This window comes from Salminus brasiliensis, chromosome 12, assembly GCF_030463535.1.
Source record: "Salminus brasiliensis chromosome 12, fSalBra1.hap2, whole genome shotgun sequence".
NCBI classification, from domain to species: Eukaryota; Metazoa; Chordata; class Actinopteri; order Characiformes; family Bryconidae; genus Salminus; species Salminus brasiliensis.
The window spans coordinates 36970050-37032549 of NC_132889.1; the positions used below are offsets into that span (position 1 = coordinate 36970050).

A 62500-nucleotide genomic window follows, 5' to 3' on the forward strand; every position below is an offset into this window, starting at 1 on the left:
TAGAGAGAGAGAGAGAGAGAGAGAGAGAGAGCCGAGAGAGAGAGAGAGAGAGAGAGAGAGAGAGAGAGAGAGAGAGAGAGAGAGAGAGAATGTGACTGGCTGCTGTGGAAAGGGGTGTGTCTAGACTCCTTTTAGTGAGAGGTTTCTAATAAAGTGGCCAGTGAGTGGAGTTTCATTTCCCTGGGTTGCTTAGATGATCTAGTCCTAGGTGTCCACATTTTAGTCCCAGTGACCCAGTTAGCAGTGGAGTGTGTGTGTGTGTGTGTGTGTGTGTATGGCCTGATTACCTGTTGTGACTTCCAGATGGTTCCCGTCTCGCTGCAGGATGCTGCGGTCAGGCCCGTGTGTTTTAGGCAGAACCACCTGGAAGAGTGTTCTCCAGAGAGGAACGACAGACGCCCGCAAATCACCAACAAATCACCACACAGCGCGGACAGCAGAGCTAACACACACCAACACAACTAACACACACCAGCAGAGCTAACACACACCAACACAACTAACACACACCAGCAGAGCTAACACACACCAGCAGAGCTAACACACACCCGCACAGCTAACACACATCAGCACAGCTAACACACACCAACACAGCTAACACACACCAACACAGCTAACACACACCAACACAGCTAACACACACCAACACAACTAACACACACCAGCAGAGCTAACACACACCAACACAACTAACACACACCAGCAGAGCTAACACACACCAGCAGAGCTAACACACACCCGCACAGCTAACACACATCAGCACAGCTAACACACACCAACACAGCTAACACACACCCGCACAGCTAACACACGGCAGCACAGCTAACACACACCAGCAGAGCTAACACACACCAACACAACTAACACACACCAGCAGAGCTAACACACACCAGCAGAGCTAACACACACCCGCACAGCTAACACACGGCAGCACAGCTAACACACATCAGCACAGCTAACACACATCAGCACAGCTAACACACACCAGCAGAGCTAACACACACCAACACAGCTAACACACACCTGCACAGCTAACACACACCAGCACAACTAACACACACCAGCACAGCTAACACACACCAGCAGAGCTAACACACACCAGCAGAGCTAACACACACCTGCACAGCTAACACACACCAACACAGCTAACACACCAACACAGCTAACACACACCAGCAGAGCTAACACACACCTGCACAGCTAACACACACCAACACAGCTAACACACACCTGCACAACTAACACACACCAACACAGCTAACACACACCAGCACAGCTAACACACACCAGCACAGCTAACACACACCAGCAGAGCTAACACACACACCTGCACAGCTAACACACACCTGCACAACTAACACACACCAACACAGCTAACACACACCAGCAGAGCTAACACACACCTGCACAGCTAACACACACCTGCACAACTAACACACACCAGCACAGCTAACACACACCAGCACAGCTAACACACACCAACACAGCTACCAGCAAGCTAACACACACCCGCAGAGCTAACACACACCAACACAACTAACACACACCAGCAGAGCGAACACACGCCAGCACAGCTAACACACACCAGCAGAGCTAGCACACACCCGCAGAGCTAACACACACCAACACAACTAACACACACCAGCACAGCTAACACACACCAGCAGAGCTAACACACACCTGCACAGCTAACACACACCAGCACAGCTAGCACACACCCGCAGAGCTAACACACACCAACACAACTAACACACACCAGCACAGCTAACACACGCCAGCAGAGCTAACACACGCAGCACAGCAAACACACACCAGCAGAGCTAACACACGCAGCACAGCTAACACACACCAGCACAGCTAACACACACCTGCACAGCTAACACACACGCAGCACAGCTAACACACACCCGCACAGCTAACACACACCCGCAGAGCCAACACACATCAGCACAGCTAACACACACCAGCACAGCTAACACACACCAACACAACTAACACACACCAGCACAGCTAACACACGCCAGCACAGCTAACACACGCCAGCACAGCTAACACACACCTGCACAACTAACACACACCAGCACAGCTAACACACACCAGCACAGCTAACACACACCAGCACAGCTAACACACACCAGCAGAGCTAACACACACCTGCACAGCTAACACACACCAGCAGAGCTAACACACACCAGCAGAGCTAACACACGCAGCACAGCTAACACACACCAGCACAGCTAACACACACCTGCACAGCTAACACACACCAGCTGAGTTAACACACACCTGCACAGCTAACACACACCAGCTGAGTTAACACACACCCGCAGAGCCAACACACATCAGCACAGCTAACACACACCAGCACAGCTAACACACACCAACACAACTAACACACACCAGCACAGCTAACACACGCCAGCAGAGCTAACACACGCAGCACAGCTAACACACACCAGCAGAGTTAACACACACCCGCACAGCTAACACACACCCGCAGAGCCAACACACATCAGCACAGCTAACACACACCAGCACAGCTAACACACACCAGCAGAGCTAACACACACCAGCACAGCTAACACACATTAGCACAGCTAACACACACCAGCACAGCTAACACACATTAGCACAGCTAACACACACCAGCACAGCTAACACACATTAGCACAGCTAACACACACCAGCAGGGGGATTATTTACAACAGTTACACTATATGTCCAAATGTTTGTGGACACCCCTTCTAATAAATGCATTGAACTACGTATAATTGCACCCATTGCTGACACATGTGCAAATGCACACACAGCTTATCTAGTCCCTGTAGAGAAGTACTGCCAATAGAATAGGACTCTCTAGAGTAGATCAACAAGAACCTATTGCCACCATGCTGCCTAATGCCAGGCGTGGGCTAGAGGAGGTATAAAGCCCCCCAACATTGAGCTGTAGAGCAGTGGAGGAACTGTGTTCTCTGGACTGATGCTGGAGCTCCGTCAGGGAGTTGGGGATGATGAGGTGGGATGGAGATCATCCAACACCTACCTCACTAATGTGCTTGTTGATGAATGCAATCAAATCCTCACAGCAATGCTCCTCCAAAATCTAGCAGAAAGTCTTCTTCCCTGGACAGTAGAGACAGTTACTCCAACAAAAGCAGGATCAGCTCTTTTTAATACCTTTGATTTCAGAAAAAGCAACAAATGAGCAGGTGTCCCAATACTTTTGTCCACACAGTGTGCAAACATGCTGCCGTAAATGAGAGAGTCAAAGTAAATTATGTGCAAAAAATATTTTCACTCAGTTCAGTGAGCTGAGAGAGAGTGAGAGAGCGGGCGAGAGAGAGAGAGAGAGATAGATAGAGAGAGAGAGAGAGAGAGAGAGAGAAAGAGAGAGAGAGAGAGAGAGAGACCTCAGGGAAGTTAGTGATATAAATAATGTCTAATGCACTTAATAATGCTTCTGCGCTCTGGTAGAAGACTCATGACTATCAAAGCCAGCACAACACGACATGCTAACAGCTTTTCCTTTCCAGAACTTTACAAAGTCCCTTTCTGTGGACCAGAACAAAACTGTAATCCAGAACTTTACCAACCTCATTCATCTGGGTTACAGCATTACAACCCCTCTTACTGTAGGGAACAGAACTTACTAACACAAATACCGTAGGCCAAAACCTTACAAACCACCTTCCTGTGAACCAGACCTCTATAAACCCCCTTATTGTGGGTCAGAACTTTATACACTTTACAAAAAAATCCAATCCCAAACACCCCTTACTGTGAACTAAAACTTTACAACCTCCACTCTTACTAAAGGCCAGAACTTTACAAACCCCCATATTGTGGGCTAGAACTTTACAAACCCTCTTACTGTGGACTAGAACTTTACAAACCACACTCTTACTAAAGGCCAGAACTTTACAACCCCCTTACTGTGGACTAGAACTTTACAACCCCCACTCTTACTAAAGGCCAGAACTTTACAAACCCCCCTTACTATGGACTAGAAGTTCACAACCTCCTCACTGTGAACTAGAACATTACAAACCCAATTACTGTGGACTAGAACTTTACAAACATACTGTGAACTAGAAATTTACAAACCCCCTTACTGTGGACCAGAACTTTACAACCCCCAGTCCTACTAATGGCCAGAACTTTACAACCCCCCTTACTGTGGACTAGAACTTTACAACCCTACTTACTGTGAACTAGATTTTTACAACCCCGACTCTAACTTAAGACCAGAACTTTACAAACTCCCCTTACTGTGAACTAGAACTTGACAACCCCTCACTGTGAACTAGAACTTTACAACCCTACTTACTATGGACTAAAACTTTACAACCCTACGTACTGTGATCTATATCTTTACAATCTCGACTCTAACTGAAGGCCAGAACTTTACAAACCACTTTACTGTGCACTGGAACTTTATAAACTTTACAATCCCCTTTACTGTGGCCTAGAACTTTACAAACCCTCTTTTTGTGCACTAAAACTTTACAAACCCCTTTCCTGTGAACCAGAACTCTACAAATGAGAATGTTTGAATCCACATGTTCTAATATTTCCACTCGATCGTTTGATATCTGCTTTTGTTTAATGATTATTGAATTACTTGATAATAGATGCTATTCCCACATGTGATCTCTATTGTTCTTAATATTCGGCAGCAGGCGATTCTGTTTATTTTACTTGTCAAACCCTCGCCTTCTGATTCTGATTCTGATTCTAATAAAAGTGGTACTCATGCTAAAAATAGTACTGATTTCTCCTGTATGTGTGAAGACGGCTCACGGCCTGAAATGAACAGTGATGGTGGTGTTTAAAGTGTTTAGGGACAGACGTCCTCTTACGTAGCCTCTGTTTACACTGAGGTAGAGTATAATCTCTATTACTCAGAGCATTTAACCAGAGAAGCAGCTTCTTCTGCTGTGTGTCTGGACTTCTCTTACTGGAGCTATTGATTTTATACAGTCCCTCTTTCCCGTTTCCAGCGGATTTACTTTCACATGTCTGTGCTTTGAAGGCTGTGTCAGAGAGCTGCGGTCAGCCTCCTACAGCCTCACCCAGCTCAACAGAGTGGACAAACAGCTCCCAATATACAGAATGTACTACCCACTATAGGAAGCTCACTGACCACTGACTTTATATGTATTTAAATGTATTCTAATGTTATATAGAGTTAATTACAGGTAGACACTCTCACTGACCACTGACTTTATGTTTATTGGGCTTTATTCTAATATTATACAGAGTTAATTACAGATAGACACTCTCACTGACCACTGACTTTATGTTTATTAGGGTTCATTTTAATGTTATATAGATTTAATTACAGGTAGACACTCTCACTGTCCACTGACTTTGTTTATTATGGTTTATTCTATTGTTATATAGAGTTAATTACAGGTAGACACTCACTGACCACTGACTTTATGTTTATTGGGGTTTATTCTAAAGTTATATAGAGTTAATTACAGGTAGACATTCTCACTGACCACTGACTTTATGTGTATTAGGATTACATCTAATGTTTTATAGAGTTAATTACAGGTAGACACTCTCACTGACCACTGACTTTATGTTCATTCTAATGTTATATTGTAGTGTTATCCATGTAAACATTAGAATAAACCCAAATAAACAGTGTTAGTGTTAGCAGTTCTGTGACAAGCTAAAACAGGCTAAAACTAATGAGAAATGTCCTGTGATATAGACTCAATGTCAGGTGATATAGTCTCCTAAATCCAGATCAGTCATAGACAGGCTATAAATGCACTGTAAATATTACAGAAATGCCTTTTCAATAACCCACATTGAAAAATCTGGAAATCGTCCTCAGACTGAGTCACTGCATTACTTGTAATCTGCTATTTCGGACCCCTGAGGCCTGGAAATTTCTAAAAGCGTTGTTATGTGGGCAGATAGACAGTGTCCTCATCCTGAGCACGACGAAAGCCGCTGGAAAAGACCCCATTTCCAAATCTGTGCCACTGCACAAAAGCGAACTCCTCTGAGAGGCCGGACAGGACCTGTTTTAGGCTTCTGCGAATAAAGCCCATGCCTCATCCCCAGGCTTTGAATCAGACAGTTTTATTGGGACGGAGGTCACTGCAGGAGCCTTTTCTGTTTACCCACAGATAAAGAAAAGCTCAACATCAGTCACTGGAAACAGCAGTCAGTCCAGAGGAGAAACAGCAGCTAAATCAGAACATCCACATATGTTTCCTGCAATGCTGCATAATTAAATGCTTCATTATCAATTTCTATGGCTGTGTTTTAATATCAGGACTATTTTATTCTTTTTGTTTGTTTGTTAGTTTTTTTCTCTTTTTCTCCCAAATTGTTCTGCCAGTTAACTCACCTGTTCGTACCACCCCTTAAACCTAGCAATGCTCCTAACACTAGGAGGGTAAGGACCTAACACACGACTCATCTGATACATGCAAATCCAGCCACTGCCTCCTTTCGAATATCACCAGGCAGCCGTCTCGCTCTAAGGAAAGCTCCAGGTCTCCAGCTCCACCACACCAGCTAGCAGACGCAACATCGCTTAAGAGTGATGAGCCCTTAAGATCGCGAGCCCTGGGCCGCAGTGGTATCCCCTCACCCCCTAAACACACACACACACACACACACACACACACACACACACACAAACACATACACATTATATATTAAAAGTACAAGAAAATACAGAGTGCTTACTCAGCATAGAGATATCCCTGGTGGTTGGGGGATGTTAGGCAGTTGCTAAGTTGGTTGCTATGGCATCCCACATGGCTTCTATAGGTGATTGCTATGCTGTTGCTATGCTGTTCCAGACGGTTGCTTTGTGTCTGCTGTGCTGTTCTAAGTGGTTGCCCTGCTTTTGCTAAGCACTCGTAATGGTGTCCTTTGTGGTTGCTATGCTGTTGCTGAACCATTGCTATGGTGTCTCAGGTGGTTGCCATGTTGCTGCTAAGCAGTTGCTATGGACGTCTCAAGTGGTTGCCATGCTGTTGCTGTTGAGCGTAGTGACTGGTCTCTACTAAAGCCCTCTGTCATTTCATTAGAGCCCTCTGCCTCTCCATGTCCAGCCTTCACTTTAGGCCGAACCAACCGGCTAGTTTCTAATGAGTTCTGCCCCGCCCACATTGCGGCAGCATATCAGGTTAATATGCTGGTCCAGGCTAGAGGGGTATAAAGTAAAGCCCCCCAGCACAGTGGAAGAGCTGTGTTCTCTGGAGTGAGGGTGGTGGAACTCCATCCAGTACTTTTGGAGGATGGGATGAGATTGGGGAGTTGGGGATGATGAGGTAGGATGGTGATCATCATTCGGCACCCTGACCTTACAAAAGCAGCTCTTGTTGCTGAATGCAATCAAATCCTCACAGCAATGCGGCTTCAGAATGGACAGGAGAGACAGCAGTTATTCTAACAAAAGCAGGATCAGCTCTTTTTAATACCCATGATTTCAGAGTATAGTGAATGTTGGGTGGGGTTAAATGTGATGACCTCCAGTCCTTCCAGCTGTGTGTTAGACTGTACTGGGCTGTGCTGGGCTGTACTGTACTGTGCTGTGCTGGACTAGGCTGTGCTGGACCAGGCTGTGTTGGACTGTGCTGTGCTGTGCTGTGCTGTGCTATACTATGCTGTGCTGGAATGTACTGGGCTGTGCTGGACTAGGCTGGGCTGTGCTGTGCTGTGCTGTGCTGGACTAGGCTGTGTTGGACTATGCTGTGCTGTGTTGGACTGTACTGGGCTGTGTTGGACTGTACTGGGCTGTGTTGTGTTGTGATGTGCTGGACTGTGCTGTGCTGTGGAGAACTGTGCTGGACTAGGCTGTGCTGGACTAGGCTGTGCTGTGCTGTGCTGCGCTGGGCTGGACTATGCTGGACTGTGCTGTGCTGTGCTCGACTAGGCTGTGTTGGACTGTGCTGTGCTGTGCTGTGTTGGACTGTACTGGGCTGTGCTGTGTTGTGCTGTGCTGTGCTGTGCTGTGCTGTGCTGTGTTGGACTGTACTGGGCTGTGCTGTGTTGTGCTGTGCTGTGCTGTGCTGTGCTATACTATGCTGTGCTGGAATGTACTGGGCTGTGCTGGACTAGGCTGGGCTGGGCTGTGCTGTGCTGTGCTGTGCTGGACTAGGCTGTGTTGGACTATGCTGTGCTGTGTTGGACTGTACTGGGCTGTGCTGTGTTGTGTTGTGCTGTGCTGGACTGTGCTGTGCTGTGGAGAACTGTGCTGGACTAGGCTGTGCTGGACTAGGCTGTGCTGTGCTGTGCTGTGCTGCGCTGGGCTGGACTATGCTGGACTGTGCTGTGCTGTGCTCGACTAGGCTGTGTTGGACTGTGCTGTGCTGTGCTGTGTTGGACTGTACTGGGCTGTGCTGTGTTGTGCTGTGCTGTGCTGTGCTGTGGTGGACTGTGCTGGACTAGGCTGTGCTGGACTGTGCTGGGCTGTGCTGGACACTGGGGAATACAGTCTATTGTTAGAATGAAGTATCAGAGGACTAAGGGTAGGTTTGGCTGCTGTTCCAGTTTGACAGCAGGTTGGACCGCCTGGGGGCCAGACTCAGTAATTATTCACTTTCTAACGGTGAGAAGCAACAAGGACAAGAAACAGGTTGTCCTCAGACCCAGAAACACCATTCTGTACGCTAACCTACCTTCCTCTTTCACTGCGGCGGGACAGCAGTCGAATGGTTTGTGCTGTTGAGGCAGGTGTGTGAGCCCACACACACACACACACACACACACACACACACACACACACACACACACACACGTATATAGAAAAGCTAAAAGAAAATGCAGAGTGATTACACTATAGGAATGTTAGCGGTTGCAAAGTTGTTGCAAGTGGTTGTTATGCTGTTGTTGAGTGGTTGCTATGGCATCCCAGGTGGCTTCTATAGGCTTCTAGGTGATTGCTATGCTGTTTTATGCAGTAGCCATAAATTCCTATTGCTAAGCAACGGCTATGCTGTAACTAAGCAGTTGGCCATGGTGTTCCAGATGGTTGCTCTGTGGCTGCTGGGCTGTTCTAAGTGGTTGCCAGGCTTTTGCTTAGCAGTAGCAATGGTGTCCTATGTGGTTGCTGTGCTGTTGCTGAGCAGTTGCTTTGGCATCCCAGGTGGTTGCCATGCTGTTGCTAAGCAGCTACTATGGTGTCCCAGGTGGTTACCATGCTGTCTGTTTTTTATTGCAAAAACATGGCAACCACCTGAGACGCCATAGCAACTTCTTAGCAACAGCATGGTAACCACCTGGGACACCATAGTGTTCTAAGTGGTTGCCATGCTTTTGCTTAGCAGTAGCAATGGTGTCCTATGTGGTTGCTGTGCTGTTGCTGAGCAGTTGCTTTGGCATCCCAGGTGGTTGCCATGCTTTTGCAAAGCAGCTACTATGGTGTCCCAGGTGGTTACCATGCTGTCGTTAAAAAACAAACAGTTGCTATGGCGTCCCAGGTGGTTGGCATGTTTTATCACTACATTTGCAATTACACACAAAGCATGTTGAAATGGTTGCAATGGTTGCTAAGCATGTTGCAAAGCAGTTGTTATGAATTCTAAGGTTGCCAAGCTTTAGTTAAGCAGTTGCTATGGCGTCCCAGATGGTTGCAATGCTGTTGCTAAGCAGCTACTATGGTGTCCCAGGTGGTTACCATGCTGTTGCTAAGCAGTTGTGATGGTGTTCTATGGGGTTGCCGTGCTGTTGCTAAGCAGTTGCAAAAACAAAAAAGCAATAACAACAAAAGAAAAATGATAAAGCAGTTGCAGTGGTTCCTAAGCATGTTGCAAAGCAGTTGTTATTGATTCTAAGGAGTTGCCAATTATTTGTTAAGCAGTTGCTATGGTGCCCCAGGTGGTTTCTATACTGTTGCTAAGGAGTTGCTGAAATAATGATAAAATCATAAAAAAGAAAAATAAATATTATTTAAAAATATTTTTTACATTATTTGAAAATAAATATTGATTGTCATACACTGTACAAGTCCTAGTTAGAAAGTGAACAGCCCAGTATCAAAACAAAAGAGAGATTGTTCAAAATAAAAGAATAAAAATACTATTAAATGAAATAAAAAATAAGATAAATGTCTTAAGATGAAATAGAAATTGTTATAACATCATGATAACATATGTTGATTAAATAATATCTTATATATTACTTATTAATATTATATATAGCTTGTATATTACTTATTAATAATATATAATATATATAATAATTAATATATAATAATATTATTAAAATGCTTATTCATATTTTAAATAAATTACTTTTAGTCATATTAAATAATGACTTATTGCCTTCTGTTTTTTTTTCTTTTCATTTTTCAATATTTATATATTTTTAATAATGACCATTCAGAATCAGGCACCGGTGAATACAGTAACATAAAAGCGTATATTTCATTTTCATAAATCAGAGCAGAAGTTCTGTATAGCTGAGGTTTAATCCACATTCATCTTTCTAATGAATCCATCCTGAAACTGAAAAACCCAGAAGAGCAGCTCTGAGTCCAGACCTCAGATCTTCACTGTTGTAACGTGAGTCTGCTGACACCTGCTGTTCACTGAGTGAACTGCACTGCTGGCCTTGCCTTCACACTGTAAACAGGCTCCAGTGAGAAATTACTGAACTTCTGAGGCAATGCTCTCCATAACCGTATCCACCTTATATGATCCTGGACTGTATTCAGGTCTGTCTTCTTCGCATACAAGGAATTTTACTTGGAACATTTGCACTATGATGATTTGCACAGCTGTACAGATGTTAATATTTCTGTAATTGGTTATATCATTATATCTGTATATAAAATACAATAGTACTTTACCTATTATTCTATTTATCGTTCAGTGTATTTTTCTCTCTTGGTGTAACACTTCTTAACAGTCTGTGTGTTTGTTTGTCATATTTAAGCAGTAAACAATACGCTAAACAATAAATAGAATAATAATAATATGTTTTAAAAGTAATAAAAGTAATAAAGAGCTGTAAACAAAAACTATTATATACAGATAATATAAACATGTACAGAAAATAAACATCTGTACAGCTGTGCAAATAATCCTAGTGCAAATGATCTGCAGGTTGTGTATCAGCACTGTGTTGCAGTGAAATCCAGTTTGGTTCAGTGAAGTAATGAAGCTCAGTTCAGTTATAGATTAGGTTTATAGATTAGGGTGTGATTACAATCTATACCTTTATCTATAACTATAGAAGCCATGTCTACTCAAGTATATCAGGAATTTACCTTTATTTGTTATATATATCTTATATGTTGTGATATGTTAGGTCTGTAGCCATACATACCCAGTGTGCAATAATATATACATGCCTGATACATACACATTACATATACATACAAAAGCATACTCACACATTACACATACATCACATATTGTTACATTTATGAATAAATAAATATAAGATAAAATAATCAAGATAAAATAAGATAAGATACAATACAACCATGACAACATGCAACAATACAATTTGAATATCTAACAAAAATATAATCATTCAAATCTATCTATTTCACTCTTGTACTTCAAAATGAACTCAGATCTCAAATTGGTAAAAAAATATATATATTTGCATATTTATTATTTTATTAAAAATTAATTATTTTATTAAATGAAAACGTGGAGGAGCAGAATTCTCACATGCTGAAATGTATTTTTTTCAGAGGTGGAAAGACTGATTGTACTTTTACTGCACCATAAACAAACAAATAAAAACACATTTGTTGTCTTTTTTATTTCATAACTGTTATTATTATTATTAGTAGTAGAAGTAGTAGTAGTATTGTTATTATTATTGTTTTATTATCATCTTTATTATAATCATTATCGTTATTATTGTTATTCTTCTTATTATTATTTTTATAATCATTATTATCACTATTTTAAATTATTATTATTATTATATGATTATTATTATTATCATCATCACCATCATCATCATTATTATTATTATCACTATTACTATTATTGTTGTTGTTATGATCGTTATCGTTATTATTATTATTATCACTATTATTATGATCATTATCGTTATTATTATCACTATTATTGTTGTTGTTATTATTATGATCATTATCGTTATTATTATTATTATTATTACCACTATTGCCTTTATTATCGTTGTTATTATTATTATCGTTATTATTATTATTATCACTATTATTGTTGTTATTATTATGATCATTATCGTTATTATTATTATTATTATCACTATTACCTTTATTATTGTTTTTATTATTATTATTATTATTATAGTTATTATTATTATTATGATTATTATTAATAATAATAATAATCATATTATAATCTTCGATCAACATTTCAGCGAATGGCTCGGTTATCGAGTCCTCAGCCCTGGCCGTCTTTTTCTTTTGCGTCCAGTCCGACGAGTCGATCGCCGAGTGGTGAATCTGGATGTTTGTTGTCATCGCGCTTCTGCAGGTTCGGGAAATATCTGATAAAGATGAAGACTGAAAATCTCCCAGTGTGAATTCAACTCGGCTCTGAATCCAAATACCACATTAAACCGCTGCTTTCGGCTCTGGCTTGAAGAAAAGCCCGGGTAAGCTGCAGCATGAGGTTTGCTGTAGAGCTACAATGCTAAGCTAACTTTGCTTCAGAACTAGAAGAAGCCCATTTCTGCTGTTCAGTTTTCAGCATAATTACATTTAGAAGCAGGTGAAATGTAACCTCGCCTGTCAGAGTTTCAGCTCTGCCCTGCTTAGTATGTAGAAGTTACACAGCTGGCTGTTTTATCGAGGCCGGGGTTGGTTCTTATTCCGCTGCTCCGCAGGAGAATTTCCCGGTCCACCTTAAATTCTGCGGCGGCTACAGTGCGGAGCCTGGAGGAGACCCAGCACGGCTGCCTCCACATTTAAGGTGGAACGGGAAATTCCTACATGAACTGGACTGGACTGAACCGAACCCTGTCGGGTGTTTTGTCCTGTAAACTGGCTGGGAGAAAAGAGCTTATTAGAATAAGTGTTAAATTGTAAATGTAATAAATTACCATTTCTTTTTCTACTTTTCACCTACAGAGTTTAATGCATTTTATAGATATTATATTTCCTCGTGATATTCATACACTTATTAAAGTGATGGACGTTGGCTATAACGGCAAATGTCTACCGTAACTCTTTGAGTGTGTATATGTGTGTGTGTGTGTGTGTGTATATATATATATATATATATATATATATATACATACATATATATATATATACACACACATACATACAAATATATATATATATATATATATATATTACATAATATATATGTATATGTGTGTGTATGTATGTGTGTGTATATATATATATATATATATATATATATATATATATATATACACACACACGCACACATACATGCATACATACATATATATATATATACATAATGCGTGTGTGTGTGTATGTAAATGGAAATGTGCATGTATTTGTCACTGTACTATGTGCAGCAAAATGTGTCCTTCGCTATTGACCCATCTGTGGTAGTGAACACACACACACACACACACACACACACACACACTAGTGAACTAGGGGCAGTGAGCACACGCATACCCACAGCGGTAAGCAGCCAACTCCAGCACCCGGGGAGCAGAGCGGGTGAAGGGCCTTGTTCAGGTTGTAGCTTGCCAAGCAACTTGCCAATCCCAGGTATCGAACCCACAACCCTGTCATCAATAGCATATATACATACTGTGTACATATATATATATATATATATATATATATATATATATATAGGCACCCTATTACTGATACTTTATTAGGATGCTTGGTTGCATAGTTTGCATAGCATGCATAGTTTATTGACCGGTTGAACATCTGTAGATAATCTTTAGAGGGTCTTTAGTGAAGTATAGAGACTCAAACATAGACAAATGTCTTACATCCAGTCTTCCTAATGTGAGGTAGAGCTGGGCAATATGACAATATTTTATTGTATCTTATTGTATTTTCTTAGTGTATCGTGGATATCGTCAGTGCTTAATGAGCACTGATTATCTGCACGTTTCATTACGAAGAGTGTAATCAGCCTTATTTAATGCAATAGAGTTCAGCATATTTTGAGTAAAAATCAAAGTACTCAGTATGGGGGAGTATTTGGACAGCAGTTTTTTTTATTTACGCTGTAATTTACGCATTTGTCTACATGATGAAATATTGTGATAAATATATATTGTAAAAATGTATTTTAAATATCGTGATATAATGTTTTAAAAAATCACCCAGCTCTAATGTGAGGTCTGTTAGAAGTGATTTTCACCAACAGTTTTCAGTGTCTCCATTCTTTAAGATAATAATTGATTTTCTAATTAATATTAATTGTTTAATTATTTTTCAGAGCCATGGTGACCCATATGGACCCTGCTCCCAAAATTGGGGCCAACCAGGTTTCAGACGTGGTGTTTGTAATAGAGGGAACAGCGAACCTCGGCCCCTACTTTGAATCCTTGCGGAAGAATTACATACTGCCAGCCATCGAGTAAGAGCTGTCGAGAGGTTTAGTGCCAGCTTTGCTCCCAGTTTTTAAGATTTTTCTAGTCTGATGTTTCATCTGAATCTTTTTTTACAGGTACTTTAATGGGGGTCCGCCTGCTGAAACAGACTTTGGGGGAGATGTAAGTTTGTTTACACGTGTCAAATAATCTGCTAATGGCAGAAAATCTGACGTTTATTTATATATATATACAAACGTACTGTGTAGTTATATATATATATATATATATATATATATATATATATATATATATATATATATATAACTACACAGTATGTTTGTCCCTTAACTAGGGTTGCAAGGGTATGAGCTTTTAACAGTATGTTAATAGTTGTTTTCATTATGGATTAATCTGCTGATTGTTTACTCTATTGAATGAATGATTGATTGATTAAATGGTTTTCAAAACTCTAAAAATGCTGAGAAATTGGTGGGATTCTCAGATTTTATTTAATTTTTTTCTCAGTACCGTTATTAAGCACTTGTACACAGTGTGATAACCATCAATTTTAAAACCATAGTATATCTAAAAAAAACACAAAAACCTCGTCCAAAAAAACCTCGTCCAAAAAAAGCTCCTCCAAAAAAAGCTCCTCCAGATCTTCATTAGTAATGGATAAAGGTTCAGAAGAGGCTGGGACTTCTCCACAGAGCTGAACAGTGGAGGAGCTGGAGCCCCTTTCACCTCGGCACAGGGTGTGGGATCACTCCACGCACTGCGGTCCTTTTGGACAGTGGAATAGTAGTATTAGGAGTAGTAGTCTTCCATTGAAGCGTAAATGTAAATAAGACCTTTTTTAATACGTTTTAAAGACAGTCAGTTAAGTCAGTTAAACTTCTACAGCTGCATCATTGAATCAATCCTGACCAGCTGCATCACTGTGTGGTATGGCAGCACTACTGTGAGGGACCGCAAACGCCTGCAGAGAGTGGTAAAGACTGCTACCAAAATCACCAAGATGGCACAACCCTCTCTGCAGAGCATCTACAATCTCAGAGTCCACAGGAGAGCTGCCTCCATCATCAAAGATCCCACCCACCCCCAACATGGACTATTTACACTTCTACCTTCAGGTCGGAGGTACAGAAGCGTGAAATGCCGGACTACCAGATTAAAGAACTCTTTCTTTCCCACAGCCATCAGACTCTTAAACAGTTGAGCTGATGGCTCCCCTCATAGACATCACTGTATTTATAACAATTGCACTAACTCATATCATTTTGCACATTAATAGTTGCACTACTGTACTTGACTGTTTGTGTCTGCATACAGCTGCACACATAGTTTTGCACATGTAACTGTTCTGGTATGGTTATATTTCAGCTCATTTTGCACAAACACCACTTTACTACAGACTGTTACAATGTAACTAATGTAGCACACACCTGCACAATGTATATAGCCTGTATAATTCTAAATTGTTTACATTTTATATTTTTATTTTATATATTCTCTGAATGTTTAATTCTTGATCCTTGTTATTTGTCTATTTATATTTATACTTTTACTTTTATTCTATGACATCCAATGTGGGCAGCAAAGTAAGAATTTCATTGTACAGGGAAACTAGTTTCCTTACTGTGCATATGACAATAAAGCTTTGAATCTTGAATCTTGAATTCTGGACGTAGGGTGATGAGATCAGTGCCAGTCCAGTTTTATTTATGTTTTTTTTTTTTTTTTATTATTTAAATAAAATAAAAAACTATGTTGGCCTAGCATCTCCCGAATCTTGGTAACGGAAGGTGTGTGATTTAAGTGATAAGGTACATTTATTTATTTATTTATTTATTTATTTATGCATGCCAAAATACTTCATTAGAGAATCTGATAAAGGGAAATTCTGTCAGCCAATAACCAGATTGCTTACTAGTGTCTGCTGTAGCTTTGCATTCCACCAATGAACACACTGAAGAGGAAGGAGACTGTGATGTAAAAACTGAAACCCTGCAGTTTTCTTTTTAGCATGGATTATTATTATTATTATTATTAATAATAATAATAATAATAATAATAATAATAATCCATGTTTATATTACAATTTGCCAAATTCAGCTGTGTAGAGAATTCTGCACATAGGCAGATGTAGAAAAAATAGTACTTGTGTATTATTATTATTGTTGTTGTTGTTGTTGTTGTTGTGAATGTAAACACACTGTCGCCATGACCTGTTCTCTTCCTCAGTATGGTGGCACACAGTACGGCCTGGTGGTCTTCAACACTGTGGACTGTGCTCCAGAGTCCTATGTCCAGTGCCACGCTCCTACCAGCTCTGCCTTTGAGTTTGTGTCATGGATTGACAGCATCCAGTAAGTCCATGTAATAAAAGAGAGACCCTGATCATGATATGTATTGTTATCGTGATGCAAGCGAGTGTATTGTGGATATCGCCACTGCGTAAAGGACTTTGACCAACTGCACACTGCATTACAGAGAGTGTAATTACAGCTCTTTAATTAGATGAAGGGCAGCAGATTCTGATTATTGGTCGCTGTACTCCGTGCTGCTACTGATGCATTTTGTCTGCATGTCAAATTATCCCAATAAATATTGTGGAATTGTCCTTAAATGTAGTGATACAGTATTTTTATCAACATACACATGATGTGGTCAGGTGGTCGATGTCAAATCATAAAATCCATAGTTTTGCTTTACTCTGTTCTCAGGTTTATGGGCGGCGGCGCAGAGAGCTGTAGTTTAATAGCTGAAGGACTGTCGGTGGCTCTGCAGCTCTTTGATGACTTTAAGAAAATGCGGGAGCAAATGTGAGTCCTTTCCCTGCACTGAGCACAAACCCAGAAAGCAGAGATCCCAGCAGGCTTCACTAAAGCCCTGTCGCTTACATCGCCTCCCCCCTCTCTGTCTTTACAGCGGTCAGACTCATAAGGTGTGTGTGCTGCTGTGCAACTCCCCTCCATACCTGCTGCCCGCTGTGGAGAGCGTCAGTTACACAGGCTGCACCACGGACAACCTCGTCCAGATCATACGAGACGTGAGTCACTGAAACCCGGAACCAGCCTCTGGTCTTGCCTGTGTTGCCGCCTCTCCGTTAAAGGAACAGTTAGTCTGAAAATGAAGTCGACGTGATTGATCACTGACCTCAGATGCAGGCGATCAGCCAACACATGCTTGATGTTTGACGTGTGCTTCTATAGCTTACAGTGGGAGATGCTAAGCTAACTTTGCTAACAAACACTGGGTTCCAGCCTTGTATTTGTGAAAATAATAATAATAAAAAATAATTAGTTTAAATGATCATATTCCTTAACATTGCTACTTATTTACTTTTTGACTGCCACTATTTTTCACAATATCATGTGTATTAATTAATATTTACAAGTGGTTAAGCTGTGCAAGGTCTAAGCCTTGTTAATGTGGTACCTTTATTTTATATATATATATATATATATATATATATATATATATATATATATATATATATATATATATATATAATAAAATTTATTTATAATATAATATATTTAAATATATATATATTTATTTTTTCTTTCCCTAAGTATCTCACCACAGTTGATCAAAGACCCATTATTATTATTATTATTATTTATATATTTTTACCCTAATGTGAATCTGGCCATTTTTTAAAGATTGTCTTGATTATTAAATATTATATAATAAATAGACCAATAAAGTCTTGAGTGGTCCAAGTGAATCCCAGCTTGCCATCAGCAGCCGGAGTCAGAGGGAGCACAATTAGCCTTGTTCTCCCAGCGGTGGGTCGATGGCACTTCCTCCCTACGTCACTCCTTTAATACATTTTTTTTTACAAGATTTCACATTAGGGTAAAAAATATAAATAATAATAATAATAATGTGGACACAAGGGCTTTGACTTCCATTGTTTTGGAGATGCAAGTGTTTTGTATAGTGGTGATGATCTGTTTGTTTTTTCCTGTTGCAAACCTGCTTTTTCTGTCTGCCTCTCTCTTTGTGTATTTACTACAAAAATCCAATGCCTGCTGCAGAGGGGTATCCATTTCTCCGTGGTCGCTCCACGGAAGCTTCCGGCACTCCGAGCTCTGTTTGAACGGGCTTCTCCGGTGGGAGCACCGTCTGAATCTGCTCATCCAGACTACAGCCAGGATCCATTCCACATGGTTCTCATCCGCGGCATCGCACTTCCAGGTGTGAAACGATTCAGACTAATGAGATCCAGCGACGGGTGCAATTATCACACTACACAATGCATCAGGGAGAATAGGCTTTCTGCTTAGACAGATATAATTATATTTATTATTAAACGCTGAAGTTAGGGATGTCTGATCCAGGCATATTTTACTGGATCGGGTACTGGCTATTTTAATCCCAATCCAGTTCTGAGTGTTCAGAGCGTCATATGGTGTCCTCAAGGCGCCATGCATGGACATTATAGCCTAGCCTGCTGCAGCAGCAGTGTGGACGTTCTCAATAGGTAAATAAAGGAGTTGAGGTTCTGCAGTGTGGAGCTATTTTACAGTGGAACCTGAAAACAGACCATAATATCTGACCCTTTATAAAACCCTCACTGAAACGAGCTGTTTTACCTGTTTATAAACCAGGACTGGAAAAAAAAAACATTCAGAACCAAGTGAAGGCTAACGCTAATGCTAATACACACACTGTCTCTATAGAAACTCCAATCACACACACAGCACATTAACCCACTATAAACCAGTTATTACACACCAGTAGACCAACAACCACAGATACCAGTCCAGAGTGTGTACCACCACTACATACAGGAAGACTGCATTGCTGTAAAGGAGCTGGGAGCTGATTGGTCAGACTGGATTATCAGATATTAAACACTATAAAACATCATTTTAAGACTCCGTCTCGACTAAACTAAATCAGTCAGTCCAGAAAGTCTGATTTTAGAAACTGATACTGAAAATAAACCCATTAATCAATCAATAAACTCATTAATCAGCAGCTCATCTGATCTAAACTGTGACTTTTTTTGTTTCCATTTTTGTGGCTTATAAATAATTAATTTTCTTGTGTTTCCTTCTTTAGTTGCCCCTGGAGGAGGTTCTGGACCAGTACCTCTTAAACCAGTCTTACCCCCACAGCCCATGACTGTCAATCAACCGCCTTCTATCGGTGCTGCCTCCCAGGTTCCTCCAATCAGCGCCGCTCACTCATACCAGGTACTTCCACCTTTTACAGCATCCACATATGAAATCGGTGTGTTTTGAATCCCTTGTTTTTGCTTCACCCGTATATCCAGATCCATTCAGCCTACAGCAGCTTAGCCCCACCCAGTTATGAGAAGGATTTCTGACTAAACTCTCTCTGGATTGGTTTAGTTCAGTAGAATAGGCTGTTTCTATAGAGTGGAAGGGAATAGAGCCACGGTGCCCATGTTTTGCAAGGTTGTTGGGTTGAACAGTCAGTGCACAGCTCCCCCTGCTGGCCAAGGCTTAAGCAGCATAATATGAATAAAATATGAAACGTCTAAAATGTCATTTTATTGAAGGAATAATGAGAGAGTGCAGTGTACTTGTATGTAGATCTCTCTCTCTCTCTCTCTTTCTCTCTCAGGCTCAGCCGTCTCTAAACGCAGCGGCGGCTGCAGCGGCGATGGCTGTGGAAGCTGCTAATAGTCAGAAGAGTCGCTGTGAGTTCACTCTTTCACTCTTTCACTCTCTTCTCACAGGGCCTTGTTCCTTTTTTTCATTTGTCTGCTTAATATTTCACTGCCGTGTGTGCGCTGATTATAGAGCCTCAGTCGTGAAATATTTAGAAGCGATGTACTGTGTGATGTGAGGGAGCCCCTGCAGTACGTTGCTCATCAGCAACGTTACAAAACCCATTCCCGAGATGATCAGGAAACGCAGGAAGTAGCTGAAAACTGGTGTCCCTTTAATTATGACAACAAAAGCAGAACATGACCGGACGAGCGACGCGCTCTCCTTGAACCCAACAACCGGCGTCATCGTTCACCCAGAAGATGTTCTTGGTTAAAGTCAGTGCTGTGGGAAGCAGGCATGGGCAAGCCCGGAGAATCAGCAGCGCTGAGCAGAAAATAACACAAATGGAAAAAGCTGTTAGAACAGCTGTGAAGTCTCAGTCGACACAGATCGTCTCATTAGTGCTGACATTTACAGGCTACAGATAAACTGTGGAGCGTGTCATGAAGCTGACGGCGGTACAGTAGGAGTGACCAGAGGAAAGTGAACTGAGGGGTAACGCTTTGATATTGAACTGTAGGTGATTCGTAGATATGCAGTCAGCCAGTCAGCCAGTCAGCCAGTCAGCCAGTCAGCCAGTCAGCCAGTCAGCCAGCCAGCCAGTCAGCCAGTCAGCCAGTCAGCCAGTCAGCCAGCCAGCCAGCCAGCCAGCCAGCCAGCCAGCCAGCCAGCCAGCCAGCCAGTCAGCCAGCCAGTCAGCCAGCCAGCCAGCCAGCCCCTCCTGTTATGTTCCCATTCCAAGCGTCTGAGGACCACATTCTGCCACTAGGCCACTGGACTTGGGCCTAATGGTGGTACACTGTTTTTGGCACAGTTTGGAACGCAGTTCACCCAGCATCACCCGCATCGCCACCATGCTGTTGGATCGCCACCCTCAACCAGCATCGCCATTAGCATCTCCACCACGCTGTGTGTCAAAGTCTGTAGTTGTAGCTTATCAATCCAACATCGCTACCACAGCGTTACCAGCGCTCAGTTCATCCAGCATCGCTACCACGGTGTTGGCGCACCACCCTCACCCAGCATCTCTACTGTAGTGTTAGTGTGCCAGCTGTTGCCTCCCCCGGCATTGCTACAGCAGTGTTGACGCGCCAGCCTGACCCAGCATCGCCACCGCTGTGTTCGTACACCAGCTGCCTGCCTCACCCAGCATTGCTGCCACATAGCATCTCTACCGCAGCGTGATTTAAAGACCATAGTGATAGCATGTCAGCTCAACATTGCTACCACTGCATTGGCAGTGGGCAGTTCGCCCAGTATTGCCATCACGCTGTTGGCGCAACAGCTGCCTGCCTCACCCAGCATTGCTACCACAGTGTTGGCGTGCCCGCCACTGGACTTCTAATGGTGGTACACTGTTTTTGGCACAGTTTGGGACGCAGCCTTTATGTACTGGCGGTACATTTGTGTGTTATATTTAAAAAATAATAATTCATAAATAAATAAATATTAGCATACACTACAAGGACAAAAGTATTGGGACACCTGCTAGTTTATTGTTGTTGCTGAAATCGAGGATATTCAAAAAGAGTTTCTCCTGCTTTCGTTGAAGTAACTGTCTCTGCTGTCCAGGGAAGGCCTGGTAATACACATTGGCACTGTTGGGCCCCTGTTTATCTGCTCCAGAGAGTCCTATTCTATTGGCAGTACTTCTCTATAGGGACTAGACAGGCTGTGTGTGTGTGCATTTGCACATCTGTGTCAGCAGTGAGTGCAACTTACAGTAGCTGAATATGCATTGATTCTTTTTATTATGTCTCTTAGTCCCGGGGATGGTGAATGCAGGCCCACCCTTCAGTACACAACCGGTTAAGTTAACTTCAGTCAGCCAGCCCAGCCTGTCCACAGTCACCACGGTCTCCACGCCCATGTTGCAGCAGCAACAAGCCGCTCCTCAGCAGCAACAACAGCAGTCACAAGTCCAGCCCCCTGGTCAGCCTACGCAGAACCAGCAGGCACCTCAACCCCCTCAGCAGCAGCAAACAGCCAATCAACAGCCTCCACCATCCTCTCAGCCTGGCATGGTAAGCAAGGGTGTAAATCAATGACCTCACTTTCTCAATTCAGTTTATTAGTTTCATTATTTTAATTATAGTGTTTGTGTGTGTGTATATATATATGTGTGAATGTATGTATGTGTGTGTGTGTGTGTGTGTATATATATATATATATATATATATATATATATATATATATATATATATATAAAGCAACTCACCTGATTAATAAGCACTAATTTACCAAACCAGGTGTTGATCTGAGGAGAACTCTAAATAATACTAGACTCCATGAGGAGATCTTTGGAGATGTTCTAGTGATGAACACAGTGATGGAGAACCACCACCACTTTCTGTAGGAGTGTTATTATTAGTGTTTATTCTAATATCAGTGTTTTACTGAGGAGATAAACTCTTACTGCCCAGATATATACGTAGATAGATGGATACAGGTATAGATACACTATATGGACAAAAGTAATGGGACACCTACAGCAGCACTTACAACATCCCATTCTAAACCCATAGGCATTAATATGGAGCTGGTCCTACTTTGCTCCAAGCTCTAACAGCAGCAGATCTGGAGTTCTGCAGTCTCAGCACTCGGCCCTTACCCCGCTCTTTAACTTTACGTGGTCTGAGAGACACTTGGTGGCTGAGCTGCTCTCTGTGGTTCCTCTAAACGCTGATGCAGCTGATTGAGGAAGATCTAGGAGGGAAGGTGTAAATCTCGTCAGCTGACTTGTTGTTGGTGCAGCGGTGTCTCCTGTTACACACAGAACCACGCTGGAGTTCAGTGAGCTCTTCAGAACCTCCCATTCTTTCACTGATGTGTGTAAGAAAGGCCGACTGCAGGGCTAGGGGCTTGATTTTATACACCTGTGACAAAGGGACTGAATCAAATAACTGTATTTGGTGATTAAGGTGTGTCCAAATACTTTTGTCCAAATATTATATACAGTCATTTAAAGTCTGTGAATCGTTGTGTTTTTCTTCTGATTGTTCTTTTCTTTTTTTTAGCCTGGTGTTTCTGCATCTCCGGCGAATCCCATTGGTGGTCAGCAGGGAGTTCCCAATAAAGTCGTGGCGTGGAGTGGAGTTCTGGAGTGGCAGGAGGTGAGGGAAAGCCTTGCACGGCATTTCACTGGGCTTGGCTCCTCAAACCTGATCAGTGGTCCAAATTCATGTGCATACGTCTAATGTTTTTACCAGTGTAGTTGTTCTGTTTGTACCATGTCTTTTGTTATGTAGTGTGTCTTAAAGGTTCAAGGTCAAGGTGCACGTATCTGTTACTGTACTATGCACAGTGAAATGTGTCATTCATATTTGACCCATCTGTGTAAACACACACACACTAATGAACTCTGGGAAAGTGAGCACACACACACCCAGAGCAGTGGGCAACCAACTCCATTGCCTGGGGAGTAGAGAGGCCCAACAATGGCAGCTTGCCGAGCCCGGGTACCAAACCCACAACCCTGTCATCAATAGCCCGGAGCTCTAACCGCTGAGCCTCCACTTCCCCAACTGGAAGTAACACGTTTCACCCATCATCATCAGGTCTTTGTCTTTTCTATACATAAAAATATATATATGTATTCATATTCATATCTCTTAGGCCCCGGCTACCGATGGCTAGCAGCATGACCGGGATTCAGACCATATTTGATACCGGTTTTAGCAGCTATACTAATCAAATGATTGATGAAGAGTCTGAAAATAAATCTGGAAAGATAAACAAGGTGTAATGGTTTGATGGATAACTGACTCACCTGATCCAGCTGTTTAGGCCTACAATCAGATGAGTGTCAGCTGGTAGCGACTGAGTCTTGTTTATTTATTATTAATAACACATCCACACAGTTTAGGTAGTATGTGCTGCTAATTGGATCAGGATTAAAATAGCCAGTACCTGATCCTTTAAAATAAGCCTGGGTCAGCCCCGATCCACTGGATCGGATCAGGACATCCCTAGCTGATATCATTAATCATATAATAATCCATTTAGTTGTAGCCGTGCTAATTAGTTCCATTCAGCCTGTTTGAGATCAGTGTGATGTCGCTGAGGTGTCTCAGTTTGCTTGTGAGGCCTAGGGATTGTAGGGGTGCCCCAATTAGGGGGTACATGAAAGTTTGTTATACACAGCCTAATGTAATGTAAAGCCCCCCTAGCATTGAGCTGTGGGGCAGTGGAGGAACTGTGTCCTCTGGAATGATGGATGGATGAATGGATGGATGGTGGTGCTCCATCCAGTACTTTTGGGATGACTTGGAAATCGAAATCTAGTAGAGAATCTTCCCAGCTGGAGAGTAGAGACAATTACTCCAACAAAAGCAGGAAACGCTCTTTTTAATGCCCTTGATTTCAGAAGAAAGCGTGAAAAAATAAAAAAGAGGTGTCCCAATACTTTTGTCCAAAGAGATGAGCGTATATATCCATATTATTCTTCACCTGAATGCGAAAGTGGAGGTTTTCTCGCTCCAGAGATCTGCTGGGCTCGATCCAGCCTGGAGGAGGTCATCCAGAACAGCATCTGGACAGCGAGGGAACATGCTCCAGCATAAACAACCACTGACACAGTTTTTGACGAGTCAACACAAATGATTAGGAAATACAAATACACACACTCTCGTACACACTCGCACATGGTGGTCATTATCGCCATCTGGCCAGTGATTTAGCGTGCCAGCGGACCAACAGGCCGTTGCTATGGCCTGTCACCAAGTCGCCATCTGGAGGAGGTGCTCTAAACATGCCTCACTGAGTCACTGCGAACTATATCTGGTTCGCTCCGAAAGAGGAAACGGCCAGGATGTACGTGAAGCTCGAACCGAGAGCGCTCGAGCTGTCCGTGTAGAAACGTTAGGCCTGATGAGGTTTGATTGTGATGCTTAATGAAAGTCCTGAAGTTTAACAATATACAGTATTTGGACAAAAGTATTGGGACACCTGATACCTCATTCATTCATTCTTCTGAAATCAAGGCTATTAAAAAGAGCTGATCCTCCCTTGTCGGAGTAACTGTCTCTACTGTCCAGGGAAGAAGACTTTCTACTAGATTTCGGAGGAACATTGCTGTGAGGATTTGATTGCACTCAACTGCGACAAGAGCTGTAGTGAGGTCAGGATGTTGGATGGATGATCACCACCCCGCCTCATCATCCCCACTATCCATCATTCCAGAGAACACAGTTCCTCCACTGCTCCACAGCTCAGTGCTGCTGGGGGGGGGGGGGGGGGGTTACCCCTCTAAAGCCCACGCCTGGCATTAGGTGGCATGGTGCCAATAGGTTCATTATGTTTATCTTCTCCGGAGAGTCCTGTTCCTATTCAAGCTGTGCACGTCAGCTGTGTCAGCAATGGGTGCAGCTTAAAGTAGCTGAATGCATTCATTGGAATGGGGGTGTCCACAAACTTTTAACCGTTTAAAGAATGAAAAATCTCACGTCACCTGCTAATATCCTGGTGGGGTTTAAATGTGAAAGTGGCTCAAAATGTCATGATTTGAATGGTAAAGAATGGTCCTCAGTCAGAGATTCCCACTCCAGATGTGAGTGTGTGTCTGTGTGTGTGTTTTGCCCTGAGGGTCGTTCTCTGCTGATCCGGATGGCCATGTCCGTCCTGCACTGGATCTCACGTTCCAGGAAAGTTTACAAGCAGGTGGAGATGAGCAGCCCGGAGCCATATCATCCGTCTCTGTCGGGAGGCGTGTTGCCTGTGTGTGTGTGTGTGTGTGTGTGTGTGTGTGTGTGTGTGTGTGTGTGTGTGTGTGTGTGTGTGTGTGTGTGTGTGTGTATGTATGTGGTTTAACCTCTGCTTATGTTTTTCTGCCCTCCCTGCCCTCTCTCTCCTGCTCTCTATAAATCACCGCAGAAGCCCAAAGCATCCTCCATGGACTCCAACACTAAGCTCACCCGCTCGCTGCCCTGCCAAGTGCAAGTCAACCAAGGAGAGAACCTGTGAGTGTCCACCTACAACTTTTCTTCACTCTGGAATTCAGAGCCTAGCGCTGAATACTAATAGAGCAGCTTAGCCTTTTAGCAGCATACACTACAAAGGGTTCTTTGGGTGATACAATAGAAGAACCACTTTTGTTAAAGATGCATCATATGGACAAAAGTTTTTGGACACCTGTTCATTGAGATGTATTTAATTTATTTTATTTATATATTTTGTTTCCCTCTAAAATCAAGAGGATCAAAAAGAGTTTGTCCTGCTTTTGTTGGAGTAACTGTCTCTACTGTCCAGGGAAGAAGGATTTCTACTAGATTCTGGAGCATTCTTTGATTTAACTGCATTCAGCGACAAGAGCAGCATTAGTGAGGTCAGGATGTTGGATGATTACACCCCACCTCATCATCCCCAACTCCCCCACCTCATCCCATCCAGAGGTGTTGGGTGGAGAATCATCCATCATTTCAGAGAACACGGTTCTTCCACTGCTTCACAGCAGCTTAATGCTGGGGGGGCTTTATACCCCTCTAGCCCACACCTGGCATTAGGCAGCATGGGGCTAATAGGGTCATTATGTTTCTCTACTTCAAAGCAGCTCTCTCTCTCTCTCTCTCTCTTTTTATATATATATTAGTGTGTGTTTGCAAATCTGTGTCAGCGAATGCATTCATTAGAAAGGGTGTCCACAAACATTTGGACATATAGTAGATGTGAGTGCGAAGGTACTTTACATTTGTGTAGGACTTTTATTTTGAAGACTGTAGTGTTTCATCAACAGGACAGTGGTTTATAGTGGCATGGGGGTTGTAAGTGTGTGTTAATTAGCACATAATATCAGGTGCGTGTGTGTTTTTGTTTATTTGTTTATTTATTTTTATTTATTTGGGTAGAAAGATGCCCAAAAACATTAGGGGTAAGTTTTGAACAGTTCAGTTGCTGAAGCTTTTGCACAGCCCTGTAATCTGTACGTGTTTGAGGTCCTTATATGAAGACTGATTCCTGTGATTTCTCCCTCCTGTCATTTCAGAAACGCAGAGCAGTGGCCTCAGAAACTGATCATGCAGCTTATCCCCCAACAGCTGCTGGTAAGTGTGTGTGTGTGGGTGTGTGTGGGGTGGGGGGGTGAAATCCTGCTCTGATGAAGAAAGAGCTCGGGCCGGCTTTAAGCTCCACAGTTGGAGCCCATTAGGTGGTGTGTGTGTTTGGGTGTGTGTGTTGTGCGATCGCGTTTAGCAGATGGTTTTCAAACGGCCGAGCTTTTGTGATTATGAGCTCTGTGAAGTCGATGATTTACAGTTTCAGATGCGTTTGGCTGGAGGTGTTCCTGTGTAAAGACGAACGCGCTCCGTTTCTGCCGGCGTGGTTTTGATTGAAACGGACTGTAATTGAAAAGCTCAGGAGAGGAGTTTTGACTGGGCTGCAGAGTCTCCTCTGAAACTCCAACCAACACCAGCTGGAAAAGCAGTGAACGCAGATCAGCCCCCACTGCCGACTCCCAGACAGTGTTTATAAACATTAGTGCGTCTCAGGGAATTAGAATATCATAAAAAAAATTTTAATAGGCCACTCATAAACGTAATTTCCTACCAAAAGGTGATTTATCGTATTATTTTCATTAATTTTTTTTGATCGGTGTGACTCACCAGAAATCCAGGATTTTAATTATTAGAATATTTAATTAAATTACTGCTCCATCAGTATCAACATTCAAACAAAGAAAGGGGTTTGAAATTCATGTAATAAATATTAAATGTACCTTTTTGTATAAAATTGGAAAATTTGAACAAATATCACAGCATACGGTATTTTACATTTCCACTTAATAATAATAATAATAGCAATAGTAATAATATTATTATTATGATAGTTAAAACCTGAAACTGTTTATTAATGGGTTTATTTATACATTGTCTCCCATAAATTAGATAAATAAATAAGAAAGCTGCTTTTGAGGTGGAGCTCTATTTCCAGCCAATGATTATTTACGTTATTAATTAAATTGCTTTTTTATTATTATTAATTGATTGCTTGATTGGTTTTTAAACTCTAGAAATAGTAATAAAATAGTGGGTTTGTTTGGTTGCTAATTTATTTTTAGTACTGTTATTAAGCACTGTATGATAAACATCAATTATTTATATATATATAGAGCTATGGTTTCTTTCTTGGGTAAATAGCAAAGCACTTTGTAAGTCGCTCTGGATAAGAGCGTCTGCTAAATGCCATAAATGTAACTATATATTAGGTAATGGTAAAGGTGCACGTATTTGTCACTGTGCAGTGTATGTTGTTTATAAAACTGTTCTGCATAAAAGCATAAAAATGCATAAAAGCTTATAACAATTTTTAATAAATGATCAGAGGGTCACTAAATAAAAAAAAAATGATGTCTTAATTCTTTCTTTTAGACTCTTTGGTTTTATTATTTTGGCCATTTGTTGCTTTGTATGCTGCAATTTAAAGCTCATCATAAACACGAGACTCATTTATGATTTCCCATTATTCAGTTAAATCTGGGCAAAATGGAGGAAAATGATCAAAATAAACATTAAAAAAATCCTCCTAATCTAAACAGTAATCTACGTCTAATCTCCACGTTTAATTCTGTGGATTAAATCTGATGATCTAATTGATCAGAAATGCTGATTTACTGTGACTGACTCTTTCCCCTGTGAAGCGTCCGTGTCCGTCTGTGTAGAAGCCGTTCAGCAGGATGAGTACGGGGCTCTGAGACCGGACTGTGATGTTGGATCTGATGGATACATGAATTTATTTGCTGTGTTTTTTCTCTCTGTCTCTCCAGACGACTCTGGGTCCTCTGTTCAGGAACTCTCGCATGGTTCAGTTTCTCTTCACCAACAAAGACGTGGAGTCTCTGAAGGGTCTCTACCGCATCATGGCCAACGGCTTTGTGAGTACACCCACACTTCCGGTTTGTCCCCCCAGTCTACTGCCGTAGCCACCTCTACTCTCCTGGGGAGGCCTTATACTAGAGGGCACTGCATCTTCACAACTGGAGGGTACTAGAGGGTACTAGCGTGCTGCCCCAGACAGGTCTGACCAATCAGCGGAGAGCATGGTCCTACGCAGTTTGTGGTGGAGCGGCATTTAGCGTACATCATCACTGTCATGCAAAAACCTTGTATCTCCAAAACAGCAGCTTTACAGGAGACGGAAAAACTTTAACTTTCAATGGAATATTTCATTTTGGAGCATTTCTATTGGTCTATTCACCATGTAATTTTGTTACAGTGTAAAGAACATCTGAGAGATTAATGTCAATGAATGTCCAAGTGAAAAATAGCAACAAAATTGTTTTTGCACTTTGTTTTTTTGTTTTTAAACTTTGGAACTCCCATTAAACATGATGAGCATCCTCAGTAAGAGGTTTTTAAAAAGCAGACAAACTTGGAATAATAAGAATAATGAAATCTAAAACTGCAAAGTAAAAAGCTATTATTTATTATTCTTAATAGTATTTCTATTATTTTATTAGACTTTTAAAATTGTATTATTCTTATGATATTATTTATTATTCTTAAAAAAAAAATATATATAATATATATAAATATATATTTTAGGTTGTATTATTCTTATATTTATTATTCTTAAAAATGTATTTTTAGATCCTTTTATTCTTATTTATTATTCTTAAAAAGATATTTTTAGATTCTATTATTCTTATATTTATTATTCTTAAAAATAATAGAATCTAAAAATATATACTTTAAGAATAATAAATATAAGAATAATAGAATCTAAAAATATATATTTTAAGAATAATAAATATAACAATAATAGAATCTAAAAATATATATTTTTAAGAATAACAAATATAAGAATAAAAGGATCTAAAAATATATTTTTAAGAATAATAAATATAAGAATAATAGAATCTAAAAATATATATTCTGATTATATTTATTCTTTAAAATATAGTTTTTAGATTGTATAATTCATTTTTTATTTTTGTTATTAGAAATTCTAGGTTGTTTTAAAAAAAATTTTTGGCTCTATTGTGGCTTCTTCACTTATCTTTCTCCATTGTATTTCTTAATTTTAATCATTTCAATCCTTTTCAGTTTTTATTTTATTTCTAGTCATTTTACCCCATTATTCTCAAGACTTTTCTATTTCTGAAGTCTTCCTTGTTTGGTTCATGTACAGCACATTTCAGCTGCATTTCAGTGTATAAACACAGTCCTTTTCAGTAGTTTTTACCATCCTACCAGTTAGTATGCTGTCCAGTTCCAGTGCTGTCCACTAGAGGGCGGTTGTGCCCACACTGTGTGTGTATGTGTAAGCCAGTGATGATGCTTTACTTGTCTTAGAGGAGCTGAGCTGTTCACTTCAGCCTGAAGTGGGTGAGGAGGGTGTGAACTCCCTCTTTGAGAGTTATTCTGATTTTCTGGATGAAAACCGCAGATCACGCTGAATTCCTCAGGAATTAGACATTATTAAAAGAGTGTCTGGGGTGTGGGCTTTCTCACATTCCCTTTGAAAGTGCTGAAATTGGATGTATAATAAATGTGGTGTGTGTGTGTGTGTGTGTAGGCTGGCTGTGTACACTTCCCCCACAGTGCTCCATGTGAAGTGCGGGTGCTCATGCTGCTCTACTCTTCGAAAAAACGGATCTTCATGGGCCTGATACCTAATGACCAGAGCGGCTTCGTTAACGGGATCCGGCAGGTCATCACCAACCATAAACAAGTCCAGCAACACCGTACGGTGAGACACACACACACACACACACACACACACACACACACACACACACACACACTCTGCCACAGGATGAAATTATCCTTTATTATAATGGGTACCTTCATGCTGTTCATCATTTAATTAATAAATTGCACCAGTGCAAAGGTTTTAGTCCCCTGTGACAGTTAGGATTTGACCCATCTGTGATAGTGAACACACACGCACACACACACACACACACACACACACACACACACACACACACACACACACACACACACACACACACACACTGGTGAACTAGGGGCAGTAAGCACACACACCCAGAGCGGTGGGCAGCCAACTCCAGCGCCCAGGAGCAGAGAGAGGGTAAAGGGCCTTGCTCAAAGGCCCAACAGTGGCCCAGGTAGCGAACCCATAACCCTGTGATCAATAGCCCTGAGCTCTAACCGCTGAGAACCACTGCCCTGACTAGGGATATTTCAGGAGGGTCTTACATACATTGGGAATTGTGGGAAAGGAGAGGATGATGAAGAAGAGGAGTTTAAGGAGGGGTTGGAGGGGGATGAAGGTGAGGGTACTTGGAGTATCAACATTAGGAGGGAGGGGTTGATGGTCATTACACGGCAAAGGGGGGAAAAGTGGGCAACCGTCAGAACTTTCCAAACCGGGTTGATGGTTGCCACCTTTTAACAGTCAAACAGTCGAGCACTTCAGGTAATCCTCATACAAGGAGTAAGAACCATTACGATGCTGGTCAAGAGCTGAGCTGGTCAACCAGCTTGACCACAGCAGCTTCTTCTGCTGATAAATGGCTCCACACTGCAGACTCTAAACTGTCCACTTCTGAGAACGCTCCTCGCCGCTGCAGGCTGGGAATAAGGCCAGTTGATGCCACCTCGAGGAAGCTAGAACGAAACCGAGGACCAGGCCTGGATTGGGCTTAAAATAACCAACGTTAATTATTTCTTTATAGAAATGATATCTGGATCAGGCCTGAAATCAGACATCCCGAAATTCCCAGATAGTATTTCTTCAAAAATGTCCAGCTCTGGCTGTTGATTTTCCCTTCTTTGTGAGACAATGCGAGTACAGTCTCCTGACCTTTCACTGCTTTGCCTCTCTCCACAGATGGGTAACGCAGGGCAGATGCAGCCCGGCCAGGTCCCGCCCAATCAGAACTTCCTCAACAGGCCGCCTGGGCCAATCCCTGTCACCCACGGCAACGTCCAGCAACAGGTAACCAATCAGCAGCCAGCATGTGCCTGTGTGCTGTGTGCGTTTCTGCACCGCTGAGCCTTCACACTGCTCCGAATGCCATTTCTGTCCTCCGTCAGATGGAAAGCGCATGCTGTTCTAACCCCCCCTACATTTCTTCTTCTCCTCCTCCTCCTCCTCCTCCTCCTCTTCCTCCCTCTTTCCCTCTCTGTCTTTCTTTCTTTCTCTGCCCCAAGTCTGTGGTGGTGGGCATGGCTCCTGTTAGTCAGGTCACAATGATGGAGGACCAACAGAGACAGAATAACATGGTGAGACACACACACACCTGTACACACACACACACACACACACACACACACACACACACACACACACACACACACTCTCTCTCGCTCTCGCGCTCTCCTAGATTTCCTATTGCTCTTTACTGACTTTACTGGGCACCCGACCGATATCTCATACACTGTGTCCAAAAGTTTGTGGGCACCCCTTCGAATTAATGCATTCGGGTACTTCCCGTTACACCCGCTGCTGACACACACGTGCAAATGCTGCCCACAGCTCGTCTAGTCCCTGTGGAGAAGCAAGGGATAGGACTCTCTGGAGCAGATAGTAAACATGAACCTAGAGGCACCATGCTGCCTAATGCCAGGCGTGGGCTAGTAGAGGGGTAGGAAGCCCCAGCAGCACTGAGCTGTGGAGCAGTGGAGGAACTGTGTTCTCTGGGATGATGGAACAAAATCGAGTCCTAACCTTCTAAAGCAGCTGATTGAGGATGGTGAGGTTAGTCCTGTTAGAGCTGTTAGATGATCAGGGATTGCTTAGGTGAGCGTCTGCAGATCTGAAATTGGCCTCTCTGAATAAAGTGAAATTTGCTGCTCAGTCACTGAGATGTTGATAGGCTGTTACTGGGAGTCTGATAAGGGTTCATTTCATCTGGAAAGGAGCTCTCCAAATGTACAATGTTGGAGAGAAGCTCAGCTGCATCTCTAAAATTCTGCTGTAATCTTAATTTTTTGGATTTTTTAGATTCCAATTATGTTAAAGAGAAATCTTCCAATGTTCTCCAAACCTCATCCTAACCCTCTGTAGCAGCCGGTTGAGGATGTTGAGAAGGTCTGTTGAGATTAGACCTGTTAGATGATCAGCGATTGCTTAGGGTTAGACATCTACAGACTCTCCAAATTAACTGAAGAACCGCATTCTCCGCCGTTCTCAGCCACTTTCATATCAGTCGGGGCCCAGATTCAGTCCTGTCCTTCTTACACGAACGTTCCCACCTCTGGCTTTTTTGCTTGTTCATCGGAACCCGAGTCAGCAGCTCGCTGTTCTGACCTGCACGGCATGCAGTTCATTTCCCCTCAACACCTCTAAGCCACTCCCACTATAAACACCAGCACTCCCCAACCCAGGTGTGTTAGACTGCAGTCCGTGAGAACCAAGTTCAGTGTTTTGCTGATTTGATTGATCTCATAATGAACTTTTCTGATTTCATTTCAGGTGTTTTGAACTCTATGTCCCTCTTAACTTCTATACCCTAAATTAATTTCCTAAAATTCGAGTTTTGCACTCGTAGCTCCATCAAACAAGAGGGGAGGCTGTGTGGACATTACAGTTTCTGTCATTTTTGGACCAGACCCATCAATACAGAATGCAAATTAGATGTAAATTGAATTCATTATGTAACTAATTATGTAATTGCTTAATTGTGTTTTCCATTGTATACCTCAATTATAGCAGTACCTGTAGACTTGTATGGGTTAAAGCAGGGTCAGCAATAAACCCCGCAGTGCTGTGGGGCTCCTGGACGCTTGGCTTAGCTCTGGCGCTTGGCTTGTGTTTGTGCTTCTTTCTGAGAGCTCCTGTTAGCCAGGAATAAGCGTGGAGGCGATACTACAAAGAAATCTTGTGTTTAATCTGAAATAGCCCGTGGATGTGGTCCAATTCCTGTTTTCTCCTTTATGTAACTGTAACTGTGTGTGTGTGTGTGTGTGTGTGTGTGTGTGTGTGTGTTTTTTGTTAATTGAACAGTTGGTAAGTAAATCACCATCAGGGAGAGTGTGAGTGTGTGAGCTATAGGGTAAGACTCACCATGCTTCTCCATAACGTGGTCATGATAACAGTGCTTTATCACTATAATTCTGCACAAACCCGAGGTGTGTTTATACTCGTCGGCTTTGGTGGGATTTAAACGAGCTCTAATGCAGTGAACGCTGCCTTTCCAAACACACACACACACACACAGTCGCGCTCTCCTAGATTTCCTATGCTCTTCACATGGTGACTTTACTGGGCACCCGACCGATATCATACGCTACATGTCCAAAAGTTCATGGACACCATTTGTGGACAACGCTCACCATGCTTCTTCATAACGTGGTCATGACATAAAGGTGTGTGTATACTCGTCGGCTTTGGTGGGATTAAAAAGAGCCTTTCAAACTCAAGCGGGCCGAGACCATCTGAGCATCCTTTTCAACTGTGGTGCGGCTTGTTTGAAGTGTACCGAAACCAACCCAGCGCAGGGTTGAGCACGGGCACGGGGGTCACTCCTAACTCACAGATTCCAGTATCATCAACCCTCTCTGCTCGCCCACCAACGCCATGCTGCCCGCATCTGCCCGCTTCCTCGCGGGCGAGTCCCCGTGCAGACCTGCCCACGATTCTTCTTCTTCTGTCTGATACTGTAGTTTAACAGGGCTGTGTCCCAAACCACACTCAGCCACACTACTACTACACTGTACACCAACACCAGCCTCCATTAGAACTGCTTTCAGTAGTTTTCAGAGCCGCCTCACGGTGTGATTTGGGACGCAGCCGCAGTAACGTTCAGTTTTACAGCTTTAATATGAACAGATTAGCAGGTGCACATGATCAGAGTCTGGGTTTAATACTCAGATCCGGTGTGATTTAAGGGTTTAAGGATCCAGGGGTTAGATGTGCAGACCTCTACTTGCAGCCTTCCGTCTGTCATACGCGCGTCATACACCACCTTTCCCCCCTAATTTTGCTCCGATTGCAGATCTGAACACCTCACAGTTTAAAAAGAGTGTGTGATGATTTGGACAGGTTAGCAGTTAGCGCTGTGCTAATTGGTGTACATGACTTTCCATTAGCCTCGTAGCTCCTCCAATCCTCAAGACGCCAAGCGTCTGAGCTGATCTGGGAACTGTGCAGATGTAGAGGACGTGGATTGACCTGTCTGCGATTGGAAATCAATAATCAATTTTACTGAATTATAGTTGCTTTTGTTTTTTTTTCGCAGCTCACGATGAGAGCAGCAGCAACAGCCAATCAGCAGCCTCCAGTCTCCGGAGCCCCTCCCAATCAGGTGGCTCAAGGTCAACCCCAGCCCCCAGGCGGCATGCTCCGCCTCCCCAACCCAGGAGCCAATCCGCAGCTCCGCAGTCTCCTCCTCAGTCAGCAGCAGCCAGTGAGTATCAGTGCGGGCGGTCAGACTGGTCATGGTGGTCAGGGCGGCGCCGTGCGAGTGGTGTAATCGCGCAGCGGCGTGTTTTAAAGACCCTGTGAGAGACGGCAGCTGCTTTACAGCGAGACGCGTTCCTGTGAATTTACAGCTCTGCCTTTTCTGAACAGAGAACTATTTTACACTGCAGCCTGTTACCATCTCCACAGCGCCACACACACACACACACACACACACACACACACACTCTGTCTGTCTCTCCTACAGATTCTAATTACAATTAAATTCAATTAATTTATTATTAAGTAATAACAAATATTTAATAATATTTAAAATATGATTTTGGATTATTATGTACACTAAATGTCCAAAAGTTGGTGGACACCCCTTCTAATGAATGCATTCAGCCACTGTAGATTTCACCCCTAGCACAGACACAGATGTGCAAATGCAGACACAGGGCTGGAATAGGACTCTCTGGTGCAGATAAACTCGAAACTATTGGCACTATGCCACCTAATGCCAGGCGTGGGCTGGAGGGCTATCTGAAATGATGGCGGTGCTCCAGTCAGTACTGTTGGGATGAGATTGGGAGTTGGGGATGAGGAAATGGAGTGGTGATCATCCTGACAAGATCCTGACCTCACTAGTAGAAACTGTGTGAAATGATTTCGGGAGGAAAAGGTGAATGAACAGGTGTCCCAATACTTTTGTCCATATAGTTATGATTATATTGGAATTCTAATGCAATCTGTAATTAGTATATTATTGTCATTATCATCCTAATCAATAGGATGGATTATAGTTGTTATCAGTCTGTCTCTCTCTCTTTACTTTTAAATTGATTTATTATATTAGTAACAGTTACTTTAATGAGTGTACGATTTAAATCTGATTATATTGTAGTTATAATATTAATACCATTATTAGAATGGATTTTAGTTCTATCTTGGTCTCCTTTTTTTTTTTTTATTAACCCTGAATCTGTACTTACTCAAATGGTTAAATTGTAAAGTATAATGAAGATATTTTTTATTAATAATTAATAGATAAAAATAGTTTAATACATCTGTTTTTAAACTTACTTTAAAATTGTACTCATACAACTGTTTTCCTCTAAATCACAAACTAAATGATTGACCGGACCAGTTCTAAGCGTGCTGATATTTGTAATAATAATAATATTATTATTATTATTATTATTATCATTATTAATAATAATAATAATTAATAATATTTGCTACTGAAAATCTATGTAGAAAAAAATCTCTGATATTCTGTGACAAATCTGTGATGATAATAATAATATTATTATTATACAAATAATAATAAGAAACATATATTTATTAATTTTAAAAAGGGTAAAATAGTAATTCTATATTATATAAATGATAAATAATAATAATAAAAATATCAAAATAATTATTATAATGGATAGTTCTCACTTCAGTCTCTTCTCTCCAGTCCCTTTTCTCAAGAAATTAAATAAAGCATATATTTTTTTGTGTGTGTGTGTGTGTGTGTGTGTGTGTGTATGTATGTATGTGTGTGTGTGTGTGTGTGTATAAAATATAATAATATATAATACTAATTATAATATATCTGTATTGTTTTGTGTGTGATGAATGTACTGTAAAGCGCTCTCTCTCTCTCTCTCTCTCTCTCTCTCTCTCTCTCTCTCTCTCTCTCTCTCTCTCTCTCAGCAGAGCGGTGTGTCTCATATGCAGGGCATGCTGCCTCTCCAGGGTCTGAATCAGCAGATGGTGCACCCTGCAGGGGGCGCTCAGATCCAGCCCCAGTGGAGACAGCCTATCGCAGGTACGGCACGCAGGAGCGTCCCACCAGCCACACACACACTTATCAGCTGACCGGCCCTAATTAGGCCTTGTGGGGCCTTTTTGTTTGCTTGTTTGGTTTGTCGTCCCCCTCCCAAGAAGTCCGGTTCAGATGATGCTCCCGTTTGTGTGTGTGTGTGTGTGTGTGTGTGTGTGTGTGTGTGTGTGTGTTATCTGGAGACCAGCAGAACAGGGGCTTGTTTTTTTTTTTTGTTTTTGTTTTTTTCTCCCCAGCCCATTCGCTTACTCACACAGCCACTGCGGGCTGTTAAACAGCCTCCTGTTCCTACTTTCACCAACACCTTTTTGTCAGCAGCGGCCTGCAGCTCAACTCCAGCTGTAATACAGTTCATTATCAGCAGCATCAGGATTACGAAAAATGTATTTAAAAGTTATTAATTAATAATAAAAACAATTAAAGCAGTATTATGTTTTAGCTCTTGGGCTCCCCCTACAGCGAGAGTGTAATTTAGTTATCACGCTCTTCTGTGAGGATGTTTACACCTGGCATTTCTTTTCAGGTTTGCATGTGTTTCAGATCTGGATAGGATCTGGATCCACTTAGACCAGATTCTTCCTGTATCCGTCAGTTTCAGGGAGGTCTGGCTTGAGGCCTCTCCCCTAAACTGTGTAACGCTGCGTAACCTTAGAGTCATATTAGTGTAAAATCCTGTAGTATTACTCTACCGCCTCAGCCCACATGCTGCTCTACCTTCTTATCAAGCTTCTGTCCATAAGGGGGCGGTCAAAGCTTGTAGATGATAGACCACAGCTGACAGTGTTACTGCCCAGCATTGCACAGGAGTGGTGTGGGGAGTGAGAGCCATCTACTCACCCTGGAGAAAACAAGGGGGGGGGGGGGGGTCTACCGATGACTGACTAGCAGTGTGACCTGGATTCGAACCAGCGACCCTCTGATCATAGTGACATCGTCGTTTAGGGAGCATTGAGCTGTGGCAGACTTCCAGCCACTGGTAGACCTCAACCGTCTTGCTCCACCTGAACGGCCTCATTTCTTTGGATATCAGTGATTTAAACAAAAATAATCTGGATACTGTGTGGACGGGGCCTCCGCCGATTCCGGTGTCTGGGAGAAATGAGCATTTGCAGCCCGTGTACAGTGTGATTTCTCTCGGCCAAAGACTCGGTAGCGTAATTTGCTCTTTATTGAGCCACACTGGCGTTTGAAATCGGTTGCCTATTTAAATAACTTGAAATCAGATAAAGTGCCACTTTGAAAGTAAGAGGCAACTTTGGATTGGTCACAGTGACTCACGCATAATTATGCTATGATGTTTGGTACAGGTGAAGCTGCAGCAGTGTTCAAATGCAGCGCGAGTGCACTTACCTGCCTCCCGTTTCCATCATAAAGCTGCAACACAGATCAGCCAGTCAATCGGTCATATGTGAGAAAGTGGGACAAGTTTTGTCTTCTTACTAAATACCTCAGACTCTTAACCATCAGGTCACAGCATAAGGCAAAATGCAGGGTGCAAACGCTTACCCCATAGACAGGGTTAACGGTACCAGAGTGAGGGGGGCGCTGTAACAGTCAGTAAGCGGTCTGCTAAAATGCAGCATCAGCCAGCCTGCAGACGCCAGTGATGGCCAGCACCGATGTGGGGAGAGAGCGCCATCTACCCACCCGGGAGAGAGCAAGGCCAGTTGTACGCTCTCCAGGCCTCGGCTGCCGATGGCTAGCAGCATGATCGGGATTCGAACCAGCGACTCTCTGGAGTTGATTGATACATAAAATGTTGGTATATCTGCTAGGCTACCTCAGTATACAGGATATGGCCCTGAATCATGAGGAAGTTCAAAAAAGAGGTGTGGCTGGCTGTGCATGTATCGGAGGGGGCGTGTGTTGGCCTTGTCAGATGTGATGCCAGGTGTGAACATACCTGAGACCTGCAGTGGAAGTCAACAGGGTTTTTTGCTTCTCCTGTAAAGTTAGAGATGCAAGGATTTTGCATGACGGCAACGATATAAATGAGCCTGTCCATCAGGCTGTAAGAGAGAGAGGGAGCGCATGGTAGGGGTATCTAAGAAAATGCTTCATCATGCTTACTGACCACTAATCACTGCCGATTCATCAAACAGACGTTAAACCTGATGCTTTTCTTCATTAAAAAAAAAAACGTGTTTTTAATCAGTTAATCGTGACTGATGTACTTTAGCTGGACGTCGGTTGAAGACAAAATGAGCTATGAACCGTCTATGATGGACCATCAGCATTGGAAAGTGTTGCCAGCTTTCTCTCTCCATTCCTCTATACAGGTCAGATGCTGATGGCGGGAGGCCCGAGGGGCTCGGTGGCTCAGAATCCTGGCATGCCTCAGGTGTCGAGCGTCATGGAGGATGAAATTCTCATGGACCTTATTTGAGGACTACATTACCCACAATCCTTCACTGCTCATTTTACTTTTGCTTTAGAAGAGACTGCAGCTGGGCAGAAGGTCAGGTTTTGAGTTGCACTGAAACGGTCGGTGCGGAAAGTGACGGCACACGGTTCCACACGCATGTACAGGCGTTCTAGACAAGGATCGCCTAGAACCACATATACTGTGTGTGTTTGTTTGTGTCTTTCTGCTCTAACACACCTCGGTTTGGGAAACAGTGTGGGGTTATTTCACAGAGCTGGATTTGTCAGTTAGCCAGATAACTTAAGCCAAATACCAAGTCTGTTTGTTAAGAGAGGAGGTAATATCATTCTTAATGGATGGGCACTCTAGTTGTCCAGCTTACAGAGAAATCCAGGGCGGCAGAACTCCAGAACTCCCAAAGCAGGATTTCTCAGATCATCCCAAAGCTGAAGGACCTTCATATTGGAGAACCCTCAAGTCAGGTTTAAGTTATCTGGCTAACTGATAAACCCCTCACTGTTTTCTGGACCTATTCCGGGTTCTCCAGGGTTTCTCTTAAAGCTGGACAGATTGGAGCCAAAAGTGATTATCCGTGTAGAACGTTCTTACCTGCTCTCATAATGGACAGACGTGACGTTTGGCTTAAGTTATCTGGCTAACTGACAAATCCAGCTCTCTGAAAGGACAGGAGGTAAGAAAAGTCCTGAGAGCGGACATCTCCCAAAGCAGGATTTCTTAGTTAAATTTCTTGTCCAGTAGAAACAGAGCTGAGGGACATTCATATTGGACAACCCTCACATTTGGGCTTAAGTTATCTGGCTAACTGAGAGAATCCTACTTTATGAAATACTCCACACTGCGTCCCAGACCTAGTCCTGCCTCTGTAAGCTGGACAATTTGAAGCCGAAATTGAGTATCCGTGAATAACATTCTCACCTCCACTCTTGACGGACAGATTTAACTTTGGGCATAAGTTATCTGGCTAACTGACAAATCCAGCTCTCTGTAAGGACAGGAGGTGTCCAGCTTACTGAAAAAAGTCCTGGGAGGTATCTCCCAAAGCAGGATTTCTTAGTTAGACAGATCATGCCAAAGTCAAGCCTGTCCAGTAGAAACAGAGCTGAGGGACATTTATTTTGGACAACCTTTTATTGTGGGCTTAAGTTATCTTGCTAACTGAGAAATCCAGCTCTCTGAAAGGACAGAAGGTAAGAACGTTCTTCATCGATGATCACTTTTGGCTCCAATCTGTCCTGATTACAGAGGCAGGACTAGGTCTGGGACGCAGTGAAGTGGGATTTCTCAGTTAGCCAGATAACCAATATGAAAGTCCCTCAGCTCTGTTTCTATTGGACAGGCTTGACTTTGGGATGATCTGGCTAACTAAGAAATCCTGCTTTGGGAGGGACATTCATATTGGACAACCCTCACATTTGGGCTTAAGTTATCTGGCTAACTGGGATAATCCGACTTTATGAAATACTCCACACTGCGTCCCAGACCTTGTCCTGCCTCTGTAAGCTGGACAATTTGAGGCCACAAGTGATTATCCATGAATAACATTCTTACCTTCTCTCTTAATGGACAGACTTGACTTTTGGCTGAAGTTATCTGGCTAACGGACAAACCCAGTCTGATATACCCCTCTCTCTCACACACACACACACACACACACACACACACACACTCACACGTTATAAAGGCCATAGAGCGCTGAAGATAAACTGGACATCGCCGTTGCCTAATAAGAAGTTTGCTCTTTTTGCTCCTTTATTGGTTTAATCGAGCAGATTATTGTAATAATTATTATTATTGTTGTTGTATTTTTTATGGATTTTTACTTTCTGTAGGTTTTACTTTTTTCTTAAGTTGTCTTTTCAAGACTAGGCTGTGTTGTTTTACGCAAAATCAAATAAAGTTGATCCGTTTTCTCAGGCATTTTCTTTGCATTGCACCCAGCGTCTGAGAAGAAAATGGAGCAAGAGGTGTAGGTGTGAGTGTGAATGAGCGAAAGTGAACTGCCTGACAGAGCCCAGATGAACCTGAGAGCTGTGTGTGTGTGTGTGTGTGTCGGCCGGCGACTGAAATAGACGTGCAGTAGATTGCTTAATGCCTGTTTCTGCCAAACGGTGTCACAGTGTTAATTTTAACTACTCCAATATGTCGTGGAACCATACAGTGCCCCCCATGTGCCAACTAGTCCTACCAGATGGCACCACTTGGCTATGTTTTCCCTGGCATAACACACAATCAGGCTGACCGCGTGTGCACACGCCACGCTGTCTGTATGCATGCTGAACAGACACAGACACTAAAACACACACACACACACATACATACATACACACACGACACCGAGGCTACTGCTGCTCTCCTGACCGGAGTGGACGGTTAGTACAAAGCCATTTTTGGAAAAAGGAGGTGTCCGTGTGAAGAACAAAAAGGTTCTTGATATACATACACTACATGGACCACAGTATTGGGACACCAGAAGAAGAAGACTTTCTACTCGATTTTGAGGAGAGCACTGCTGTGAAGATTTGATTCCATTCACGGACAAAAACATCCTAAAGGTGTTCATTCCAGAGATGTCCACGGCTGCACTGCTCCACAGCTCAATGCTGCTGATGGGGGAGGAGGGCAGCTTCATACCTTTCTAGCCCATGTCTGGCATTATGGTATGGTAGCATGGAGCCAATAGATTCTTGTTGATCTGCTCCAGACAGTCCTATTGTATTGGCAGTACTTCTCTACAAGGACAGGACAAGCTGTGTTTGTGTGTGCATTTGCACATCTGTATCAGCAATGGGTGCTGGGAACTGTAAGTAGCTGAATAATGCATTCATTAGTAGTGGGGGCGTCCACAAACTTTTGGAGTATGCATATATCTTTTACAATAATGGTTCTTTGGGGAACCAAAAGTGGTTCTTCTATTACGTCGCTCAAAAGAACCCTTTAAAGCAGCCATATTTTTTATGGAGGTATGACAAGGAAGGCCTGTACCCCAACTCTCTAATGCAGTTATCTAATCAGCCAATCACGTGGCAGCACTGCGGTGGATACAATCATGCAAATGTGATCTTGGAAGGTGACTTCTGGGCTTTTCTACACACAAGTCTCCAGAGTTTCCCAATGAGCAGCAGTTCTGCAGCTGGAGAGGTCAGCTGGGAATGGTCAGGCTAGTTGGAGCTGATAGAAAAGCTTTCTGCACAACTGAATGAACCACCCCTCCTAACTACGTTCAGCCAAGAACAGAAAGCTGAGGCTGCAGTATCTCAGCACAGGCTCCCCAACACTGGACGGCTGAAGCCTGGAGAGAGACTGTCTGGTCTGATGGCTCTCGGAGGGTCACCAATTACCCAACTCACTCGCCACATGTAATCCTCCCGACCCTGGAAGGGTGAGGACTGACCCATGGCTTTTCTGAAACGTGCACAACCAGCCACCGCCGCCGTTGTCCGAGTCCAACACTCGCAGTCTTCAAACCCAGACTGAAGACCCTCCTCTTCTGAGAGGACTTGGGTGAAGAGTAGAGTATTATGGTCTCCATATTGACTTGTGTCAATGGAATCACTTCTCAGTGAGTTCCTGATGTTTCTGACCTGCTAGAGCTGCCCCAGACAACCGTAAGATCAGAGGATCTTTGAATTTTTAGTCTATTTAAACTAGCTGAGGTTATTCTTGAGTAAACAGTGTCGCTCTGGAGAAGAGCGTCTGCTAAATGCCTATATATATATATATATATATATATATATATATATATATATATATATGTATATATATGTATGTATGTATATGTGACCATGTGACTGCCAAGAACTTGCAGGAAGGGTCAGCTAAGTCGAGAGGGTGGCGCTCTGTTCTACTGTGCAGCGTTGCTTACGCGGACATTAGCTTCATGGAAGAGTCATTAGAAGGACGCGGTTCTACACAGTCATTTAGACGACTGATAAACTCACAGCAGCATCCTCAGTGGTACGGAGGCTGAAGGTTCGGGAGGTTCTGATGTAATGATGGTCTGCATATTCATGGCCCTGTACTGGTGGAATGTGGCGTTATTGTGAAATGTGGTGCTGTGTACAGTGAAGCTAAGGTGAGGTGGATGCACACCTGCATCTAGATGGAGAGCATCACCATGGTGATGGAGGAGGAGGGTGCGAAGCAGTTTTGCAAACACATGCAGCTGCGTCTGAACACACACTTTCACTCCCAGAGGAGCAAAGAGCAAGAAACGGTGTGTAGAATACAGTGAACCAGCAGCAGCAGCACCACCATATATATATATATATATATATATATATGCCCAAAAGTTTGTGGACGCCCCTTCTAATGAATGCATTACTCAGCTACTTTAAGTTGCACCCATTGCTGACACAGATGTGCAAATGCACACACAGAGCTTGTCTAGTCCCTGTAGAGAAGTACTGCCAATAGAATAGGACTCAGATCTGGAGCAGAATCGTCAACCTGTTGCCACCTAATGCCACCGAATGCCAGGTGTTGGGCTAGTAGAGTATAATAAAGCCCCCCAGCAGCATTGAGCTGTGGAGCAGTGGAGGAGCTGTGTTCTCTGGAATGATTGAGGTGCTCTATCCAATACGTTTAACAAAATGAGTTGGGGGGGGTGTTGATCATCCAACATCCTGACCTCACTAAGGCTTGTAGGGCTGAATGCAATAAATTCCTTCCAACAATGCTCCTCCAAAATCTAGTTTCTCCAGAATCCCTGGACAGTAGAGACAGTTACTCCAACAAAAGCAGGATCAACTCTTTTTCATACCCTTGATTTAGGAAGAAACAGTGAATGAGCAGGTGTCCCAATACTTTTGTCAGTTTGATGGGCGATATAATAATCTTGTGTTTGCAGCGTGCAGTTTCTACAGAGCAGGCTGTTTAAAAAGACGTGGCTGTTCAGGGGGGCGGTGGACGTTGAGATGAGATCTGGAAGACCAGGGACATTCTGAGGATGGCTGCTCATATGCTGGTAAGACATGTAAATCAAACCCCCTAAGACTGCTAAGAACCGATTAACTGGAACATCAGTGTCCGGATGCCTCATCAGACGTGTGGAATTTGGGTGAAAATATTGTAAATAGGTTTTATGATTCACTGAATCACTTCTTAGTGATTCAAATAAAACGTTATGATGAAAAGTAAGATTTGCTTAGGCACTGAATCATTTCTTAATGAATCAAATCATTTAGAAATTTGAGATTTTTTGACATACTGATTTGCTTCATAATGAATCAAACCAAATGGTTGTGAAATGGGATTATATGACACACTGAATCACTTCTTAGTGAATCAAATTGAATCAAATCATGATAAAATGTTTTTCCAGGACAAAGACTGAGCACTAAATCAAAACAAGATGAATTGTCCCGTTATGCTTGGAGTCTCATCTGAATAACTCGCATCAAATCTATTTCCCTATTGAGGGGTCAAGATGAGGTCAAGATGAGATCTGGAAGACCAAGGAAGGTGCGGAATTTGGCGGAAAATATTATAAATAGATGATTCACTAAATCACTTCTTAGCGAATCAAATAAAAATGTATGATAATTTTTTTCCAGGACAAAGACTGAGGACTGAATCAAAGCAAACTGAATCAAAACAAGATGAGGTTTCATTATACAGTCTCGTCTAAATAACTCATCAAATCTGGAACAGTGGACGTTGAGATGAGATCTGGAAGACCAGGGACATTCTGAGGACGGCTGCTCATATGCTGGTAAGACAGGTAAATCAAAGCCCCTAAGACTGCTAAGAACCGATTAACTGGAACATCATTGTGTCCGGATGCCTCATCAGACGTCAACCAACTTTTAAGGTGCGGAATTTGGGTATAAATATTATTACTGAAAAATATGACAATTTAAAGCATAAATATCATACTCAGCATATTTTCCGTACCCATAATTGGGGGGTGCTTTATTTACATAGTGTTGGAATGATGGGTGGATCCATGAATCCAGTGAAATATCTGGACACGTCAGGTCATCATCTTAAAAACAGTTGATCCAAATATTGGGGTGACCATATTTCTGTTTAATAAAAAAAAAAAAAAAGGGATGCTGGGGGGTATTTACATTTACCGCACATGTGGGGACACATGAGTTTCCACCATGGCAGTTAGAGCAGCTGGTTATTGATGATGGGGTTGTAGGTTCGATACCCAGCAAGGCCCTTAGCCCTCACTGCTCCCCAGGTGACACAGCGATGGCTGCCCACCGGCGGGAATGATGGGAGAAATCTGATCACTAGCGTCACAGGATACGCATTTAAAATGTCCGGTGTGGGCGTCGTTTGAAAGTGGGCGTGGCCAATATAAAGGTAAAGGTGCACGTATTTTTCACTGTACAGCGAAATGTGTCCTCTGCATTTAACCCATCTGTGGGGTTAAATACACACACTACTGAACTAGGGGCAGTGAGTACACACACACACACCCAGAGCCCAGGAATCGAACCCACAACCCTGTTATTGATAGCCCGGCGCTCTAACCACTGAGCCACCACTGCCCTATATGGTGCATGGGAAGGATAACAGCTACAGGTGGAAAATTACTACCAGTAGAACTGTGAGTTTTCAAACATCGTAAGCCCCTCAAAACACTGTGCGAAAGTTCATTAGTCGTGCGTTCCAGCCAAATTTGGGCGAAGTCAGATAGAACCACATGATCTTTGTCTGCATGATGAGGCCAATGACCATTTCACATTTGGTGCATGCTGGACCAGCCTCTTCCTGACCATTGTCTGCATTCGGTGGTGCTGTGGAGCTCACAGCCCAGCCCAGGTCCATACTTTTGAGACAAGTTTGAGGCCTGAGGTGGGAAATGCTGTGAACAGTTGAATGTCTTAATAAAAATAAAAAAAATAAATAAAAATAATCATTAAAAATGTACTTATATAAAATTAAATAATAAACACCAAAATAATAATTTCACCTCCGGCACTCTGTCCCTAATTAGACCCTCGTACAGTTCTAAAAGGAGGGGCAGTGAAGTGCTGACCTGAAACTCTGGATACTTCAGGAGGAGGGTCAGTACAGACAGTGTTGCAGTGTGTGAATGTGTGTACGCAGTGTGTGTGTACGCAGTGTGTGTGCAGCTAGACCTAGAAAACACTTCTAATACAGTGCCCTTATTAGCATACACACATTAGTCACAGTGAGCAATCTGAGCATCACTCACATCCAACCCAGTGGCCTTTACTGACCCTAAATGACCAGTGTCTCAGTGTGTGTGTGTGTGAGCTACACATATGTAACTATTTTAACATGAGTAGACAGACCACTATGTCTGCAGACGCGCACACACACACACACACACATTTTAACACACACAGACAGGAAGTGATGTTAGTCCTTGTCACCCGGGAAACGGAGACTGTTGCTAAGATACGCTGACACTGGGATCTGATTCTAAACTGTCTCCATCCCTCTATCCTTCTCTCTCTCTCTCCTCACTCTCCTGCCCTCTATCTCTCTCTGATGTCTCTGTCTCAATCTCTTTCTCCTTTAGCTCTCTCTCTCTCTCTCTCTCTCTCTCTCTCTCTCTCTCTCTCAGATAGAGGCTCTTCTGTTTCTCGGTGACGGGTGCTCATCCTTCTCCAAGCCATCCGGGTCACGTCAACAACTGAACGAGTGTGAGCCGCTCTCTCTCTCTCTCTCTCTCTCTCTCTCTCTCTCTCTCTCTCGCTCTCTCTCTCTCTCGCTCTCTTTCTTTCTCTCTCTCTCTCGCTCTCTCGGCCTACTTTCTTTGGCTGTGTTTGCTGTAGTTGTGTGTGAGTATTGTTTGAAACACACACTGGGCTGTGTATTCTGAGCCGGTCCGTGGCACTGAGGTGTGTGTGTGTGTGTGTGAGTGTGTGTGTGTGAGTGTGTTGTCTCCTAATGCGCTGCTCTGAGGGTGGGAGTGGATCTCTGTGGTGAGTAAATTGCCGTGGCGGCTCTGAAAGTGACGGCTGGTGCCTCCACACTGCTGCATTAAGCCTGACCTCAGAGCTTCACACCGCTCTGCTCGCCCGTCTCAGCAAGAGAAACAGAGGGAGAGAGAGAGAGAGAGGCCGCAAATCTCTGACCTCACAAAGATTCGCTTTAATTACGATTCTTTAGGGAGCGGTTCAGTCCATCATGACCGCTCAGCCTGAATCATAACACCTCAACTTTCATCACGATTCAGGTCGATTCCTTAAGACTCAGTGTATCAGGACACCTGACACCAAATCAGTTTAGCAGAAAGTGATTCAGTGGATCATTTCATTGTGATTTGATTGAAATCGTTAAGAAGTAATTTGTTGCATCATTATAGCTCATTCCATCACCTTTGGTTTGATTCATTGCAAAATCAGTACATCATAAAATCTTAAAGTTCATCATGATTCATTTGATTCATTTTGATTTAGTGCTGGGTACTGACTCTGGAAAAACATCATTTTGAATTTGATTCACTTAGAAGTGATTGAGTGTATCATAAGATATTTCATGATGATTTGAGATGATTTGTGAATAAAACATTTCATCTTGTTTTGATTCATTGCTCAAAAAACATTTCGTCATGATTTGATTTGATTCACTAAGAAGTGATTCAGTGCATCAAATAAAATCCCATTTCACAACCATTTGGTTTGAATCATTATGAAAGCAAATCAGTATGTCAAGAAATCTCTAATTTCTAAATAATCTGATTCATTAAGAAGGGAATCAATGCCTGATTAAATCGTACACTTTATTATGATTTGATTCAGTTCACTAAGAAGTGATTCAGTGCATCATAAAATCCCATTTCTCAACCATTCGGTTTGATTCAATATGAAGCAAATCAGTATATTCTACAATCTCAAACTGTATCCTGATTTGATTCATTAAGACATGTTTCAGTGCCTCAGTAAACCTTACATTTTATTATGATTTGATTAATTAAAAAGTGATTTGTTGCATCATGAAATCAAATTTTACCACCATTAGGTTTGATTCATTATGAAGTTACATCAAATCTCACATTTTTAAATAATGTGATTCATTAAGAAGTGAATCAGTTCCTTGTGAAGTCTTAGATGTTATTATGATTTGATTTGATTCATTAAGAAGTGACTCAGCGTCTCAGTAAATCTTACATTTGATTCACTATGAAGTGATTTGTTACATCATGATATCTCATTTCCTACCATTTGGTTCGATTCATTTTGAAGTTAATTCATAATTCATAATGTCATGAAATCTCACATTTCTAAATGATTTGATTCATTAAAAAGTGAATCAGTAGTTTTAGATTTCATTATGAGTGATTCAGTGGCTCAGTAAATCTTACATTTTATTGTGATGTGATTCAGTGATTTGTTGCATCATGAAATCTCATTTTACCACTGTTTGTTTTGATTCATTATGATGCTAATCAGTACGTTGTGAAATCTCACATTTCAAACTAATTTGATTCATTAAGAAGGGAATCAATGCCTGATTAAATCGTACACTTCATTATGATTTGATTTAGTTCACTATGAAGTGATTCAGTGTGTCATAAAATCTCATTTCTCAACCATTTGGATTGATTCAATTTGAAGTTAAATCAGTATGTCATGAAAACTCACATTTCTACATAATTTGATTCATTTATTATAAGTGACCCAGTGCCTCAGTAAACCTTACATTTTATTATTTTATTTGTTGCATCTTGAAATCAGTATGTCATTAAATCTACAATTTTTAAATAATGTGATTCATTAAGAAGTGAATCAGTTCCTTGTGAAGTCTTAGATGTAATTATGATTCTTTAAGAACTGATTCAGTGTCTCAGTAAATCTTACATTTGATTGTGATTTGATTCACTTCAAAGTGATTCGTTGCATCATGAAATCTCATTTCACCACCGTTTGGTTTGATTCATAATGAAGCAAATCACTACATCATGTAATATCTTATTTCATCCTGATTCAGTTCATTAATAACTGATTTAGTTGCATCATGAAATCTTACATTTCATCATGTTTGCTTTGATTCAGGACTCGGTCCTCGTCCCGGGCTTCCACTGTCCCACGTGTAGTGTTTTCATGATCTAAGACACAGCTCCATTCATAATGGGATGGCAGCTTTTAAGGGGGAGTCATAACCCAAACCCAAGCTGAATTTGAGATGGCAGTATCCTGGAGGGACTGCTTTAGAGAGAGCTCATTGTTGAGGCTCCAGCTGCCGTACGGCTGAGCTTGATCTTGCTGGGGCTTGCTCCATCGTCGCTGAGCCCCGGCCAAGGGAGTAAAGTGGGTCAGGGAGCCACAGCGAGCTTGCTTTGGGGCGGTTAATTTCCACTGACTTTTGTTTGAGATTCACAGGAGCAGCCGGAGGCTTCTGGAAGCAGCGCTTTCTAGGCCTGGAGATGCTCTCTCCATGTTAAGAAGAACAGCCCAGGCAGCTCTCGAGCTTTCTGCCCCGACAGGATGAAGCCACACACATTTTACACACACTTAGAGCAAACGATTAGCGTAGTGCTTTAAGCTGCACCCATTGCTGACACAGATGTGCAAATGCACACACTCAGCTTGTCTAGTCCCTGTGGAAAAGTACTGCCAATATGGAGCAGATAGTAAACATGACATACTGGCACCATGCCACCTAATGCCAGGCGTGGGCTAGTAGAGGGGTATTAAGCCCCCCTGTGGAGCTGTGGAGCAGTGGAACTACTGTGTTCTCTGGAATGACGGTGGTGGTCAATCAAATCCTCACAGCAATGCTCCTCTAAAATCTAGTAGAAAGCCTTTCTCCCTGGACAGTAGAGACACTTCCTCCATTAGAAGCAGGATCCGTTTTTTTTAATCCCCTTGATTTCAGAAAAATCAAAGAATGAGCCGGTGTCCCAATACTTTTGTCCATTTAATGTATTATAGACTGGTGGGAGAAGAGAGCATACAGATAAAATGCAGTGTTTTTTCAGTAAAGTTGGCCACATGCCGATGGTGGGGATGCCTATTGGGTGTAATTGCGGTGTGTGTGAAGCTGCGGGGGACATGGCTGGGCGGCAGTGGGCCAGCACAGCCGGGTGTGAAAGCTGGACCTGCTGTCCAGGAGAAACAGGAGCTGCACTGGTATTGTCCAGGCAAGGTGGACGCCCTCCAGAGGATCACGCTGCTCATCCTGCCGATGCAGGTCAAAAGACACGGTGGGGGGGTTCAACCCAGTGTTTTACAGGCTGGAGTCTAGAGAGAGAGAGGGGGAGAGAGAGAGAGAGAGAGAGAGAGAGAGAGCTGCAAACCCTGACCTTCACACTGACCCAGACAGAAGACTGAGGAGCACAGCGCTAAGCTAATGCTATTGAAGGCAGGGTCATTTTACCCGAATGTCTCAGTGCTGGTGCTAACTGGCGCTGGGTGTCTACTCCACTAAAATCAGGGCATCCATACACTATATGGACAAAAGTATTGGGACACCTGCTCATTCCTTCTTTCTTCTGAAATCAATGGTATTAAAAAAAGAGTGTCATACCCACCTCGTCATCCATCATCCATCCTAGACTATGATCTTGTGCAGGACCAGGACGGAGACAATAAGCTTGATGAGCTTGAAGTCTTGATATTTCGAGAAGAGGAAGGGATTTAAACCATGCGGTCAGTGAGAATTTGATGAAGTCACTCACCTCAAAATTATGTCAGAAAGATAAATTCCTCATTTTTACAAGGTTGAATGAGGGACTGAGGCACAGCAGAAAATGCTTATAGTGGTAATAAACTAAAAAGAGCAATTTTTAATTATTTGTATTTTTAATTGTCTGCTCAAATGACATCAGCCACAATTCAGTCATTAATTCTTTTTATATTTATACTTATATTTCTAAAATAAACACATATGTATGTGTATTAATCATCCCTCTGTAATTATAAATATGTATCTCCAAAATTATGATTTTACAGGAGAAGGTAAAAAAATATCATGTGTATATGTGTATAATATTAATATGTGTAAAAAAAAAGACTTTATTGCAAGTCATTTTGAGCAATTCTATTGGTCCATTCATCCAGAATTATTGACACAGAGTACAGAAGCAGCTGCCGGCTTCAAACTATGGAGAAAACTATAAATGGACAAAAATGAAGACACAGCGGTTGAATCTGCAGGTGGATGGAGGCGTATGGTCATACGGGTCTACCAGCAGTTGCAGAAATTCCTACAGTCTACAGGTAACTGTCCTCATTCCTGAGCAAAATTGAACAAAGACCTCTTGCATGAAATATGTCGATGATCTGCAGTTTCAGTGTTTTTGTTTTTGTAGGTGGTGAAGAACCTGCGCTGACTTCTAGAAGGAATTCCTGCCTGAAAGTGAAGCGGTTTGCATTCACAGCCGTCCCTGTCTGTCAGTTTGTTTCATCTTTCTGACACAATTCTAACAAATTCAGCTGCTTCCTTCACACTATGGTCTTTGGCCACACCCAAATGCTCAAAATAACTCCTTTTAGCCAATCATTAACATCTGCTTTGTGACCCATTTTCCACACATCCAATGAGACACTCACTGCACTGCGCTGTACTATTCTCAAAGTCTGAGCATCCTCATGCAGCACTATCTGCAGACATCTGAAGTTACTACCACCTTAAACACTCAGGCTGAGTGATTTTACTACAAACAAAGGCCAAATACCCCCTTCACAGGTCAGAGGTTCAACAGAACAAATGGTTCTTTGAGCGATCCCATAGAAGAACCATGTGTTTAATAAAGATGTGTGGATGTTCTCTGAAAGGAACCAAAAGTGGTTCTTCTACAAACACAACGCTGGACAGCTGTGAGGAGAGTACTGTTCATTTAAAAACTACTCTATATGTCCAAATGTTTGTGAACACCCCTTCTAATGAATGCTATGAATTCAGCTACTGTAAGTTGCACCCATTACTGACACAAATATGCAAGTGCACATACACACACAGCTTGTCTAGACCATGTAGAGAAGAGGTGTTGGGCATAGAATAGGACTCAACATGAACCTAATGGCACTATGCCACCTAATGCCAGGTGTGGGGCTAGAGGGAGTGTTGAGCGGAGTGTTTCCTCAGAGGAGGAACTGTGTTCTCTGGGATGATGGATGGTGGTGCTCCATCCAATACTGTTGGGGAGTTGGGGATAAGGTGGGGCGGTGATCGTCCAACATCCTGACCTGTGTAATAAAGATGTGTGGGTGTTCTCTTAAAGGAACCAAAAGTGGTTCTTCTATGGTATCACTCCAAGAACCATGTGTAGCACCTTTAATGTTTAAGAGTGCAGGCAATTGCATAGCCAGGGTTCCATAATTTGTCTGAACTCATTGTTGGGGTGGTCAGTGACATTTCGGGGGGCCTGACTGACTGGATGTATTTGGTCCACCAAATATTATCAAACTCAGTGACCCCAACTTCAACTTCAAGCCCACCAGGCTATACTCTGGAAGCCCAGTACTGGAGCTTAGCTTCAGAGCTCAACAGATTTCACATGCCCCCCCAAGCCCCCACTAGAAATAAACGTCATCTTTTTTGCCATGCTTTGATTGGTTTGCTTCACTCGCATCACCACCTGACCGTTCTCTGGCCGTTTTGACTTTGTGATGAGCATCTATCCGTGTGAGCCAAGCAACATGGCTGAGCAGCAGGGATACTGAACTCAGTCTGTCACTGTGTCGGCACATATGTGCTCCAACATCCCCTTCACTTCACTAGTCAGGTTCCCTTATTATATGTCCAAATGTTTGTGGACACCCCTACATACTAATTAATGCCATGAATTCAGCTACTGTAAGTTGCACCCATTACTGACACAAATGTGCAAGTGCACATACACACACAGCTTGTCTAGGCCATGTAGAGAAGAGGTATTGGCCATAGAATAGGACTCAACATGAACCTAATGGCACTATGCCACCTAATGCCAGGCATGGGCTAGAGGGGTATAAAGCCCCCCAGCATTGAGCTGTGGAGGAACTGTGTTCTCTGGAATAATGGCTGGTGAAGCTCCATCCAATACTGTCAGGGAGTTGGGGATGAGGTCGGGTGCTGATCATCCTGCTCATCCTGACTTTACTAACGCTCTTATGGCTGAATGCAATCAAATCCTCACAGAAATGCTGTACTCAAAGTCTAGTAGAAAGCCTTCTTTCCTGGATAGTAGAAACAGGCACTCCAACAAGCAAAAGCAGGAGAAACTCTTTTAAATTCCCTTGATTTCAGAAGAAACTAGGAACATGCAGGTGTCCCAATACTTTTGTCCACATATAGTGTATCATTACGCCTATAGCAGTGCCCAAACCAGCAGTGATCTATAAATTCGTGCTTGATGGAATATAATCAGTTATACCCACACACAGTCATATCAGAAGATTATGACCACCTAATAGTGGGAATAACCACCTCTGGCACTGATCACACTAGCAAGACGTCGTGACCCCTCTGTGCCAGGGTCGGCGTTCCCCTCTGTGGGGGAACCTTCACTATGTTGGCTCTGGGACATCCCAAGAAACTGAAGAAGTGGTTTCTGGATGCCACCATCCGTCGCCTGGTACCCTATTATCATGCCATTTTGGACATCAGTCAAATCACGTGCTTTGCCCATGACGATTGTTTTGTGCCCTGCTACAGCTGACTGGTGTGCCCGCATACTTACCCGTGCAGCCAACCTTGACACCTACCGTCTGTCTTGGCGTCCCAGGCCCAAGTACCTTCCAAACCAGGTGTGATCTTGGAAACTACTTTTACTTCGTAGGACGTTCTAGAGCCGCCGTAGTGAAGGTGTCCAGAGAATGGACTTCTCGCACATTGATCGCCTCCCAACAGTGACGCCCCACGGGTCATTAATGCCCGTGCTACAGAGCAATTGATGCACCACTGTGGAGCAGCTAACCTCTATATATATATTCCTAGTGCCATCCCAGGCAAGGGTGGTTGTTCCCACTATGATTAGGTAGGTGGTCATAATGTTCTGGTAGGATTAATTTTAGACGTGAGAATACGTCTAAAATTTCCATTTCCCTTGCAACACGGACTCTACCGACCAATCACTGCTGGCTATGGCACTGGCATAGGCGTAATGATGCACTATGTGGACAAAAGTATTGGGACGCATGCTGTGTATAGCGTGTATGATGGGCTCATATTGCCGATGTTGACTCGTTTACTCTCAAAATCGACGGGCCAGGTTCCCTCCATCTCAGAAAGACCAAAAAACGTGAGAGATGGAGGCATCTGATGGAGCGCAGCGGAGCTCCAGCATCGCATTAACAGTGATAGGACTCCATTAGGGAGAGAGGGAAGTGAAAGTGTACTAGTTCAGGTTGGCTGAGGCTGAGGCTCTGGCGCAGTGCTTAAACTTTAATGCATTATTGAGAGTAACAGCGAGGCTTTAATTTTATATGGGTGTATTGTTTTCATTTCTGTTTTTTTTTTTTTTTTTTTTTTTGGGCAGGGATGTCACAAGCACAGCAGCGATGCATCTCATCTCACCGTGCCCCTTCAGAAGAGTGCGCAATTAATTTGCTTCGCTGTCAGCCGCAGGAGGAAGCTTCAGGTTCTGACATAAACATAGCATAAATTACTTACAGTATGCGGTATATTTTGACATGTGCCCCAAAGCACTGCTTCCCAGGATGCTGCGTAATTCTGACATGGCCTAATATGGTGGAGAGGTAAAGAAAGGACGGAAGAAAAGCACAGATGTGTGTGTGTGTGTGTGTGTGTGTGTGTGTGGGTGAGTGCATGTAAGGCGTTGTTCACATTACAGGCCGCAAATGTGAACACAGAAGTTACAAGCCTTAGAGTAAATGTATGGAACAGCTCTTACAAGCTTTAAATGTCTGTCTTTGATTTTTGCCATTAGCTTAGTGCATACGTCCTACTGAAATCCCATAGGGGGGCTAGCAGAAATGAGCTGTAGGTCTAGCTCAATATCTTAGCCCCAAGCTAATATGCTACTTACAGTGTAATGATACAATAGAGTACGATGTGATGTAATGTGATGTGTTGTGATGCATCATTACATCCAGGGCGAAGTTGGCCTTTTCAGCACGTGGGGCAAAGCTAACAGTATCTAGGCCAGTCAGTGGTGAGCATTTGGATATCTAAGGTAGCTACATTCAACATGAAGTGGGTTACTCTCTGATGAGGGTCAATCCAGGGTGTCCCAAAGAGCAACATGCAGGGATGAGGATACTTACGTTAATGTTACTGTTTCTATTTTCATATTACTACAGCATTTAACACCATGAAGGTCAGTGGGTAGGACCTTAGGGCCTTCTAGAACTTCAGGGATGGACTAATGTCTTCTGGAAATTAAGTAGAAATGGCATGTCTGTCATTTTCGGTTGTTTTTTTATTCAATTGAATCGTTCCTTTATTTAGTTCTGGTTGGAAATAATCGAGTTTAATCAGAATTGATTAAGAAAAGTCTGCCCAAAACAGCCTCTTATATTAAAGTTGTAATCAGATTACAACTACTGACCAATACAGCCTATCAGATCAAAGCTATTGACCAATATAGCCCCTCAGATTAAAGCTACTGACCAGTGTAGCCACTCAAATTACAACTACCAACCAGTATAACCCATCAAAGTACACCTACTGACCAATATAGCCCCACAAGGTAAAGCTACGGACCAATACTGCCTATCAGATTAAAACTACTGACCAATACTGCTCATCAGATTAAAGCTACTGACCAATATAGCCCCTCAGATTAAAGCTACTGACCAGTGTAGTCACTCAAATTACAGCTACCGACCAGTATAACACATCAAAGTACATCTACTGACCAATATACCCCCTCAAGGTAAAGATACTAACCAATACTGCCTATCAGATTAAAACTACTGACCAATATAGCCCCTCAGATTAAAGCTACTGGCTTGCCACTAACTGTGTTTTGTGGTGTACCACCGACACGCACACCTATGACCTTCCAACATGGTCCAACCTGGTATGTGAGTAAATTACACAGTAACCAGTATAATCTATCAAAGTATATCTACTGACAAATAAAGCCACTCAAGGTAAAGATACTGACCAATACTGCCTATCAGATTAAAACTACTGACCAATACTGCTTCTCAGATTAAAGCTACTGATCAATATAGCCCCTCAGATTAAAGCTACTGACCAGTGTAGCCACTCACATTACATCTACCGACCAGTATAATCTATCAAAGTATATCTACTGACCAATAAAGCCACTCAGGGTAAAGATACTGGCCAATGCTGCTTCTCAGATTAAAGCCTTTGACCAATATAGCCCCTCAGATTAAAGCTACTGGCTTGCCACTGACTGTGTCCTGTGGTGTACCACTGACATGCACACCTATGGCCTTCCAACCTGGTGGGAATGTGAGTAAATTACATAATGACCAGTATAACCCATCAAAGTACATCTACTGACCCACAAGGTAAAGATAATGACCAATACAACCTACTGCCTATCAGATTAAAGCTACTGACCAATATAGCCCCTCAGATTAAAGCTACTGGCTTGCCACTGACTGTGTCCTGTGGTGTACCACTGACATGCACACCTATGACCTTCCAACCTGGTCCAACCTGGTGGGAATGTGAGTAAATTACACAATGGTTTATCCCAAATCAATCAGCCACTCAAATCCCAACAGATGACATTACACCGCGTCCTCTGGGAAAACTAATCCAGCTCCAGGTTGAACACTGTCGGTGCGGAGTGCTTTTAACCGCTGCGATGTGCTCCAGCACTCCGGAACATGAGGCAAAGCTAATGCGGCAGAAAAGCCCTTGCGGAGAACAGGCTCATTACAGCCGCTGCATGGCGGACGCAGGCGAGCAGGCGACAGAACGCTGTCTGCAGGGCTGAAATGCATCAGAGCGGTGCTGCAGCACGGCCAGCGCGAGCACAGCGCCAACACACAGCAGCCCAGAGACTGCAGACGACAGCTCAGCCGAAAATCAAAAAGACGCTCCCTGTCCTGAGTTCATACGGGAGCTACAAGGTTAATGTAGTTAACGAGCAATGGAGGCTTATGTCCCACCAATTAGCATGGTGCTAACTGCATGCTTAAACCATCACACAGTGGCCTGAAACCGTTCGGAGTTGTTCAGTAATCTCTAACAGCCTTGCTTATGCCTGCCGTCACTGAAGGCCATGAATTCATGGATTTAATTAACTCTGTTTTTCTGTGATAACAAGTTAATTATTGTTTGTTTTTTCGAGAGTCTGAAGTTATTTATGTCAGTATCACCACAAAACAAATATTTACCCGACATAATGGAAAGCAAAAAGCAAAGATCTTGATAAAACAGGTTCATTTTCCTCAGATGTGAAGCCATTAGGATGCCCTGGCGGCAGTTTAACCTGCTGTGAAGTCTCAATCCAGCAGACACAAGGCTCAGCTTTTTACTGACCCACCAGCACCACTGACCAGTACAGTCCTCAGATTACAGCTACTAACCAATACAGTCCTCAGATTAAACCTATTAACCAGTAAAGTCCTCGGATTAAACCTACTAACAGTACAGTCCTTCAGATTACGGCTACTAACCAGTACAGTCCTCGGATTACAGCTAATAACCAGTACAGTCCTTCAGAATACAGCTAATAACCAGTACAGTCCTTCAGAATACAGCTACTAACCAGTACAGTCCTCAGATTACAGCTAATAACCAGTACAGTCCTTCAGAATACAGCTACTAACCAGTACAGTCCTCAGATTACAGCTAATAACCAGTACAGTCCTTCAGAATACAGCTACTAACCAATACAGTCCTCAGATTAAAGCTACTAACAGTACAGTCCTTCAGATTACAGCTACTAACCAGTACAATCCTCAGATTAAAGCTACTAACCAGTACAATCCTCAGATTAAAGCTACTAACCAGTACAATCCTCAGAATACAGCTACTAACCAGTACAGTCCTTCAGATTACAGCTACTAACCAGTACAATCCTCAGATTAAAGCTACTAACCAGTACAGTCCTTCAGATTAAACCTTCTAACCAGTACAGTCCTTCAGATTAAACCTTCTAACCAGTACAGTCCTTCAGATTAAACCTTCTAACCAGTACAATCCTCAGATTAAAGCTACTAACAGTACAGTCCTTCAGATTACAGCTACTAACCAGTACAGTCCTTCAGATTACAGCTACTAACCAGTACAATCCTCAGATTAAAGCTACTAACCAGTACAGTCCTTCAGATTAAACCTTCTAACCAGTACAATCCTCAGATTACAGCTACTAACCAGTACAATCCTCAGATTACAGCTACTAACCAGTACAATCCTCAGAATACAGCTACTAACCAGTACAGTCTTCAGATTAAACCTTCTAACCCGTACAGTTCCTTCAAATTCAATCCATATTGACCAACACTGTCATTTAGATTAAAACTACTGACTAGTACTGCCCCTTAGATTGAAGCTACTGTCAAATTCAATCCCTTCATATTAAAGCTACTGACCTCATTTGCTCTCCACTTTAAAGCTACTGACCAATACAGCCCTCTAGGTTAGAGCTACTGATCTACTTAGCCTCTCACATTAAAGTTTAGCACCCATTTAGCGCCTCAGATTAGAACCATGGATCAAAACAGCCTCTCGAATTAATGCAACTGAGCACTACAGCCCCCTCAGGTTAAAGTACCAGCAGAGCTACTCTTACATTATCATTACTAACCAATATGACCCCTTAGATAAAAGCTACTGACCAATACAGTCTCTGAGATTAAAGCTACTGACTTGCTTACCCCCTCAGATAAAAGATACGGACCAATATTGTCCCTCAGATTAACACTACTGATTAGTACTGCCACTTAGATTGAAGCCACTGACCAATACTGTTCCTAAGATTAACACTATTGACTAGTGTAGCCACTCAGATTGAAGCTACTGACCAATACTGTCACTCACATTAAAACCACTGACTAGTGTAGCCACTCAGATTGAAACTACTGACCAACACTGTCACTCACATTAAAACCACTGACTAGTACAGTCCCTCAGATTGAAACTACTGACCAACACTGTCACTCACATTAAAACCACTGACTAGTACAGTCCCTCAGATTGAAGATATTGACCAATACTGACCCTCACATTAAAACTACTGACTACTACAGTCCCTCAGATTGAAGATATTGACCAAAACTGACCCTCACATTAAAACTACTGACTAGTACAGTCCCTCAGATTGAAGATATTGACCAATACTGACCCTCACATTAAAACTACTGACTACTACAGTCCCTCAGATTGAAGATATTGACCAATACTGACCCTCACATTAAAACCACTGACTAGTACAGTCCCTCAGATTGAAGATATTGACCAATACTGACCTTCACATTAAAACTACTGACTACTACAGTCCCTCAGATTGAAGATATTGACCAATACTGACCCTCACATTAAAACTACTGACTAGTACAGTTCCTCAGATTGAAGATATTGACCAATACTGACCCTCACATTAAAACTACTGACTAGTACAGTCCCTCAGATTGAAGCCACTGACCATTACTGACCCTCACATTAAACCACTGACTAGTACAGTCCCTCAGATTGAAGCCACTGACCATTACTGACCCTCACATTAAACCACTGACTAGTACAGTCCCTCAGATTGAAGCTACTGACCAATACTGTCCCTCAGATTAAAACTACTGATTAGCACTGCCCTTTAGATTGAAGCTACTGACCAATACTGTCCCTCAGATTAAAACTACTGACCAATACTGACCCTCACATTAAAACCACTGACTAGTACAGTCCCTCAGATTGAAGCTACTGACCAATACTGTCCCTCAGATTAAAACTACTGACCAATACTGCCCCTCAGATTAAAACTACTGACTAGTACAGTCCCTCAGATTGAAGCTACTCACCAACACTGTCCCTCAGATGAAATGATTTATTAACTAAATGGTTTTAATGCAGAATGGATTGGAGAGTTGATTGAGCTCCTCCATTAGTTGAATTTTAATATAATCTACTCTCAGTAATCTCACTGAACGCTGTAGAATTAATCCTGAGGTCAGAAGTGGTCACTGCAGCTCTCAGTCAGTGTAGAAGCATATTCAGCAGCAGGGAACACAGTAACAGTCTGGTAAAGTACTGTCAGGTAAAGACAACACACTGATGGTCAGTCAAACAAGGGCGAAGGACACGCCCACTATGCAAATCTATAGAACCTGGATCCAGCCTGGCTGCACTGACCAAACACTAATCAATGGCATCTGACAACTCAGTGTATTTCAGGGAAACAGCACAGCTGGGTTTCACTCAGTTACACTCATTAGTTAAGTGTCATCAGTGGGAGTGAAATCATTAAAACCAACAGTGCGGTTTTTACTGGGGCAGTTTTTTAACCCGGCCAGTAAAATCTTCTCTCCAGTGCCAGTCTCTCCAACAGCCAACCGCAACACACTGATTCAGCTCAAACATTAGAAATATTCAAATATCGAAAATGCAATGTTGCAGCCAAAACATTCAAACTGTTATTTTTTTTGGTTACTTGTTTTAATTGTTACATATCTGAAAAGTTCCCATTTTTTAAATTGATATGATTTATCTGGTTCTGAATATTATTTTTCGTCCATATTCATTATTACTTGTTTTATTATTGCTTTTGTTGTTTGCTTTTGATTTTTGGGTTTATTTGTTTTTATTATTATATATTATTTATTACTTTTTTATTATTTTTTTGAACTTTTAATATATTTCTAGTATAATTACATTATTAATGTATTTATATTTTATTATATTATTAATTAATGTATATAATTGTTACACTAATAATGTATTTATATTATTACATTTTTATGTGTTATTATTTTTGTTTATATTGTTATTATTAATAATATTAATTTACATTATAAGGGGTGGATATATTAAGCAGCAAGTGAACAGTCAGTTCTTGAAGGACTAGTGACTAGTACCTGGATAACATTTACACTGGGTAGTCCAATGCATCTCCAGTCAGTCAGACTGAACCAGCCAATAGAATAGGACTCTCTGGAGCAGATCAACATGAACCCATTGGCACCATGCTGCCTAATGCCAGGCGTGGGCTAGAGGGGTAACGCTGCTCTAGTCGCTGAATTCTTTTCTTAAACTCCAGTAGAAAGTCTTTATCCCTGGACAGTAGAGACAGTTACTCCAACAAAAGCAGGAGCAGTAGATGCAATGAATGAGCAGGTGTCTCAAAACTTTTGTCAATTGTCTAACTCCAGTGTAAACGAGCTGCGGTGCTCTCCTGTTGATTGTGTGTGAATGTGTGACTCCTCTGGGGGGCTCGGGGGAGAGGGGGGGTGGGAGATAAACCTGCAGGGCCCACTGGAGTGGGGTGACACTCACTGCTCTGTCTTCATCATACGAGCTGCGTTAATCCTCCGGCCGGCCTGCATCACTGTTCATTTAATGGCCTGTGGTGTCCACACCATCATTCACATTCCAGCTGCCCTGCTGAACACACACACACACACACACACATACATTCACCGGGGAGAGAAGGGGGCAAGTGCGGCACACAGCCAGAGTACACACACACACACACATGCGCACACTGCGGAACATTGACACCTACCCAGCCGGAGGGGGGGCTGTAAAGAAATCCGGAGTGCTTAATTAGCTTTAAGCAGGAAGTTCCCGAAAAACCTAAAGATTAGAGCGGCGGAGGAGAGGAGGCAGACTGCCTGACTGAGGAGCGGTCTGAAGTGATAGAGATAGAGCAGAGAGAGAGAGAGAGAGATTGTGTGTGTGTGAGGAAGAGAGAGAGAGAGAGGAGGATTTCCAGGCCCATTTCAACATATCTGTGGGAGAATGGCCGGG

At 42.5% G+C, this 62500-nt stretch overlaps 1 protein-coding gene and 1 long non-coding RNA gene across 5 annotated transcripts; both read left to right on the forward strand.

The window, feature by feature from the left end:
- The first annotated feature begins 12413 nt into the window (after positions 1 to 12413).
- Positions 12414 to 41654, forward strand: med25 (mediator complex subunit 25). Of its 4 annotated transcripts, none has more exons than XM_072693939.1 (20): positions 12414 to 12579; positions 14370 to 14510; positions 14601 to 14646; positions 16711 to 16835; positions 17193 to 17291; positions 17398 to 17518; positions 18513 to 18672; positions 19543 to 19676; positions 20071 to 20146; positions 21984 to 22243; positions 23237 to 23332; positions 26091 to 26176; positions 27199 to 27256; positions 28975 to 29082; positions 30726 to 30899; positions 32007 to 32114; positions 32330 to 32401; positions 35359 to 35526; positions 37224 to 37338; positions 39633 to 41654. In XM_072693939.1, the coding sequence occupies exons 2-20, from the start codon at positions 14374 to 14376 to the stop codon at positions 39737 to 39739; spliced, it is 2250 nt and encodes a 749-aa protein (XP_072550040.1). In that variant the 5' UTR covers positions 12414 to 12579; positions 14370 to 14373; the 3' UTR covers positions 39740 to 41654. The 4 variants fall into 4 exon arrangements, with proteins under 4 accessions (XP_072550040.1, XP_072550041.1, XP_072550042.1 ...); XM_072693940.1 differs by having other exon boundaries at positions 37227 to 37338; XM_072693941.1 differs by having other exon boundaries at positions 26094 to 26176.
- A 5557-nt stretch (positions 41655 to 47211) lies between these two features.
- LOC140574292 (uncharacterized) lies at positions 47212 to 53040 on the forward strand. The gene is made up of 3 exons (XR_011980713.1): positions 47212 to 47364; positions 51727 to 51885; positions 51978 to 53040. It is a non-coding gene; the product is annotated as an uncharacterized lncRNA (long non-coding RNA).
- The last annotated feature ends 9460 nt before the right edge of the window (positions 53041 to 62500 follow it).

What these genes read in the sequence shown, in the direction of transcription:
- med25 (XM_072693939.1), top strand. Translation starts at nt 14,374, where the DNA reads ATGGTGACCCATATGGACCCTGCTCCCAAAATTGGGGCCAACCAGGTT. An exon ending in TACATACTGCCAGCCATCGA is followed by an intron (nt 14,511 to 14,600) that starts GTAAGAGCTGTC and finishes CTTTTTTTACAG; the next exon opens with GTACTTTAATGGGGGTCCGC. An exon ending in AAGAAAATGCGGGAGCAAAT is followed by an intron (nt 17,292 to 17,397) that starts GTGAGTCCTTTC and finishes CTGTCTTTACAG; the next exon opens with CGGTCAGACTCATAAGGTGT.